Source organism: Ischnura elegans, chromosome 1 (genome assembly GCF_921293095.1).
Source record: "Ischnura elegans chromosome 1, ioIscEleg1.1, whole genome shotgun sequence".
Classification (NCBI taxonomy): Eukaryota; Metazoa; Arthropoda; class Insecta; order Odonata; family Coenagrionidae; genus Ischnura; species Ischnura elegans.
Window position 1 is genome coordinate 158,376,162 of NC_060246.1, and position 72,089 is coordinate 158,448,250.

The 72,089-nt window shown below is 39.8% G+C and overlaps 1 protein-coding gene across 1 annotated transcript; it reads right to left on the reverse strand.

Annotated features, from left to right (window-relative positions):
- Positions 1-4,080: 4,080 nt before the first annotated feature.
- LOC124170797 lies at positions 4,081-45,343 on the reverse strand. Its single transcript, XM_046549797.1, has 3 exons — positions 45,220-45,343; positions 20,738-20,809; positions 4,081-6,890 (listed from the first exon to the last, which is right to left on the reverse strand). Exons 1-3 carry the CDS (start codon positions 45,341-45,343, stop codon positions 4,081-4,083), a joined length of 3,006 nt encoding a protein of 1,001 aa, XP_046405753.1.
- Positions 45,344-72,089: the final 26,746 nt, after the last annotated feature.

Sequence of the window (72,089 nt, forward strand, 5' to 3'; positions counted from 1 at the left end):
CTCTGAGTTCAAATTGTATGAATGTCTGAATGAAATTAGAGCAGGCGTTCAGAAATTCATACATTCTTACATTTTGCGTGGTTACACGGTGCATTTTCGCGTTCATTCTGAGATTCAGACATTCTCACATTTTCTTGTACATTCTCATGTACCTTGTAACCAGGCCTTAAGAGAATTTTTGAGACGACCAATGACTTCCTACTTCTAGACGGCCAAGAGGCCAAAAGAGGCCTCTGTAAAGCAACTATGGTTTGCGATTGAAATGAATAAAATATTCATTAAACACACCAAAAAGAGAAGAGTTCATCTAAAATTCCTAATTCTCTTTTATGTTCCACTTTGGAGTGTTCTTTGCCGAGCTCCAAATTTAGAGATGCAATATTTGGATTATCCGAGATCATAGAATACAATGGAATGGAAGGCGGCAAAGAGTTTCGTAAATAGGAAAATAATGATAGGAGCATGTGCTAAGGTGGAGAAAATATTGAGCAATAAATTGCTTTCCTCATTTTTCATCAAATAGCTCCTTTTATTGTTTGATGAAACAAAACCTTTCCAGACAATAAGAACTTGCCTTGTGATTTCCATGCTCATAACTAAATAGATTGAATAGAACCAAGAATTTGCGTTTGAATCTAACTGTTAAAGAAGCTAATTTTTGGAATAACTTTTCCCGTCACCTTTCGGGTGCCGCATTTCCTCGGGGTCATTTCCCGCACCCTCTCCGCACCCAACCACACGCGAGGGTGCGTTTGGAGGGGTGGAAGAGGGGGGTTAAAGTGTATTCACATTTATGTTATCCAATATCTGAAAGAGAGGAACTCGGTATCCCTGGCGCATCTAATGCGGTCTTCGACTCGAGGAGTAGTTTTTATTTCCTATCGGGTGCCCTGGAATTTATTACTAGGATCATTAAAACTCCACTTGAATAACCTTCCACTGTTTTCACTACTGTTACTAGATTATCCTAGATTATCCGCGAATATAAAAAACAATCATTGGAGGTCGCTCTGAAATTTATTATAGTGATTATAAAAGCTCTTCTTGAATACCATTCCATTGTTTTTTACAACTATTAAAAAATATCCTGACGAATGAGATAAAGTTTATTTATACTGAAGAAATTTTCGTTCGATATAAAGGTCATGGAAGTTAAAAAAAATCGTAGGACTTTCTTCAATATTACCATATGAAGAACAGGGTAGATTTGAAAAAATATGCATTCGAAGCACCATCTTAAAGAAAATTATAATTTTTGATCAGGTAACAAGTAGGGTACTTCTTGGAGACAATTGTATCTATGCGCAGCAAATATTCTTTATATTAGAACCAAATTTAGGAATATCATCTGTACCTATGAGTGGTACTAACAGCTTTTTATGGGTGAGGCAAATTCAATGGTAGATGAATGCCAAACAGCAGATGTGTCAATCTGTGCAGGAGGAAGTCCAATTGAATCCACTTTTGGAGGAAGTCCTCAGTCTTCAACTGTGCGGCAGTGATTTTTCAAACCCTCACATCATTGTTATGCTTGCATGAAATAACTTATTTACGCATAACTTTGTACAACCAAGTAAATGGCAAGGCGGATTAGTAGCGATAAGTACTGGTGAATAAGTTTTCGCGCAAAAATTTTCCCCTATTAGTATTAACATTGCTTTCTTGAATAACGACAACTTTAATCTAAACAGATATATAATGTTATTGCTCGTGTCTCTTTATGAGGTTAAAGAAACATATCCAAGAGCTGTGTTTCAATTGATAGTCAGGGTAAAAGCAGCTTCACTACGATATTTACACACACAAAAAAACCATCAATTTTCTTCCCGTTTTCCACGAATCAGATTCAAGTATTATATTGCTAAATTGACATAACTCTTTCGTAAATGTTTTTCTCTAATTTTATGACTCAATAAATACCTGAATCAATTTCGTTGTAATAACATTAAATATTTTTAAGCGCAGGAATTGGTTTCAACGATTCATTAATTTCCCACTCAAAAATACGTCCGTGGCGATGAGTTGTTCTTTATTCAAAAAAGACATGAAACAAAGTGTCATCGGTATTATATTTATCATTATTACAAATGTCACGCAAGTATTTTCTTGTACAAGTAAGGAGCAGATATCACATAAAATAATATCTCCCATCACAATTGAAACACCACACATTTTTCATATCACTAACGTGGGTGAGCGATTCACATATGTTCTCCATACTTCCAGTAAAAAGTCCACACACATTTCAGTCCACTCACTGAATTCGAATATTTTGAGGCACACTTCACTTATTTGGCACATAGAAATATACTTCATTTAAACTCTTACGCCCTCTTTTCACAACAATTAATTGTCGAATGTCAACCCTTGAAATCAAGATGTGCAATATGAGATGAACATTATTTTCGTCGTGTTACCGCGTGATTAGTTCCATGATAGTAGATTTGACTAGCTCAGACGTTTTCTGCTGTATTTTACACCTCAAAATTAGGTTTTTTTTTTTACGATTTTTCATTCCAGTTCAACTTTACCTCATCACCTAGTCCTCAGCTCGCTTGAATAGTGTATTGCTTCCTTTTTTTATAACTCTATCGCGTAGAGTATCATTTCACGTCTAAGCGTTATTATCGGGCTTGTGCGCTCAATTTTGACCATTTAAATGAGGTTATTTACGTTCATTCTAATAGAAATTCTTTTTTGTTCATTAATATGAGAAAACGCGTTAAATTGATACTTTCATTGACGATTGTAATGTTATGAGAATTCAATTTTCTCTGACGCAATGACTTTGCGTTATGTATGCCTTGGCCAGATTGAATCTCTTTATTGCAATTGGGCTCTGTTAACCAATTCTTTCACAGCAATTTTTAATTCTTATCGCTCACCTTTCAAATGGCTTAAAAAATATTATTAGGTTTCACAAATCATAAATAAGAATAGCTTCCCGTGGAAACAATCAGAGTGATTCAATCAGGCCAAGGGATACATGACGAAAAGTCATCCAGAGAAAATGAATTTTCTCATAACATTACAACTGATGCTTTGTTTGTTTCTTGAATGTATAACAAGTTTCAATGAAATGACAGTCTTGCAGCGGGAAATTCCTGCATGTACTTCCAACGGAGCAGGCGTCTCATGAATACTTGAAGCTGCTTGAAAATCCGAAAATATTGGGATCGGTGAAATATGGATTACCACTGCTTAAAAAATTCTGCAGGATAGTGAACTGGAAATGATGCGAGATGAAATGATGTTTATCTGGAGACTTATTGTGGTTTTACAGGCAATTTATCCTGAATACTTTTACTGCCTAGTAATACTATTCGTACTAAAAATACAACGTTTTGTTTAAAAATTCAGTGCCGAAAAGTAAAAATTCTAAAATTAGACTCCCAAAAGTTTCTCTGTGGCTTTCTGGAGGGTATATTCATGATGGATGCACATTTTGCTAATAATACTGCTTTGCATTACCAATTACATCCAATTCAAATATTTTTTATACAAAGAAGTAATTTAAATATTAAAAAACCTTATCTTCCGCTTGCAATTTCATTGAATTTTCAGCTCTATCATGTTGTCAGCATTCTGCTTCAAGTATTCAGCTCTATCATATTATCAGCATCGAGCATAATGGATATCCGCATCACCATTTTCCATTCCATTTCATGAGACGCAATGCTACTTTAAAAAACAAAATCGAAGATGAGGGCCAGAGCTATATTTTAGAAGTTACGGGTATTGATATTTCGAGGATTTAATACTTTAACCTATGGCTGGGAAACCATTCGAGAAATAAACTACTTTCCTGGACGTATGACATATTTTTTCTCTTACGAGCATTGGCAGTCACTTCGGAAGAGTACGTCGCTGGCATTTTTCAGACATACGAACCAGAAGATAATATTATAAGCGCCAGACGTTGAGTTTCGGCCGGCATTGCCATTGCCACCCGTATAGACCAATGTATCGTTATACTCAGAAATGAAGTAATGCGTAATATGTGAAAAAAAACGTAAAAAAAAAGTCCTGCGTAAATTTCAACAGCACCAATATCGGCAGGTCGAACTTTATTAGCCATCGTCACTTCAATGGACCTTTGAGAGAGGACCTCAGAAGCGAACTTTGTGATCCTTGTTTTTTAGGTATCACCATGACAACAGAGAGCGCAAGCAAGAGGACCACAAACGACACTCCGACAGCAGGGGCGACGAAGAGAACCCACTGGGTGGCTCCAACATCCACCTCTCCGTTGGTGGGGTTCGACCTTCCTTCGCAACGCTCGTCCAGCGGGAGTCCAGTGAAGTTCGTCTGGGGGCAGTCGATAGACCCATCACATATCGCCGTCGAGGAGAGGCAAGAGATGCCGTCTGGGCACTCGAAATCACAGTCAGGGTTGTCACGCATCTCCTCTTTCTCCCGGACCACGCCCCCTTTCTTCATCCGCCTCACCACGATCAGCTTCTTAGGAAAGATCTCGCCCCATCTCAAAGCGAAACGGATTCCGGCCTTTGAATACTGCGACCAGAGCTCAATCGAGGCATAGCGCCTTTGCACACCCGCCGGCCAGGGCCGACCCCAGTCCGGCGGCAGTATCTCCATCAGCGAAGTGGCGTTCTCCCTGCAGAGTACGACTTCGCCCTCGGCCACCGAGTTGTCGCCGAAGAACCTGATCGTTACTCTGTTCAGATGGCAGTCCGATGGGAGGAACAAGTACTGGAGCTTCAGTATCGCTTGCCTTCCCGGAGTGACCTGTATCGACCAGGAACAGTGCAAGGGTCCGTCCGCTTCGGCGTCGTCGGAATCGGTAGCATCCAAAAACGGAGGGAATCTGATCACTCCGTGATGTCCAGATTGAGACAACTCGGAGGAGTCTCCACAGCCGGAATCGGCCCTTTGGAAGTGATAAAGACCCTCGAATCTGTAGATGGAAAGATCTGCGTGTGCGGAAGACGAGATCCGGTGAAGCTGCAGTCGGAGTCGCATCTCGTTCACACTGGAGTAGAACACGAACGGGTGGTCGTGCTTGTCGAAGAACTTTGATGCCCTTATGCATCCCAGTGGCCTCGATGAATGGTGATGACCACCGTCCATTATATATATCACGTCATCCGTGATAGGAAAGTCCTCGCTATCGCAGGAAGTGATGGTGGTGGATCTGTTGCTGCCAAATGTCACTTTGTGAAATTCAAGCTTAACCCTCTCACCCGCTCTACCGATAAAACGGGCGTAGCAGTCAACAGAGCCACGCGTATCTGCCATCATCGAGCCGCTTTCATCTCTATTGCTTTCATTTTTATCAAAGTTAAAATAGCTATCTGTGGTCGCTAGGAGCAGCGGAATCCTATCTGCTAACAGTGAGAATGGACCCGAACTACTATCCTCGCTTCGCACCAACATCTGGCAACCACCAGAACCGACGAGCATTTGGTTTCCCATGCTCTTCTCCTCCAAGAACGCGTAAGACACGGTGAAAACGAACTGACGCCCGTCGAAAGACCCACCCTCACTATGGAACACTAATCGCACTACATCACTTTGGGACACGTAAGGTTCTGACGGTGAGAGGGAATTTCCATACGAGGGAAGATGTTTCGCTTTCTTTCCCATGGAATTGTTCGAAGAATCCCTCACCATCCCCTTCAGTCTCTTCTTAGTTGTCCGTTCACCAGTACAATACGAACCCACGAGATCGCCGCTATCGTAAAGCGTGAGGCGATCAAAATCACAAGTGTTTCCTTTCGCTTGGAAGAAAGACAAGTATATGCGCACTTTCTGCCCCACCTTGCCCTCAATGAGATAAGTGCACTCGGTACCCGGAGGATACCAGTGGCCGGGAGAGTGAAATTCACCTTGGAAACCTTCCTTCATCGCCGTAAACTTCCAGAAACACCCAGATAACGGCATTACCTCGCCGACACGTGGTCGTGGGCTCGGCCTGACTATTCCCACTGTCAAATAAAAACCGTCATGGTCCATCGACCCGTGTGGTGATGAATGGAACTCGACAATGACGGATCGGCCCCTAGCGACTACGGACGGGAAGAGGCCCTTCCCACAGAACCTAGCGATCTCCTCCGATTCCGATGAGGAAGTGCCCTCCAGCCAATCCCTGACTGCCACGTAATCACCGGGGCACGCATCCACCGCGACTTCTTCGGATTGTTCCCCGCTCCGCCTACGCCGCCAACCCCTGGGCCTCTGCAGGTGACGCACTTCCGGTGTCCCGACGTCGAACACGTCGAAATACTGCCCACCCACCGCTATCCTTCCTCCCATCTCGGACATCTCGTTGTAAATGACCTTGTGGCGACAGGTCACGTTCCTCGGATAGAACCCTGGGTATCCCGGAGATGTTATGTCACAAGGGCCGCGGCAGTTCAGGAAAATCCGGTCGCAGTAGGCTTTTTCATTGGACACCGGTGATCCAGGTTGCAGTAGGGCGAGTTCTTTGTGCCGCTCTATGGCAAGGCTGTGCGGTAACACCGAGATGGCGGCTTCGAAGCGGGTCTCCGGTACGAATTCTTCGGCGTGGAACTCGATGAGTAGCGGGCCGAACCTCGCTGGCGAGAGGAAGAAGCGCCGTGGACTGGGATTGTGCGATGCGCGAGTGGTGAAGGAAGAGAGCAGGTTGCCGCAGTAGGAGCCCACTTGGTCTGGCGGTCGTCCAGCGTCGGCGATGCGCAGATATGCGGCGGATGAGCAGGGGTCGACGGGGGCCTCGGACGAGACGGTGGGAATGTTGAAGTGGCGGAAGGCGATCTCGAAGATGTCTTGTGTGCCGATTGTGGAAGGAGCCAGGCGGTATACGCAGTGGATCAGCTTTCCCCTGTTGCTTAACGTGAGTCGAGGACTGCCGATGGTCTTGGAGGTGCGAATGGTCTTATTACAGCCTGCGAAAGAAAAGAAAATGATATCCATAAATAAACGACAACAATCAATATTTGAACAAGCAAGCAATCAAAACAAGCAATTTTTGAGCGTAAGTTAGAACATAATTGACGTAATGATGATAGTACATTCACGCTTGCTCTATTCCATAAATTCCTTATTATTTACCGTCATTCCTTGGTGCTACCGGTGAACTCATTGGATATGCATTTTGTATTTCACCACAGTATTATCACACTCATTGATACCATGTATGGCTTGTATCTCTATGTTTTTGGAGATGCAAAATATTGGCAAACCTTGCAATGCTTTGAATAGATGACAACTTTTTCAATTATATATTTTTTATAATTTATCGCCTCTTTTAATTTTCAACAAATTAGCGCGTAAGTCGTATTGTTTGATTTACGTAAGCCTCAGTAGGAATACTTTGTATCATTGATGCTACGAGTAAGACGTCAATACGCTATCACTTTAAATGGGTATTTTATTATCAAATCATTTATTTCTTGCCTCATTCCTTCCGCGTTGGTATTTTTGTCTGCTAACGGGCTCTTCATGTACTTGAATGCAGCCCAAATGAATTGTCCCATCTTTTCGTAGTCTGCTTTCGGTACCCAGAAATTCCCACTCCTCGTCTGAGGGGAGACCTTTTTGAGGCGCGATATTCCCATCTTCTGCACTTTCTATTCTCTGTCACACTCAGGGGGACTCCACCCACTCGTATCTTTCCCCTACCCTCCATCTTCGCGACGGAGCCATGGACAAACTTTTGGCCATGGTCCACCTATCGCAATATTATGCACGTAGGCTAGATAAACGGGCGAGCTCAGCATTAAATTCAATAATCAATGAAAAAGTAGCGTGAAAAATGGGAAAACACTGGATTTCTTATGTTGCAGACAAATGGCCTGCGTCGACGACTGCCTTGATGTGAGTGCAATTTTCATTCTCATGATGATAGGATTGCGATTTCCACGATTGTTGTTAATTAAAATCCATATAGCATTATAGGAAGCCATAGCATTCATGAGTAGATTTCACTATCGCATCGCTTCACTCACTAACGCTCTTCAAGCTATAAATTTAGTCTCCATATGGTGAACCCCTCAGGTTGCCTTCTGTGGCTGACGTGCTCAATTCAAAGCGTTGATAAACCCACATTTGCTGGATGATGCTCATTCTATTCGCGGGAGTCGCACTGACAGACACTGAACAGCATCTATCACCCCCCAAGATCTGAAATCACATCGGTAGACTGAAATGTTGTAATACGCATCATATTTTCGAGACTATGCGCGGACGCCATTGTGTTTATTTCGTCCTGACCAGTCAACGTGTGGATGGAGTGGGGAGCAGATTATATCTCCCCGTTATGAGTGGAGAATCGCTCAGGAAGAAGGAATAACGTGATTTCAAGGAGGAAAACTAATGAACATTATGTCACACTCAGCGGCTTTCTGCGAAACATAAGTAGAGGGCGAGATATTTGGATTCACATGAGAGAGAGGGCCTAAAAGATGAGATTCAACGAAGAATTTGCGGAGGATGTACCTCTTTAATATAGGTATAGTGATCAAAGAGAATGGGAATGACTGCGAAAAATGGGAAGCCATACACCAATTATTGAAAGAGGGAACAGAGTCCTCCTCCAAGCCTCCGAAGACGAATGAGGAAAAGGAGAGGAGGATATAATGTATATTTTCCGGCATTGCATGAAATTTTTTAGCACTATTCAGATTGCATATTTTTCAAATATTTTATTAACTACGCAGAACTTATGATCTGGTTGTCATGGTAGTCTATAGAAAATAGACCATCATTCCTCCGAAATTGACATTCGTATTGCTAAAAGAAAAGTTGGGGCTTATCGAGCCCATCGCTTCTTGATTATGTCCTGACCCCATCTCCTCCTAAGCCATACTTTATTCCATGAAAGACGAGGAGCAAATAACGAATTACGAAATTTCTTTCGAAATGCTTTTATGTAGGATAAGTTTCATTTGAAATATCACGGCGTATGACTGCATTTTAATAAGCATTGGATGTAGCGAACTTTTCTTTTGTGTTTTGTTAAGTTTTTCTATTGCTGCAGACGCTCATGTGCCAAAGTCAACTCGTACTTTTAATTTGCATTTACAAGACAGTCCCATAATTTTCCTTATAATTGGTAATGGCCCAAGTTTAGAAATATATCGTTTAACAGCCGTCAGATGTCCTAAATTGAGAAACTCTATCCCGTACATCGTGTCCCTTAAACACTTGAGTTATGATTCCTGAATTCCATCTTAACGGTGGTAGATGGTCAATCTGGACAAGTTCCTTTAAGGAAAATAATTTTTTTAATAAAAAGACGGTATAGTTAAAGAGGTTAGGGGTTAAATTTAGGAGTGGTGAGAAGAATAAATGGGAGAGACCCAGGATTTCCCAGCTGGGGGTGCAGAGGATTAGGGACTAAAGGTTGGGACTAGAGAAAGGGTGGTGGGGGCTTGGGAAGGCGCTAGTAGTACTGGTGAAGAAGAGGTCAGGGCTTAAGAGGGATTGAGTTTGGCGGGGGAGTGTGAAGGGCACCCCAGTCCGGGGATAAGTAGTGGAGGGTATGGAGGGTCGCAAGAGAAGGTCGAAGATAAAGGGATGAAATACGGCCGAAGGAAGAAGGGCAGGGATGATTACTATCTGTGGAAACTTGTGGGGGGGTGCTATATGGCGGTAGGCAAAGAGGGACAGTGTACGTAGGGGCATTGTTGATGGGGGAAGTGAGAATTTAGTGGAGTGGGTTGTGCTTTGGAATAGTTTATTTGGGGTTTCATGTATGTCGGAGGGGAGTGCAAGAGAGGGGGGTGTAAGGGGAAGAGATGATGAGTACGCAGGAGTGAGACAAGGGCTTATGTTAGGCGCCCACAGGGAAGTTGACCCGCCACCTCGTAGGTGGTGTATGGCAGTTGGACCGAGGGGAGGCATCCAGACAAAGGGGAGATAGATCTACGTCGATGCGTATACGAAATGGGTGGAAATGTAGAGATATCGGAACGAAAGACTCGGAGAGGGGAAAATCGCAGTTTCAAAAATCTAAATCTTAGCTTCAAGAAACAGTATTATTAAAATAAGACATTGCAATATTTCCACTGAGTTTTATTATTACACAACGCGTTTCGTCGTTACAAACAACATTATCAAGTGTTTGTAACGACGAAACGCGTTGTGTAATAATAAAATTCAGTGGAAATATTGCAATGTCTTATTTTAATAATATTTTAAGAACTTCCACTATATCGTGCCCAACATCATACAAGATATTCAAGAAACAGGTTGAAAAAATAGAAAATGATAGCGAGATTTTGGTGGATTCTGTACAAACAGGTAGGTACTTTTTACAAGGATTTGATTGGAATCTCATCCATATAAATAGGAAGAGCGCTGCGAGACGGGAATGAATACATAGGAATGAAAATGGTTAGGATGAGGAAATGGGGGAGGATGAGAAAGTGAGAAAGAATATGGGGAGTGGGAGAGAGGTTTAAGAATTGAGGAAAGGTAAAGATGAGGAGATATACAACGCTGCAGCTTCGCATATCTTTCTCAACCTCATGAGGCGGAAGAAATCGTGGATCAGAGACACCCTCGGGATCGCTTATTCGGAATGGAAAGAACTCAAGGAATGGAAGAGGTGGGGAAGTGGAGGCGTAAAGGAGGAGGAAAGAGAAGAGGTGGGGTTTAAAGTGGTTGGTTTAATAGAAGATGCTCTTCCTCGCACACCCATCTCCTTTCTTTATCGCAATTTCATTTCACTGATTTGACTCTCCCCTCATTTATTAAGATTAACCCCTTGCACGAAAGTTCGTGACGAGTCTAGCTCGTCATGAACTTTCGACGCCAAACCGAGCGATGACGAGTGTATCTCGTCATCGGATGTACATAATTTTATCACTATTTAGAGGAATAATATAATTATTTTGAAAGCTTAGCAATGTTAAAACATTCATAGCATATGTGAATAATTAATATTTCATGAAACGTGATGAATTGGAAGTATTATAATGATTTTATTCGAGAAGCGTTAGCCGTGTTCTCCATGTTTAATAATCACATTTTATTTCACGGTTCTACGTTGATTACAAATTACAAAATTATCATTGCATTACCTACCGTTTGAAAAAGAACCACAAAAAAAATAAATAGAGAATAGGAGTACGATATTCGGAAAATAAATCGAAGTGGAAGTGGTTGATAATCGTCGTCTGGCATTCCAGCCTCTTTCCCTTTTCTTTGCGTTTAAATCAATCCATTTCAACTCACCCAGGCCATGTTGCTCTTAACATTTTTAACTGTCCTCATTATTTTATCAAGGGTTCAAGTAGACAATCAAAAAACATAATTTGAAATAATTTACAAGCCATACATTTTTTGGCAGCCATTTTAAAAGGGCGGATGGGCAAATTATGATGAAAAACGTGGTTGGTTTAATTTCGAAGCTATTTTAAAATATATCAGAAAAATTTATAAACCGGTGTGTCCATCGTGAAAAGAACTTTTGAAAAACATTTCTTAAATTTTTTTATCATAAAAGACAGATAGTCAAAATCTTTCCGTAAAAACTCGGAAAAAATTTGTCAATACTAACTTTTTACCCCATAAATTTTTATGAAGGAAATGAGACTCACTGATAAAATGCTATTTCTGAGTTGAATACTTAAAAAACTACTTGTAGTGTAAGTGTAAGTACTGATAATGCACTCCTTTTTTTTCTAGAGCTTGTAAAACAATGCCAATAGCCTTTTTTGGTCGATTTTCGCATCTCAATAACTAAAAAGGGACTGAATGAAAACAAGTGAAAATTTTACAGAATGTTTTCATAATAAATATCTCACAAAAAAATTATGACTGAGACGCCACTACATTTAAAGTAGTGGAGCAGTGAATTTCAATAAAAATGCAACCACTTTACATGCTCCTGCAGGGCAAACAAGGGCTCATTCAGTGCAAGTTAGCACACAGGGTCTTGATTAAATAATTACTATAACAATTAGTTCTGCTCAAACTCATAAAATTACATTTTAAATAACATTTATAATGAAAATATATTTAAAAATAGAAATAATTTGTATGGTCTGCATCGTGACTGCCATCTGCAGTAACCACAACGCACTTGCTGGAGTAAGCTGCAGTACAAAATGTTTACAAGAGATGGCGGTCACGATACCGACCATGCAAGAGACGTTTAAAAGGTATAACGCGTACTTGAAGTGTGCTTGCGTGTTGCAATGTACCAGAGAACCCGCATGCTTTTGGTGATGCTTCTCCGAAACGCAAGCGCAGGGAACAGAAGTGGGGACTCCAAGGAAGAGAGACGGGTTTAAGGAGGAAAAGGATGGGAAAGAGAAAAAGAAGAAGACGTCGCGATGCAGGGAATCAAGAAATGGCTCACCTGCCCACTTGGCGATCGTGTCTCGCTGAGGGATTACAGCGATCGCCGTGGGCAACGAGAATAATGAAAGTAAACACGAAGAAACCAAATAAATCATTCGTGCCGCTATATAGGAGAAGAATGCAATCAGACGAACGAGGCTTTGCTGAACATTTTCGCCGAAAGAGTACATGCGGTGCTGCTTCATACATTCGTGGATCCTAAATTTGCATGTGGAAACCTGTAAGTCTGAGCGTTGGGACAGAAATACTGACGGGAGATCGATGGAACGAGTTAAAGCAGTCACGCGTAAGAACATCTGTGCCAGTACAGCGGTATTTTCAACTCTCGCAGAAGTTTAGTTAGTTCCAAAGATCATATTTTCCTAATATTATGCTTTAATTTAATAACTAAGAAAGTTTTATGGGCCCACTGTTGACCAGTAGAAAAAAGCAGCATTCATGATAGTTAAAAGTTTTCAAAAAAGCACAGAGAGCTATCTAATGACACGATGTTTCCGATTGATCAAATCATTAGACCCTTTTAAATATCTAGGCTGCATGCCCGAGTATCGCATTAGCTCTTCTGCCTTCTCACAAATCATCACTCCATCTCCATGATGACTCCCTCATCTTCTTCCTCCACCCACCCCTTCGCCACTACGTCATGGTCATATACGACGCCCTGTGTTTCGTCGGGAAAAAGCGATCGTTCCGCCCCTTCGACGGGAGAGCAATTTATGAATTATTTCGGCAACCACCATAGCATGAAGACGTGCGGATAGTCTCAACCCAGCAATGATAGAATAAGTAATAAGCAACGGAGTAAGAAGAGAGTGGTATCAATCCACCCTCTATGCCGAAGGGAGTGGAATTCGATATATGTAGCCACCGCCATTTCGAGGACATTAAAACGAGAGACGCGACCAACTATACGCCAATTGTATAAAATTCATTGTTCCCTTGCAGCTCCCCTTATTGAGCAATAAACTCGAAAAAATAAAATTAATAAAATGTCACGGCAACCTAGCGTGTCTAAATTGCCCGGTACAACCACGAGCCTTGCAAGAGTCTCGGGGAGGTAACACGTTAAGAGAAGAGAGAGGTTAAAGAATATTTCTATTGCATGATATAATTCTCATATTCTTTTATTTAAAACACCCCTCCATATAAGTTATAATTTTAATTTAGAGGATCATGGCAAACTTAATAAAAATTACAGCATATTTAACATTGGAAAAGTAGGAATGTTTGAGTTTTACGCCACCGTTTTGGCGCATGACGTAATCCAGTCGGTGCGGTAATCAGATTGCGGGATCGTTTTGCTTCGGTAAACATCGTTTCATTCCGTCGTTGAATCGGTAATCGGACGCATCGCGGAGATTTGAGGATTGACGTGCGAATGAATGTTGCTCCGCTTTTCGAACGGTTTCCGGATATTTGCATTCTCTCTTTCTCTATCTTCGTGATTTCCTTGCAGTGAACACCGTAGAAGTTGTTGGGGAGAATGGCAAACACAAAACGGAAAGCAAAAACAGCGCATCAATTTTCTCGTAGAAGCGGAGAACAGCAATACAATTATATTACTCACACGGAGTAGTAAGTAATCGATTCTTTTTAACAATCCGTTTAACGAAAGGGAGACATAGGGATGGAAAGAATGGTGGAAACGTAAACATGAGTTTCTTGTTCAAGTATTCGGTTTGGAGGCACAAAAGGAAGTGAAGGATAGATCTGAAGAAAGAAAGCAGTGGAGAGATGGTGGGAGACGGGAGGATTGGGATTTCTGGAGAGAATAGAAGAATATGAATAATGAATGCTAAACGAGATAAGGGAGCCTATTGGAGGACTCGACACTGGAGAAGTATCGATGAATAAATAGTGAATCTACTTGAAGAAACATATAATTCTTCGTTAAAACTTTCGCGGGAACTCGTCATGTTTAATAAAAGCTCTTGGGCTACGTCGCCGGGTCAATGTTTGGGTAATCCAAACGTTTCCCGACCGATGCGACCGACCCAGCATCCCAGAGAATCCCTTGAGACAGCAACCAGTATCGGTCGGGAACGTTGGAACCACCAAAAAATTGACGCGGCGACATAGCCCAAAAGCTTTTATTCTACTTGAAGAAACATAGTTGGAGGGAAGATAAATCAGGTGGAATCAGATGAAGTCAAGCCGAAAAATTGGAAGGAAAGAGATTTCGCTGAAATAGATGAGTGTTACGATGAGTTAGAAGAGAATGAATTGTAATCTTATAAGAAATCATATTCATCGCTGGAAAATAGCTGCTTGGCTACAACTTGGTGTTAACATGTTACAATAAAATTCAAGAAAATCATATTGACGACTAATCTTCACATGAACGTGATATTAATTGAGTTTTTTATTCTAGAAATTTGTAATATGCGATATTTCTATGCTCACCGTCAGCATTGTACCTCTACCTAAAAATTATAGCCAGTAATCGTTTCAGATTATAAATCATTTGTCACAGTTAGCATTATTCATTATATTTTTTATGCTTTTATTCAAAATTTTAGCTTTGAATGTGGTTCACTTTTTGAGGCTTCAAAGGTTATTTTTCCAAAAATTAGATTTCGATGTTGGAATACTTTCCCAAAAATGCCGTTTGCATTTTTTATTTAAAATCAAAAATCAAATTTGATTAGGATAAAATGTATGTGTGATTTCTCCACTAATGTATCACTAGAATATAATTTTTTGAAATTAATTTCACTGTTTTCTTTACTTCAGTGGAAAAGGGCTTGAGTTAGGGCTATTCCTATCTGAGTAAATGATGAATCGTATATCATTATTTGATGTTTGTATTTTTTTCTCTATTGCCTCCTATTCATGATTTTTCAGACTTTCTTATTGGAATGATGAAGATATTTTCTCATTCACCCGACGCAACGAGAAGGATGGAATATTTCCCCTCTTAAAGTGGCACCATGTCGTAGAAAGATGTTCCCTGTGCTCGTGACGAGCAATGCCCAAGTAAAGGCGGAGTAATTCTGACTGCAATGGAGACGGAAACCAAATAGGTGGTCTAAAAGTTTTACGAGGGGCAGAGGAGAGCCCGACAGATTTTAGAGGAGAAATATAGGAGGGGGCGCGGGAGGAAGAGAAGGAGATGTTAAGCTGTTGACTCGGCGATCTTAGAGCTCGGCGAGAGTAGCGGACGAAGGGTTATTATTGGGAGCGATTGAAGATGATGGGAAAACCAAGGACAGCCGTCGATGGGATAATGTGGTTTGCGAGGGAGATTATGGCGACTGTTCAAGTGAGGAAACGGAGGTTGTTTCGGCGGAGGGGGTTGTTCGTAAGATGGAACGGCCAGACTTTCTGGGAAGGCAGGCGAGACAGCGGAAGGGTGCGAGATAGGGGGTATTCTGGGGTATTCCGTGGAGGCAGGCAGACATCGAAGGGTTTGGCAGTAAGGAAGGGGTAATGCCATCCTTTTATCACCTCGGCCCGGCCCAGAGGCCGCACAAGACCCTTGAGGGCAGAGAGAGGAGACAACTGCAAAGTGGAGCGCTAAGCGATGCAAGTCGATAGGATGTTGTGCTGTTGACTTGGCGGACTTCTGGAGATCTGCTGGAAAAGGTTATTATGTCAAGAGATTGGAGATGGTGGGAAAAGTATGGAGAAAAAAATGCTTTCTCCGGAATCCTTTTATCACGACGACTCCGCTGACGGACGACCCTTTTCTACAACTGCTCTGCCCTCGCTTGCATCTCTCAGTTAAGGGATGAAGGATCTCAGGTAAACACTCCTCCTTCTCGCCTCCTCTTATTTTCCTTCTCAGTCGAGCACTAGCAGTGGTCAGCGGAGGGGGGGGGGGGTTTCGGGGATAAAACCCCTCCAGAGCTCAGAGAAATTTTTTAGTTAAATCCATTTTACTAAATTGCCATAACATTACTTGTAGAATAGTGTAAGGATTTATAAAATATCCCTCTGAAAGCCGTAAAACTCACCATTTTGAACCATATATCTGAAAACTTTTCTGGGGAGGGGCCCACACCTCCTGGTTATCCTGGCGGGTATTCCAAACCCCAGGACACCCCAGTATTAGTTGTGCCTAAAACCCCTCCTAACCTTAATTCCTAGCCGCTACCCTGAGCATTACTACTTTTATTTACGTTTCATGCGAAGATGAACTGAGGGAGTATGCAAGAGAAAGATAAGATTGGTGGGATGGGAATACTGCTGGGCGGGAATGATCTAAAAGGAAAGGGGCAACCAGGTGAACTTAAATAGGCAAGGCAAATAAGAGAATAACGATTGCACATAATACCGCGTTTAAATTACTTTTCTCATTGGCCACTATAATGTCGTTGAATTCGGGGTACGAGACAAGACCCTAGTGTGATTTTCTCTGGTCTCCTCCCTCGTCTCACTCACTGCCTTCCATCCATTCCTCCGAAGGGCCAATTTCTCCCGTTGCGTCGTTTGGGTGGTGGAAGGGGATGAGGGATCCGATTATTTTAAATGGTGAGCTAACGAGGAAACTTCACATCACCCCTGACACGCGTAAGTTCTCTTCTCCAAGCAACGAACTCAGGTTAGGCAAGAGGCTGATAGGGATCGTAAAATTAACATTTTATTCAAATTCATATCGTCATATTGTACCTGTTTTCGAATAAAATTTCGAATAGAAGTATGTAGTGAAATGAAACATGATTTTGCTAGCATATTTTTATTTCACGTATTGAATGGAAGGTGACCATCATAGTATAATCTCTCACTCGCCGGTTACTTCCCATTTCCGAAACAGTAATTGTGTTCAATCGTCCCTGAATTTTTTCCTGCTAATGGGCTAAGATAGGCCTGTTTCATCCCATATCTGTGAATCAACGAATCGGGAGGTAAGCAGCCAAATACAGCTTATAGAGAAACATCCTTTCTCGCTAGTATCAGCAGACGAGGCGAGCTCGCATTCGGCCGACGCTCATCGTCAGCAGTGGAGTCTAAAATTTTTTAGATCGTTCTATAATTTAGGAATTCTAACGATTTAAATGTTTTATTACTATAAAGTAGAGTGAATGATGACTATTTAACTTGTTTAGTTGAAATATTGTGTTAAAATATTTTTTGTCAATTAAAGAAAAACGAATATATGTACTCACAATCCATGTACAGTGGCGGAAAAAAATAACGCAAAGCTCTTTGGCTTGTAAAAGCGGCCAATTTAGGAATTACACGAAGACGTCCGTCTTCCAAAATTTCACTCTCTCGTACAACCGGGAATTTTAAAAGCTATATCGATGGCTAAGTTCTAACAACACGTATCTCAAATTCGGCCGGTTTGAGACAGGTATCTTAAACAAAATGCAATAAAATTTAAAAAAATAAAATACAAGCAAAACAAGTCTTTGAAGTAAAATATGATGCTTTCCCGGCGAAAATATTCGAAAAAGATTCTTCGGGCTTCCAGCCGGGTAGTCTCCCTCCATTTTGCCGACGCGACATTCCGTTTTCGTTTGATGATGGAATCTGACTCGTGTTCCGAAACGTCGGCAGAATGGAGGAAGACCACCCGGCTGGAAGCCCGAATAGCCTTTTTCGAAAAAAAACTCTTTGTTTGCAAATGAATGTTTCTTTTTCAGTTTTATGAACCTTTGGTTTTTAATTTCAGTGTACAAGTAAAAAAAAATAATCGTTTTTTTGCTCTTCTGAAAAGTATCTATTTTTGAGATACGTGTTGTTAGAACTTAGCGATCGATATGCCCCTTACACCCGGGAAATAATCACATATACCTGTATTTTCGCACTGTGGCAACGCGCAAAAGATCCAACTACATATTTTCAAGTATGCTTCGCACACGTCTCATCTAGAATGGACTTCACACTCGTCGGGAAATCTGTGAACACGCCCGACATATTGGGAATTGCATTTTTTCACGCTTATTCATGTGTAGAAATTCGACTCCTATCTAGCATAACCGTTAGGGCAGTTGACCCTGGAGTGAATTTTGATTACCTTTTCTGCGTAGTCCAGCCCCACTTCATAGTATGAAGTTGTTCACTTCATATGTAATGAAGTTCATACCACCTAACATTAGCTGCATGTGCGATGTGTCACGGCCAACGAACGTGGTACCAACGGAGACTGTATGCGGAAAAGTATGGGTAGCTGGCGACAGGGCATGACGGGAATGCTATTGAGAGGAAGATTGCTGCTTAGGGCTGTACAAGGGGAGAAATAGAGGTGGTTTAGGCGAAGGAGGTGGTTTAGGCAAGGGGAGAAATGGAGGTGGTTTAGGAAAGTCTTTAAGGAAGAAAGATCAAGCGGCCAGGCTCATTTCATCAGGAAGGTAGGAGACACAGGGAGGTGGAGCGGGGAATTCCAAGGAGACGGGATGATAGTAGGGATGTTGGGAGAAGGCAGAATGAGATATTCGAGAAAGGGAGGAGAGATGCTTTCCCAGAATCCTTTTATAACAGCAACTTGTTTAATTTACGACTACTTTCAACAGTATCTTTGGTCTCGAATGGGGTTGACGTCGCATCTCTTTGTTTAGGGCTGAATGAAATTCGGTCCTATTTTCTCTCTCTTGCCTCTTAATTTCTTCGACCTTCTTAATTTCTTCCTGAGTTTACCTCTACCACTTTTCCTTACTCTTCTTGCCAATAGAGAGTGGGAGATAGAGAGAGAGAAATATATGAGAGGAATAAGGGAACTGCTGGGCGGGAAGGATTTTTAATGGTAGACGAACTGAAAAGGAAAAGCAGATGGAACTTTAAGCGCAAAGGTCGCCCTTAAATTACTATTTTCGTTGCCCACAAAAGTTCTCGATTTTTCAGAACATGGAAAATCGAACCCCGGCTTTCCTTGATCCCTGCTACTTACAAAAATTCCAAAAACGTGCGTTAATTATCGATAGTTAAATTTAGTTCATAACATGATTTAGATTATGAAATGTATACCAAGAACTAATCAATTGTGTGATGACTGGGATTGAATGGCAGCAGGTGAGGTACTCTGATGGAATGCCACCTACCGAGTGATTTTTTGCCAATAAATCCTAAAAGTTGTTAATATTTGTGCATTATAAACGCTCAGAGAATTATGAAGTTGGAGGGAAGGGATAGAGGGATAGAGGAAGAGGCAGCAATGAGGTCCAGGGGTAGATTCAGATCAATATGATTTAAGCAGAAAGGGGAGAGAACAATAAGTAAATGACCAAAAGACCCATAAGTTCATGCGAGTGTTGTCACGATGCATGTCACTCTTCCGTGTTAAGGAACTGACCAATTCAGAGTAGATAGGGAGGGCTTTCAATTCTTATAATATTGACTAGAATGTTGCATCTCATATTTACTACATTGTTTTCGTATTATATTTTGGTTGGAAGTATTTTCACCGACTTATTTGGCTTGATATTATTCACCGTTAACTTTCAATAAAAATGAAACGCTTGAGCTGAATTTGGGAAAAAAGGCAATGGTTATATCAGTTTATTTTATCAATGGCTGTCCATATTTATCACCTAAATAAAAGAGTTTTTCTTTGATGGCGATTTATTCACTTTCTGCTTGTTCCTGAAAAGATACCTCGTAAAATGTTTCGAAAGAGCACGATTCCAATATACTTCCTCGTTTTTCATGGAGTGTTTGAATGTGAGAGAGAGACAATCGATCCAGACTTTACTTTTCGTATGTCGTCTGTGTAGACCTTGAGTGCTTTCTGCATCCAAGAGAAAAGCGCGCTGCTCGCAGCTCAGATAGAATTTTCGAGCCCACGTTGTCCAGCATTCTCTCCATGCCTCTCCTGCAGAGAATTTCATTTTGCCGCACAAAATCTTACTTTGAAGATGCGTATGCGCATTTTAATCTCTCAATTCAAATTTATTGTTTTCTGCAGCGAAATGTTTATTTGATTCATGCTTACTTAGCCATTTCAATTTTTTGATTTTCCAAATACATAACTTTGCATAAAAAGTTTACATTACTGTTATTTATGGGAATACAGAAAAACGTTTTAACGGATTTTATACATACATACTTTTTGAGATGGTCTTTGTTCTTTATTTAAAATTTTGCTAATATTTATCAATAAATACATTTTTGCTTACATATTCATGTATCCTAAATCGAATCAGTCTAAGCTGAGGAAAATCTTATTTCTACGTTGCTGAGAAAATAACAGTGACTTTCTTAATGTTTTGAAATAATATGATATAAATAATGGAGCAGACTTTGATATTTATCTTTCGATTCGAAACAATGGCAAAGAAGGGTTTTTATTGCGCAAAGCTTAAAGATACCTGTATTTATTCACTTTCTCAGTTCAGGAATTTGTCTTTTTCTTTGTCATTTGAATTATTTGCCGGCTATTAAGTAAATACGGTATCCAAAATATATGAGTTATGTGCAGATCTTAGAATTCCGTTACAAGAAGCCATTTTTTCCTTAAAAAATAAATGATCTGGCTTCTCACTTTCCGAACCGCCCACCCGAACCACTCGACCTGCTTGCTGTTGCTCCACCTGACTCGGCTGCTGCTTGTGAGCTAAAGGGAAAAGTTGGCCACACCACTGTGAGGGAGAGAGTACTTTGAGTCTGGGAGAGTGAGTTGCAATGGGAAAAAGGATCCAGACCACTTGAGGGGAAACGGGAAGGGAGGGAAACACTGTGAGCGAGAGAGAGGAGTACCCTTCGAGGAGGATCGTCTGGGAAAAATGTTTTCTCGCGGCAGGGAGATGAGGTCTACGTGGCGGTGGGAGGGTGTCTCCCTTCTCTTGAAGGATGGACACAAGGGCTAAGTGACTGTCTGGCTGGAGGCAGGGGGCGGCGTGGGTGGCGAGAGGAAGGTGGGAGAGGTTGAAGAGGCAGTGGAGAAAGGAGTATGCAGTGGGTGGAAAGTTTAATGGCGGGCGTTGCGGCGGCCAGAAGCCGTGGAGACATGTCTTCCCAAGTAGGCTTCCGCGAAGATTTCGACGATAGACAGCGATGCTTCCGGGTTTCCTTCCACGTTTATCCATTTTGCTGGACAATATTTCGCCAAAATTTCAGTTGGCTTCCTCAGGTCCACTGAGGTGTCGATGCAAAAATTTGATCGTCTTTATATACACCTTATTTGGCACCTATTTTGTGGGGGTGCACCCTGATTGGTGGAGATCTTGGAAGACCCGTTTCCATACGCTGGAGAGAGTGTAGCCGTCTCCACGGTTGGAGTTCTTGGGTGTTTCTCTATTTCAATTGCCTCCCTGATGTTCTTTGGGTAATAGCGAACTTTTTTATTCAAAAGAGGCGTTGCTGAAGTCAATATTGAGGGTTGGTCCACTCCATCGGTGTTCTGTCACCGCTGACTGGCTGAATTGTCTATTTCTTACGGCCTTTCTGTGTTTTTGGACTCAGTGCTCTTGGACTCAGTGCTTTCAGTGCTCTTGAAGTCTGGCCGATGTAGTAATCACCGCAGCTGCATTTAATCTGATATACTCCTCCACAAATGTCTTTAGTGTGGTGGTCTTTCGTGTTGACGAGGATGTTCGCCATTTTGGTGACGCTTTTGAATCTGGTCATGATGTTATATTTCTGGAGGGCTCTCGCGATCTTTTCCGTGGTACCAGTGACCTAGGGAAGGATAGCGTGTTCTCTCGCCTTTTCTGTAGTAGGGCTCTCTTTTTATGTCCTATTCGGAGCAATCAGCTGCTGTTTTCGTTCCATCTTGAGGATTATCTTCAGGATGTTTTCTTTTTCCGACGAGTCTGTAAATTTCAAGAATTATACGACGAGCGGAGTTTTTCACAGAGTTATTCTCTCCTTCAGTCACTCTTATTCTTGGCAGTTGCGCTCCAAAATTCGACCGCTTCAGTCATCAAAGCGATCGACACATTCATTTTCCGAATGTATCGATGTTTTTCAAGGGTTTATAACAATGAACAGGAGACACTCAGGACATCGAGACACGCGCAGTTTCGGTCCATTGCCCCCCGCGTTCATTTACACCCCGCTCCGTCTCCTTCGTGAGGCTAGATTGGGAGGAAAGTGACAGGAGGGAAGTTTGCGTTCTCAGGGCTGGCATCGCCAGGCCATGTTTGCAGGCAAATTTGTGATCGCGCCACTGATACCACGGCTTATCAAGTCTGCCGAGGAAAATTAGGTGTAAATGGAGTGTAGATGTGATGTTATTGGTACAAGAGATCACGCAAAGGTGAAAGTTGAGATTGAGGGCATGCCTTAACGAGAGATGTGAGATTATGCGGCGAGCAATTAGCGAGGCATAAGAGGAAGTGATACGGGGTCCATTTTCGAGAGTTGCATCAGTTCAGTAGAAATTGCTTTCATCGTTGCACATGGGTTAAAAATTAAATTCACCTGAAATTGAATTATTAGTAATCAAACGAACATTATCACGAACATTATCTTAGAAAGCAACTTATGAAATGTTGTTTATCATAGTCGTACGATAGCTAAGGAGGGAGTTACGATCTATGCTATATTCTCTGATACTTATTTGGTTTAACCTAAGTTTATGAATAATATGACCTGCCATTAAAGCTAAATTTTCTAATACCCGAATCTCACAGAATCATTATTGCGGGTATACTTACATACAAACGGTCACTGTACCCGCGGAGGTGATGGGGACATTTCAAAACGAGAGTTATATAAACGGGAATGATATAAAAGGCTTCAGAAAGGGATAGGCAAAGTAAAGTATGAGGATATATAATGAAACTTTAATTTGAATAGAATATATATGTTCATTTTCTGCTAAGTAGTAATATGGACGCATAATTTCATTCTGACGCTCTTCTGGGAATATATATTCATTCGCTGAATGCATGTCCCTTTTATCTCCATGCTCTTTTGAGAGATCAATCGGTGCTCTTATTCATATATTGTGGTTGTATGTAATAATTGACTTGACAGTTTATACTTTGTTGCCATTTCGCATAGAGAGATGATTTTTTTTAGATCTTATTACAAATTAGATAATGCATGATGATTGCTTTTTTGCTCAACCTCCAAAACAGAGACATCGGAGGTAATGCTGCATGGTTTTATAGGTGGGTGCGAGGACAGAAATGACCACATTTTCGCGAATCAACCGACTAAATGGCTAAAAAGGACGGCCAATATTCTCTTATGCTCAGCCAAGGTTTGAAAGTGCGTGGGGTGATTTAATGCGCTATTAGCTCAAACTCCGCGGGTTGGGGAAACAAAACAAATGACGAAAACGCATAAGTAATGAATATGAAGTGCCCCACGCATTCACCAGCCTCATTCATTTTCAACGCCAGCGGAGAGCGTTTCGCATTTTTTTTAGACCGTGGAATCCATATTTCATCAACGTATGATACGCACGAGAGCGCACGCACACGCAATCTCACACACACGCACATGCGCAAGTGAACGAATTAACGCAAACAAACGGGAGAACTCGTTCGTGAGACAAGGATAAAAAAGGAGAGTAATCGTTATGATATTTCTCAGCTGGAAACACATGGGGAACATTAAACCGTTTTGACTGGGGAAGCGATCGGCACAAGAAAAATAAACATAAATTTAAGAATGATAACTAGCGCATGCAAATTTAGAAATTTCATTTGTCGAGAGCATTGGGTTTTAATTTATGTTTATATTTCTTCTGCCGATCGCTTCCCCAGTCAAAACGTGTTAATGCTCCCCATGTGTTTCAAGCTGAGAAATCTCATTACGATTGTTCCCCTTTTTTTATTCTTGTTTCATAAGTTCACATTAGTGGCTATTGCATCGCCATCTGCCGATTACATCCAGTGTTCTTAAAGTAAATCCTTTTCGCGAAAACATTAATTTAATTAATTTTTTAGCTATTAAAAAAAAATGGAGATCCAGGGAAGCAACTTGGGACGTAGCTGCAAAATTCCTTTATGGCTTAAAGGTTCAATGCAAAGATGGCGGTCGAAAATCTTTGCATTGAGTTTTCTTTGAAGTTTGATTTTCTCTCGGTGGAGAATGGATTCTTAAGAGTTTCATCATATTTGGAATTGATTTTGTTTTTTTTTCTTCTGATATCCAAGATTTTGGTAGATGGTAGATTAGCTATTAGCGCTTTTGATGCTGCATCATACACGAAAACAAAAGTAGAACAAGATAAACTTGTACATTTTATTTTGAATATCAGCGGCACAAAATTTTCTAACATTTAGAATGGCTTCAATTGAGATATATTCCCAAAATCAGGGGAAAAGACCTTGCTCTTAATTAGACACTTAACCTTTATCTTACCAGGATAAATTATATTAATTAAATAGTATTTGTCAACAATTTTATTTTCTCATACTTTAATTGTTGTCTATATTTTTTTCAAAGTGATTTAATCGTGTTTACATAATATTTGGAGAACATTATGATTTGGAAAAGTATATTTAACCTGATTTACTTCCAAAACTTTGACTGTGACTATTCCTCATACGATTGGCTATCTCGCATACTCTCCTATCCGTGTGATCCAGTGTAAAGGTTCACTTCACCTCCACTTATATTTACTCAGCAAAAATAACGAAGACAAGCAGAGGAATTAATCTTCACTCAGTTCTGAATTTACAACCCGACCCCAACTTTTCTGCGATGGATTAATTTTAGCACTCGACGCTAGCTTTCCAGTTATAATCCATCTAGGGTCGATGTTACCCTGGAGCTCTCGCGGCTTTCCAATGCCATTTTACACTACTTTCGCCTTCTAGTCCCGGAAATATCATCACTCATGGCATCTATGTTTCGTGCACCTGTGGCCTTTGTCAATAAATGTGAAACACATACGAACAAACACAAGCAGTGGAAACTTTCTATATCTCCCGTTAATAATTAACAGTATGCCCAGATCATTCAAGATAAATTTGTTTTTTTCGTCTTTCCCATTGAATATGCGTTTATGAGCAAGTTTTTTGAACATAAGTATTACATGGTGTCCGAATCAATCAATCTTAATCAATCTGAAATTTTAGTATAGTTTTCACATTCAATGAAATGAACTCATATAATCACTCAACGAGTCGTTTCGAAGTTGTTTATTTGTAAATAAAAACGTAAGGCTGCCTTATCGAAAAACTTTGATAACTACTAGCGATTCATATTTCTATGACATTGATATGCGACTGTCTCTTTTGCTTAGATTTGGGAGTACCTATTTGCGCGTTAAGTGACTGATGATCATTGACGAAGACGTAGCAACGGAGACTGAATATAATAATAATAAAAGTGCAGATAATTGTTGTGTTGGGTGACTTGAGTAGGAATGGTGCAGCTTTAGGACGATGCGGAATGAAAGAGGTTTTTAAAATCATGAATAACTGTGAGGGAGTGTCTCGGTCTCCTCCGTAAGGGCTTTTCGCATCCTGCCTTCTTACTCCACATAGAATATTGCTGTTAAATACTTTGTGAATCAGTTTAAATGGTCGCACGTGATATTGTTATAAGAAAATTTCCTTATCAATCATTTCCTTACGGGGCCGCACGGCTCCCATAACTATTAATCCGCATGGATCTGGATTTTATCTAGAAATTAGATATAAAAATGATTGCAGAGCACAACTTGGAGATGGTTTTATACATTCATTATGTAATTTATAATGATTCTTATGAATTTCTGCGATTATTTAGAATTATTCCTGTAAATTTTCCGTATTAATTATTGTGACCGAACGACGATTTAGATGTTTGCGGTCAATATATTATAACTGCTTTGAAGCTGGAATTTCATTTTCATTCATTGATTACTTGTTCCTACCAAGTAATGTACATTAACAACTCAATTTAAAAAATTAAAACCTTCGTGGGTAACCCTAAATTCCTTTTAAATAGTGTAACAGGGAGGAGAGGTAGTTCCTAAATTCACTGTGCAATATGATGTCAATTTCTGATAGTTTTAGTAACTCCTAAAACATGAATTTCTTCGCAGAATGACATCTTTGTAGCTTATGGTCACTCAGAGTTTCTCTTAACTAAAAAAATAGGAAAAACGGAAAGTAGAGAACGAACTGTCGGTAGGTACTTTCAGGTGGCCACTTTGGTAGTGACACTCCCCGGTCGCAAAAAAAAGCCCCAATCCAAGGGATTACGACGCGATGTGTCCTTCACGAAGTGGTTTTCTCCGGACACAGAATAGGAATCTTAAAAATTCTTACCGAGTACGGAGACATTCTCTCTCTGATACAGGAGGAGCCAGCCACCAGACTACTCATGCTCTCAAAATACCCCCTGAGTACGAGGACACCGTGAATGGATATGGGAGTCGTCTTTGTTCTGCGTAGCTAGAAGATATGCACGGGGGGCGTTTTAATTGGCGGAGACGACGACGCAAAAAGCCGTACTCAGAGGGTCGAAATTCATTTCCATTCTATCACGGTGAATAGCAAAATTAAGCTATCCTTGAAAGGTTCTGGGAGATATTGTGAGGATAAAGAGTTGAAGAGATAGGTTGAGAAAAAGGTAGAGATGAGGAAGTCTGGCGGACAAAGGCAAAATTTGAAATTGTTCTTCGTTAGAAATGGAAGAGCGCTTAATTAGCTCCCTTACTTCTCGTTCAATTTTAGCAGTCGGGTCCTTCTTCAATTTTTCGTACGTCGGATCCTCCAATAGTGACTTAATCTTGGCCTGGTAATCCTTTCTGTTGATGACGACCGTGGAATTCCCTTTGTCGGCTCCCATAATGATGATGTCACGATTGGATTTCAGGTCGTCCAGCGCTCGTCTTTGGTCCAAAGGTAGGTTGGGACGTGGAGGCTTAGACTTCGTCAAAACGTTGGCGACATCTTGCCGAACAAGGTTATTCGCTAGATAAGAAGAGTCTGCTCGTCGCTCAAGGACAGGGGTGAGAGTTCTGCTGACGTCAACTCCGCCCTCCTCCCCCACTACTCTGGTGGATGGGGGAGGTGGACGAGTATATTAATTGACCACCAATTTCCGTAATTTCATTCTTCGCCTGATGATGCGTCCTGCAACGGTCGCGAAAGCTTGCACGACAAAGCGCAACACGCAGCTGCACCCGGAAGCCGTTATCAACGATGCCCCTCGCTGCGAAAACCTACGTTCAAAGCTCTCCATATTTTTGATTTTTCCATAAAGGCGTCTAAAAGGATATCGATGGCTAAGTTCTAACAACACGTATCTCAAAATTTGGCCGGTTTGACACAGGTATCTTATACAAAGTGTAATAACCTTAAAAAATATAATTCAGGTTTAATAATGAATTTTAGGTTTTTAATTTTAGCGTACTATTAGAATAAAATAATCGTTTTTTTGGTCTCCTGAAAAATTGCAATTTTCGAGATACGTGTTGTTAGAACTTGGCCATCGATATTGTGTTTGGAAAGAAATTATTTGTGTTGCCTTAAAAAAAAACTTAGCGGGTTAGGGTCAATTAGCCTTGAAAGGCGCGAGATGAAAATATTTTATAGTTTCCTCCTATATATTCAGACACCCGCATTACTTTTGTGCAAAGCGGGTTCACCAAATAATATATAGCAGGATACTTCAAAAGGCTTTAGTCTCTCCTGAGGCCGCCGCTATGAGCCCCTGGAGACCTGTTTCGAAATTAGTGGGAACTGTTTTCGCTTTCATTAGAGTGTGATAAAGAATGTTCGCAGGCTTTCCCGGCGTATAGAATCGTGAAAGGATAATCGGGCATTCCACTGGGTCAGGTTCTCCAACTCCATCTCGGCCGACGTTTCGATCAACGAGTACATCAATCAGTCATCAATCATCAAAAAGTTTCAATCAGGGCATGAGCCCTGCCCATTTTCATACCCTGATGGAGATGCACAACTCGTTTTTTTGCTCTCATGAAAAGTTGCCCAAGCCCTGCCCATTTTCATGCCCTAATGACTATGGACAACTCGTTCATCGAAACGTCGGCCGAGATGGAGTTGGAGAACCTGACCCGATGGAAATCCCGAGTAACTTTCCACAATTAGAGCGTGATGTAGTGCAGTGCGATGGGGCGTTTGGTGAAGTGGTGAATTTAGGGATCCAAGCGTGTTCGATGGGTAAGGAAGCCGCGGGCGATGATAATTCTCCCTTGAGTTTTTATATTTTTCGGCCGACACGACGAATGCGTGGTCGCAGTTAGTGGATGAAAGGGGTGAAAGGAAGAGGTATTGATGGGTCTACGAAGGGCAAAAGAGAAATAAATGAAGTTCGCGGCATGAACCGTGTATGGAATCCAGTGATAAACGAGTGATCACAATCGGAGACAAGGTTGTAGCGCGCAGCGGAAAAAACAAAGTTGGGTTGGAACGGTGTTTGAGGGATATCGTCGTATAAAACGGGCCGTCGCGTCGGATGATGCCAGGTACACTAATCACGGGATGTGGACATGGGAATTGTAAGCGAGAACGATCGACAGCCTCGACGCCGAGTTTTTATTTGGCGCCACTGACATGCTCCCCTACCTTATAATTATATAATTCCCTTATAGTTATATAATTCTCTTTTTTCTATCAGGCAGAATTGCGTTGATGAGGAATTCGGCTATTAAACGCTTAACCAGTAATATATATTATCGCTTTTCTGTAAAAAAAAATACAATTTTTACTGCAAATATTCAATGTGGGCACAAAATACGGGAGGACAAGAACACGGGTTGAAGGAAAAGGAGAATAAGAAAATACAGACAACAGATGAGATAATCAAGCCTTTCGCCGAGCCTTGCGTCTCACAGTAGTATCTGTATTCTAACAAAATGATTATAGTAAACTCATAATTGTCACATACAGGGAACATTTACTTGAAGGATATTTCACGCAATACAGGGTACATTTATCTTTCAAACATAACTTTTCATTTTGAACGGTCCAAATGATGAAGTTAGACTGAAAAAAACGTTGGTTACATTCAAACTGAGATAAATTTCATTCATAAAAAACCTATGTCTTAATAAATTTAATCCAACAGGCACCCAAAGATTTACAATAACAACTAACAATCAAATTCAGCTCTTTCAACGCCTCTATGTAATTTAAGCTCAGTTATTGTTATTCTTAGTCTTACTGCTTTAAGAACTTTGGTATTTTTAAGGAAACATACGTAAAATCATCGTTGAAATCTTATCGTACTCTATATTAATCAAAGAAAAATAAACAATTTTGACATGATAAACTGGTGTAAACGCTAACGCCATTTCCGTTCCATAATTTCCCTCCGGTACCTCACCCAACGTCAACCAATTCGTCTAAGGTCTTCAGTAATTGGCTGACATTAAATGGCAAAGGTATCTATTTTAATGGTTAGAGTATAGTGCAAGAAAATAAATTGTTTTATTATATATCGTATTGCAATATTACTTTTAACAGCACCTGTAAATCATAAAAGCAGTGTTGTTGGGGAATATTCTTGCGAGGTGATGTTGCAAAAGGAAGTTTATTTTAATGATTCTTCCACGAATCTTTCACATGAGGTGATGAAAGTGGGGCAAAACAACGTGTCTGAAATAAAGGAAAAGAGGAAACCGCGCCGTAGATAAAGCTAACTCATAAACGAGAGCATCGCAGATGTCTACGATTCGTACATCCTTCTTCGAGGATGTTAACTTGGATAGGGGTATACACCAAGAGAAATCTCGAGGGCTATAACGAGCTGAATACTCACCCAGCCGGAAGGGAAGCCGCGAACAAAACGTGGGACGAGATTTTGTAACCAACACCCGCTCCATTCTGCTTGCGTATGTATATCTCCGATCGAAAGATATCACAGAAATACCTCTGACGAGAGTTCAAGAAACTTTGTTAGTTAAGTGGTAGAAATTTTCCAAGGAAGAAGAAAAATTTCGGGATGATGAAGGAACATGGGACGGAAGAGGAAAGAAAACACTAGAGGATTCTTTGAAAATAAGCAAATCCTGAGCAAACGCGAGAATTCTCGTAAAACATGTGAAGAAAAACGATATTTTTATTATTTTTTTTAATTTCGTGGCAGAAAAAATCCCACGAACGACTCCCAAGAGTCGTAATCGAATGTCAATCCGTCCGTATCACCAGGGCACATATCTGCATCCGATCTTTTCAGAACGAGAAATCCCACGACGCTATCACGCTTAAAACTCCTTCCTTTAGCATTCCACCCTACCCCTGCGCTTTAACAGAGCGCATCTTCCTCTTTCGACTTCGAGCCTTGCCTTTAGTTGCAATGTCTCCAGTTGCGTACTTGTCTCCCCCCAATGACACTCTCCCTTTCTCTGATTGGCCGCCGCCTTTAATTAAGAATGATCCCTAGAGTATAGTGGGGGAGGCAGGGCCCGCCTAGACCCCTCTCTCCTCCTCATAGCAATTCCACACCGTCTCACCCGATCCTGACACCGTCGCTCTATCCGGAATACCTTCTGGCTTCTTATCTGAGACTCACAGTGAGTAATTTCTGGAGTCAAATAGCTTCTGATTGAAAAAGGATCCCCGTAATTGGATTACTTAAAGTACTCGAGATGCAAGGTTCAAGTAAGCAATAAATGCATACTCTAAATGCTCGTCGTCAGTCCATACAATTAATACAGAGTACGGAAAATTTATGGACCGACAGGAGAGTATTTCCGTAAGCCGAACGAGTCAATTTTTGGACGATATCTGACCCTCATTTCGAAAACATTATGCCCTCTGAGGCACTCAAATGTTAAGATGATTCCGTTTTTACATCTCCATACTTGTTTTTGGGCGCTTTTAGTTATGGTGTAGATATTTTATGCATAAATAAATCTTGATCCATGCCATAAAATATATTTTTCAATATTTTTACTGCTTAAAAGTAATTTAATTGTTGGAAACACACATTTCAATCATTCTATAAAATATATCAATTTTTACACGATATCAGGAAAAAAAACGCCCTTTTCCCACGAAGCTAAGGCCATGAAAATAAAAGTCAAACATTCCAGTTCATTTATCCGTGTTCGAGTTAAAATTACCTGTTATAGCAATGATGGCTCATATTAGATCGCTTTTACATGGAAAAGTTGACATAAAAGCGATTTCAAGAGATGTGATATAATGTTACGCTTGCGCTAAGTTTTCTGGCAAATAGGAATGTGTCCAGGAAGGCGTAAAATTCCAGGCATCGCAGAAGCAGTGTAAGACGCTAAAGCGGATCGTGGAGGGGAAAGGAGCGATGTCTTAACTGAGATAACCGAAAAGGATGCTGAGGAATCGGAAAATTTGAGGTGAACAAGGTGTAGGGGGGAGTAGGGTGTCCCAAAAAAACCGAAAGTTTGAAAGTTGAGGGGGCATTTCCATTTTCCTATGCGAATGCATGAAAAAACATCCCATAAAAATTTTTAGCTCAATCGGACAATATTTGACCCTGCCGAAACGCATTCAAAGTTTGAATTTTTGAGTTTTCCAAATTTCATGCAATGTTGCCTAGCTCTAAGGGTCTTGGGGGATTTTAAATTAGAAACCTCGGAAAGAAAATGCTCTCTTATTAGTATACTGTCACAATGCGGGTACATATGCACTGTGAACAACAAGAAATATGAAAAACTAGAGTTTTTTGCCACTTTTTTCATACATTTTCCTATGCCGCTTAACAACTAGTAACAGATGTTGCCTCTGAGCCTCATCATTTTTCAATTTTTTCTTGACTTGAAAATATTTTATTAATTGAACTCCTCTCTCTGCAGTATCATTAACAACCTTAAGGTGTTGAACTATAGATAGGCCCTTCTGATAGTCTACGTCACTTTTCCATGTGCACGGATCTCGCAACAAAAATGTCGGCGAAATACCAATAATTTTGAAAAACTTCACAGAATTTTTCGAAGCGAAGTCAGCGAGAGTCAGCTCACTAATAGGTCGATTAGGCGGAAGAGTAGTCCGAGGTGCGTCATCATCAGACCCCTCATTGTCTCTGATTGCTTCCGCAATGTCTCTTTTCTCGTCGTCAGAAACCATTTCATCGAAGAGGGCCATACAATTCAAGTTTTCGAAAGTTTTAACCATAGTTGGTTACAAAACTTGGCCAAAGGTGCTGCGTAGTGAGGGTCTTTCTTCCGACCAAGGACTTTAAGTAGCTCAAGATCCATTCTCTGAGCGCTCACTGCCTCGGAACAGGTGTACCAATGTTTCATAAATGCAATTGCAATGAAGCAACACAATTTGAATAAATTGTCACTGTCATGTGTCGACAAACGCAATTGCTTGCCAAAAATCCACGTTTTAAAAGCGTATAGCTCCTTATTCATCCACCGTGATTTGTCAGTTGGGCCTGGGGGGGCGAACCACATACTTCTCTTTCTTGGGAACCACACCACCCACCCACACTATACACAACTCCAAAAGTTCTTTGTAGTCGTCTCGAGGATGGTGGTTCTAAAATAATATGGGGGATAATTTTAAATACTAATCCTGAGGATGGACTTTAAATCACCCTGAACATCCTGTCATTTACCATTTACGAACCTGCAGCTGAAGAATACAAAATTTGATAAAGTCATCTACATTTGAAATATCCTTCAAACAGCCTCTTGTCGTCTTCATTGCTTGTAGTAATTTCCCATCCCAGTGCAATGCTAAAGGAACTTGAGGGTGAAAGTCTTGCTTGATAAGCCTTACTGCCTCGGTCCTTTTATTCATTCTCATTCTATGTAGATGAGATTTGGAAGATACTAAATGGATTTCATCCCCTTTAAAACCCAATGCAGATGCTGTCGCATTGGCGACAGCCTGGACTATCATAGACCCAGCGGCAGAGGACGTCTGAGTCCGATCTAGGGAAGCAGTCACAAGGCTGTCGGACATTATACTTACTCTACGGTGCTTTCCAGACCTTGTCCGCATTTCAAATTCTGTAAAAGTAACAAAATGCTATTTCTCCCTTTCTTCCGCCATATTGGTCACCCTTCCCGCACCCGGAAAAATTACTTTATTCCGAATCCGACGAGCTTGTCGTACTCTCCGCAGACATCTGTCGAACGAGGTCCACTTTCTCATCCAATATTTCCTTTTTTTTTCTCATGCCGTTTTTTCCTTAAAAAATCCTCTTCTTGAAGTCTCTTACGGTTTTCCAAACGCTTACAACACTTAATATCAATACCCGCCATATATCCTTTTCAATCAGTTTTCATAGATATGTAAAACAACTTGTCCTCCTCCACAGTAATGTTTGAAAGGGCGTCTTTGCAGCCGATGTCAAACAGACGGTCGAGCACTTTGCTGAATTCCTCTCTTGCGGACACTGGCTTCTCACTAGTTTTATTTTTATCTTTCCCAAGGGCACGGTAGTTCTCGTAAGCTGTCAGGAGCTTCTTTAGCTGCTCGAACCTCCTGCGTAGGAATATTAGACTTTCCCCACACAACAAGTAACTCTTTGATTGCAATCCTTGCTGCATCTGCCGCTGACATCGATCCTGGAGAACAGTGCAGGTTGTAAAAGAAAACTTTGAGAAATTCACGCAGCGTTGGGAGTTTACCATTGCCGGGAAAATGTTTGGACTCATAACCCACCAACCAAACACTTGTCGCACTTCGCATAACAGGCGTACCCTTCGACTTCACGCTCATTCTGGCCACCGCCGAAACAGCCTCGACCTCGAAACACACGACAATACCTCACGTTATCAGTTAGTGCACAACACTAAACTCCACGAGTGACTGATAGACTAAGCCGGGATGCTTTTAACATAAAAAGAGCGATGTTCTGAAAGCGCAAAACTCGAATCTCAGCGCGACACGGCGGGGCAATATGCACTCGGCTGGCGCCTGGCGGCCGCAACGGCGAGCGGGACTTATAAACACACCGAGTTGTGGCTATGAAGCTCATTTTGACTCAAGTGTCGCTGCCAACGACTATAGAGCTAGAGGAGATGGTTTGAACCATAGATGTCCAATTCCACGCAAAACTTCTTTGACAGTTAAGAGTTTTACTACTATAAGTTCAGATGGCAGCAGCATCGGCATCTGCCGCCAAATTCAAATCACTAAAACACGACCTCCCTTCCCATTCCATTATTTCAAGTCTATTTGCTTCAACTCAAAATGCTCGCAAACTCGTGCGCACAAAATAACTGATTCTCAGGAGCGAATGGGTAGTTTCATAGCATTTTTATTTGGAGGAAAGATCCATCAAGGCCTCAGGGCAGTAGCTTGTTGTTTATCTTAGGTTATTGCACATAAATTAAAATCGAATATAAAAAGACAAAAATAATATTTATTGTCAATAAGTACATTAATAATGAGAATAACAAACTTATCCGAATAGTTCTGTGCTACATATTTTTTTCATGATGAAGTTCTGAAGAATGATTCATGAACTCCTGGATAAAGAAAGAATAGAAAGAAACACAATCAGAGTACATCACTTGTAATGTTTCAGAAATTAAAGAAAAATTACACCTCCCTATGAAAAACACAAGAAAGTTATGAGAAATGCTAGGACTTTCAAACAAAATTAGCTGAGTGAATTGGCCATAACTGAGTATTGCACTGTTAAACAATTTTCAGACGACATCCACAAAACAAAAATGGAAGCAGACGCGTAACTATGGCGGTGGGAAGGGGGATAGATCCCCCCCAAAGCCTCAAAGAAACAAAAACAATTGTCTAGTGTTGACATTTAATAACTGCGTCTGGTTAAAGTCAATTTTTTAGTGCGAAAATTATGTGAAATGTATCCCCAGGCATGCTATTTTTCAAAACATTTCCCCAACGAAAGTTGGGAATCGCCACCCCAGGCTATCCCCTCCCCCCAAAGCATAGTCCTAGTTACCCCTCTGAATGGCAGCATGGATGAGGCAATGATTCAAATCTTTTAAAAGAACTAGAAATTTAGCTCAGTAATTTCTTAGAAGAAAATTATCTTAGACTGTTGCAAAGAGTATTTCAATACCAGGTTAAAATTAAAGAAAGATTCACATGACACCACCACAAAAATGCATAAAGTTAACTTCACTAACAACACAATTTGGTGTAGATAAGTGAAAAATAAAGGCATTAATGAAAAATGATTTAACTTAATTAAATAGATTTAAACAGTAATTCTAATACATAGTAACTTCAAACTACCGAGTTTGGAGCAAGCACATAGAAGCATAAAAACAATGTGACGAGCGAAGGATGGAAGTTAACTAAGCATAATAAAAATTATGCATTCCTTTTTCGAGATCCTTGGAATTTAATAATAATCGCTTCAATCAGATGAACTACATTTGGATTAATCATTCTTAACAGTCCTATACTTACTCCACGGGAAAGATATGTCTTTATCAATTGAGAGGAAATAAACTGAAATGCTGCTGTTCTTCTAAAGAGTTGGATTAAGTTACCTAAATGCAAAACATCCAACATCTACGTTCTTGAGAAAAGTATTTCACAACACATGACAGCAGATGCAATAAAAATAAATGTGACTTACCTGGCTATTTGTCGAGGAAAACAGAAAAAAACTTACAGCCCTTGGAAGGGCAGTCCTTAACTGCGCAACAGTAACGTATTTCTTACGATACTCCAAATTTTGGAGATCTATTACGATGCGATACACGCTGGCAAATGCCGACATTCTTCGATTTCACTACAGAACTCCGAAACAACAACACAGTTCACTTGAGAGGACGCGGATGTCACCTTCATTTGTTTTACTAATAGCACTTCGACCGAAAATATAAATCATTAGAAAGAGACATTTAGTTATCAGAAGGAAAGGCAATATAGCGTAAATTGGAAATTTATGGCTGAATTATGCATTTTAAGGCTACAAATATTATATTTATCAACAACGTCAAGAATAGATGTCGCAAATGCTTGCGAAAAAATTTCCCCTATCCTGTTGAACTTCCCTGGTTTGAACTTCAAATTGGTTGTTTTTTAACACTCGAACCTCCTGCAGGGTAGGCAACATTGCATGAAATTTGGAAAACTCTAAAATTCAAACTTTGAATGCGTTTCGGCAGGGTCAAATATTGTCCGATTGAGCTGAAAATTTTTATGGGATGTTTTTTCATGCATTCGCATAGGAAAATGGAAATGCCCCCTCAACTTTCAAACTTTCGGTTTTTTTGGGACACCCTAAGGGGGGAGCTCTCTTATTTTAAGTCCGTTGTCTCTGTTTTGGAAGGAAGGTAAGGCAGCACTAATCAGCCAAAAATCCCTTGTGTTCGGTCTTCCATTGTTTCCAGTTTTCGCACTCCTTCAGCCCATATTATAAAAAAATTAAATTGAAAAGTTAACTTAAAGGTAAATTTAAGAAATGATTGTGACCGAAATAAAGTTACGCTTGCGCTAAGTGTAATGACAATTATGGGCGTATGGGCGTTGCTATATTTTTAATTTTCAATGCCGTTGGTGCGTAGGAATTATTATTCATCATCCAAGTATTCTTTCGATGTTGGAAAGGGCTTTATCATGCCGTTTCGGCACACTTGGTTAATTTAAAACACGATAAGACATGATAATTGACCCTTGAAAATACCCAGTTGAAATCATTTCTTCTCGCTCACAAATATCCCCTTTAAAGCGGCGAACGGAATAAACTTGTCGGAGCTGAACATGTTTGAAACAGTGGCGGCTAGCTCATAAGGGGTCTCGGTCGCCGCCCCTCCAAAATATTTGGAAAAGGAAAAATGTAAATACCCATTCAATTGTAACTATACATCTAATTAACCAAAGTATTTTTTTCAATCGCATACATTGAAAATGTAGAAAAAACACGCAATAATAGCGCGAGAAGTTCGCATTTGAAGCCTGGCCAGAACGTCCCAATCCATCCCCATGCATATGGAGAGTGGTAGTGGTGGGGGCTGCTGGTGCTATGACGCGTCTAAGCTTGTGCCTTATGGGACGCCGTCCGAGCATGCGCAAAGCGACGTACCTAGTGAGTTGACATCTCCGCGCCGCCCGGCGGCCGTATAATCCAAGTGTTGCAGAATACCTTGTTTTGGTGATCAGTTGACTTATTATGTGTAAATCGTTTTTATGTAAATAGGCCTAGCTGTAGTTAATTTAATCGATTCAGTGATTTTTAGTATTTTAGTGAGTCATAATGGTGTCTAGATTGCCTGAAAAACTCACTAAAATACACAAAATATTAATATATTTTTTAAATTTTAGTTCTTCAAGTTCAATCATCCCATCCTCTCAATCTTTCTCCTTGATAAGTGGAGGAAATCAGGAGTTGATCTGGGAAAAATTACTTTAGATAATTATCGCTGGGGTTAAAGCAGAAGAGTTCTCCTGGGATACGATTGAGGTGTGAGAGCAAATTCGACAATGAGTAACCTCGCGTCCCCTTCACTCCCGAAATCCCTTAGGCCAGAAAATCAGGTGACTCAGCGCGCTTTTCCGTTCACCGTCCAATCTTAAAGGATAATTCGGGAGAATCCCTCGGACGTCGCCCCTGTCGCACTTGGGGCTTAATCAAAGATTCCGGATACGCAGTCCTATCCTCCGCCCAAATTCAACACTCACCACCACACACCCTCGCCCCAATAAAATACTCTTCGTCGATATTTCTCCTCATCCCATCGATTCATTGCAAGAACTCCTGTCACCCATACCCTCATTATTTACAATCACTCCTCTCGTGTCAACCCATACCCTTTTTTACTATGGTCAAGAAACAATCTTAGCCTTCCTAACCTTTATATAACACTCAATACTGGGAGTGGCGGTAATCCTTTGCCAGTCAGCGACGACCTGAAAAGGGTTTCTTTTCCTTCGTTGACATCCTTTTTTGGTACTCGATAATAATAAAAATTTTGCACCTTTAAATATTCCACAAATGGATCCTCTCATCTTTTGAAGCTTTAATTGAGCTGACTTGGTTCCATGCTACTCGGATTCTCAGTAGCACAACTGTCTCATTTGGCTTTATTTATGTACCTTTTTGATGCATTTTCATTTAATTTTTATCAGAAAAGTCTTGGTTGTGCAATACTTGTAGTATCTTATACGGAAAACTTCAAATTAGAATAGGATATTTCGTATGCTACAGACATTCGTTAAGAAAAATTATGTCACATGAGATACGAGGAATAGAAATTCTATTTCGGCCACTATAAAGACCGGTGAAATCAATAAATTATTTTCATAACTTTAAAGTTGTTCTAACAGTTCATCTGTACTAAAAGCTTCTTTGTCGTATAATAGAATTTGTTATTACCAAAAAACGCTTATACGCGATGATTCGGTATCAAGTTATGCTCATTCACTGTATTGCGAATTAAGTTTTCATTGCTATAGCCTTGCATGTAAAAGGATGAAAAAACACTCTCCTATGCTGGCAACTCTAACTCGTGAAAACTCATCAACACGGCACTGAAGTGTAAAAAAAGATTGTTTCTAAGTTTAAGTTGGTTATAAAGGAGACTGACTTGGTTGCTGGACACGGCTGGAGCATGTCTCAGGGGTGTTTCAAATCGGCGACTCAACCTCCCCCTGTGCAATTGAAGTGGCGTCGTCCACCTGCGCCCTCTATCCCTCTACCCTGCTCTGTTCTCCCGCATCTTCACCTTCCGTGGGTTTATCCACTGTCACATGTATGTCTTCCGGTCAATCTCCTCCCTCGCTTCCCCTCCAAGGCACCTGCCCTCCCCTCACCTCTCCCCTCGCTCGAAAATTTATTTACGATCCCTTACCTCTTACTCAATTGATTCCACCGCGTTCCAAGCAAAAACCCTGATCCCTCTCCACAATACCTCCTCCACTAACAATTTCTTCTTCCCCTTAAACAGAAAAATAATTAGTCCGACCAAAAGTTCCATACTTCATATTGCGTTTACATTTCCTTTTTGCAGGGAATTTATCTTTCCTACATATTTAGAGAGGTCTGGGATTTATGGAGAAAAAAAAGTATGGAACCAATAGAAAGAAAGGGGCGGAATGAAAGTGCCAATAAAATAATAATTTAGTATTCATAGGACCATGAATTGGAAAAAAATATATGCTGCTAGTTTTCTGTAAATGAAGTATGATTTTGCAGTGAACAGACTCACTATTTTATTTCTTTCTAATGTCCAAGATTCTATTTAAGCCTCACTGCATTTAATTAGTCGCTTAAAACTTTGTTGTCATTGCTGAATTTAGTAGTTGATTGGTTGAATATGTGAAACGTGAGTTGGGATTTGATTAAAGGTTCCAATGCGGCAAAAGAAGAAATTTATATAGCAATTCTTTCTTGTCAAAGGCCAATGGGGAAGTGAAGTTCTTGGTATGAAATATTGTTTTTTCACGAGTCATCACCCCCTTAAATTGAGAAAAATAGTAATTTATTTGGAAAAACGCTCTTTATCCCGTTATTCCTCTTGAGGAAGTATGCCGCAACTTCAGTAAATATACTTTAGCGTTGAAGAATAAATAATGATTTTAAAAATTTAGAATATTAATTAAGGAAACAGAAATCAGTTCCGAGCTATGGAGTTATCATTTTCCCGAAAATTATAGCAAATCATATCGATGCTTGAAATCAGGGCGATTTCTGGGTGCGATAGTGAATTATCGGTTCTCCCATACGTTAAAATCAGTTCGAATTCTACTACTATATCATTTACATGAAGTTCCCTTCGTCCATATAGGTGAAAAATAAGCAAATTTAGTACTATGATTCAGTTTGCAGTGAATCGAAAACTGAAGGCGGGAAGATCGTTTTAGTCCAAAGTATTAACAACTTAATACATATTCTCCTAAATTGCTGATCCGCATAGTTTATCCCTTCTATCTGATGAAACATATAAGCCTCAACTTAATATATTTTAAGAGGTTTAAGAAGGTCTCAAATGTGTGGACTTTCAAAGGAATTTTAATATTTTTTAACCTTTTCATTATTTTCATACAGTCAAAATAGTTTTATGCTCAGTTCATTTGATTAAAATTACTTACAAGTTCAACGAAACTAGAAATTAATGACGCTCATAAAATTATTACGATCCCTAAAGTGAATTGTTCAATTGCTAACATGGAGTCGTAATGAGTTCTTTGTGAGAATATATAAATGCACACTCAACAACCGACCATGGTTTCAACACATTTTCAAGGAAATGGCACCATGTGTTTACACCATTGTCGGTTATTGAGTGCTCAATTTAAAAGTGTGCAAATTACCATTTGTCTTATTCATTACGGATCTCTAGAGGTGGATTGCAAAAAAGAAACCTTTACATAATCGTACATATCATGTGCCAATTTTCCTCTCTTGTTTATAAACAGAAACATTTTTGATAATTAGGGAACTAGGGAAGCAAGGACGGCAACGGGAGTGTGTGTCCATAGTGATTCATAAAATATATATCGGCCGAGTACCTGAACCATTGAAACTCAATGTTGCTTCCTAGTAACATAAAAAATGTATGCATTTTCAGTTCTTTTCACGAAAGGTTTAAACTAGGTGTCCTTATGTACCGTAAAGTTTAACTGCGAAATATGTATCTGGCACAATAATTACGATTTAATAGAAAATTCTCACATTTTTTTAAGATGAGAAGTCTTGAAATTTAATTTCTTCCGGAAGCAGCTCTGGGTTAGAAAGGGTTAAAGGCCGGAATATAGAAAAAAAAAAAATTTTGTAAATCCTCCTCCACTTTCACTCTTAACAAATTATATGGTAAACATCCAGCAACCATAGAAAGAGAGGAAGAATAAGCCATGCATGTGAGCAGGCAATGTTAATTTTTGTAGTAAAAGTGGGTAATTTATCCCGTTCCCTCTACTCCGGCATCAATTTTTTTAATTTTTCCTAAGAATTTCCCTAAATTTTACTTTCTTCCATTCGTTTGTGGAAATTTTCCGATTCGATGTCGTCAATTTATAATGAAATTTGTGCGTCTCATGCTCTTAAAAATGAAAGCCATACCATTTGGTGACAGATCTCCCTACCTCCAGTTTCCGCAAAGATTCCTATTTCGTGAGTGGGCGCAGTGGATTAAGACGTCAAACTATATCGAAAATCCATCCGTAATACGTCGTCGAAAAATGATCTGTGGATATAATAAAGAGCGATCCGTGGATAAGGGAAAGCAATTTGCATGAGATGTGGGCGGGGGTGTATGTGGGAAGGGGATGAAAGGGGAGGGGGAGTGGGCACCGGCAAAACGATCGCTTCGGGGGATAAGGGTGGGAATCACAAAGCATGCAATTCGCTTGTTTTCCTCTGGGATAAGCACACTGAAGTTGAATGTTTTTACTCAGCCAAATCAATCTACACAATCTACACCCAAACCAACGCTATAAACACCAATTTCATTTTCGCTTCCCTCTGGGCAATCTCGTCGACGCGACGGCGGTATTCATGTCAAAATCTGAGCCTCCCTGAAGGTTGGTATAAGGTACTCATTATATGTATCCAATCACGTCGTTTGTTTCAAATGTAGAGTTTTCATCGAAACCAAATTCTTGATTTCCTGCTTACGTAAATGACTTTTTTTCTGAATTAATCCTTTTTGGCTATTATACCTCGCTATCTGTACTCGCGTTCTTTTTACGTTTTTTAATTGGCTTTCGGATTCTTTCTTATTTTCGAAAGCCCCAACAGTGTAACTTTGAGTTACGTGATCACATTTGCCCAACAACTCCTTATCATCTTCCTCATATCATGAAATTGAGACTTTGATAAATTATTTTATGCATAATTTTATTTTCCTGCTGCTACATGCACGCTGTAAATCATTTTACGCGAGTAAGTTACTTCGTTAAATTTCTGAACAGATTTTCCTTTATACATTCTCTTCACGAACTTTTATAGTTGGATAGTTTATTGCTCTTAAAAAAAAGCATCACAGGAAGTGATTTTATTCAATGTTATTCCTTCATAAATCACCATCAGTGAGGTTTTTTTCCTACTAAGAGTCCTTTGTTTTCCCGGAAAAAAGTTGACTTTGGGAACAAAAAATTGCAAAAGGGTATAAAGTCGTGTGTATCTTGCAGAGATATAGGTTTAAATAAAATGTCTCATGACTACCACAAAAATCACACGCCATAATCATGGTTATGAATTTGATTTGATTTTTTGAGAAATGTATTCATTCCCATAAATATAGGCCTAACAACATGGCTCTGTGGCCACCACCAATACCAGTGACAATACGCTCACGGCCTCGTTTCCACATTTCCGACCCTAAAAAGTGGTCAGCCGGCCGCACAATCCTCGACAACATATTGTCACCGATTTTGCCGCTCCACTCAGCCAACCCAAGATCGAGCCTCGCTCTCCAGGCCAGGCAATCCATCAGTCATCATGACTACCTTTCATTCCCTTTCCTTCCCACATTCTTCTTTCCCATCAACGTAAAACAGTCTCCCCCACCCCCTATCCACTCCACTGTTTCCCCACCATGCGAGCTGAAATCCGCGGACCAACCCTAAAAACGTAAAAAGAACACCCCAGAGTCATCCCTTCTCCAAATTCCCTCTCTCTTCCCACACTCCCCTGCCGCTTTCATCCCCGACAATTCCCCTCCCCATATTTTTCATAATCAAAGCACGCTTTTTTTTAACGTGCCGAGAATTCTAACTTGTCTTCACCCTCGCGAGTGAAACCACCGCCCAACCCCGCAAAAATATTTTTTAAATTTGGTTTTTCTGCCCCAGTTGGGGTCAAGGGGGAGTTTCTTTCCTCTTTTTGGTAAAAGAAGGTTTTTTTGTGGAGGGTTAGCAGGAAGGGCCGACCGACCGATCTCAACGGGGAGTTCGGGGTGGAGATGAAACTCGGGGATGGTTCCATCGGCGACTTCAGGGGTCGGGTACGTTTGCGCTCCTTGTACAGTATTATTTATTTAGTTTCGGAGGGGGTGGGGGTGCGAGGCGGGAGGAAAACGCATTATATTATATTAAGGGAAGGGGGATGAAATCTTTTGAGTGGGGAATTGGGGACGAGGGGGGAACAATTGGAAATGAGTTGGAGGGTGGTCGGGTGTTCGTGCATAAAAAGAGGCAAGGGGAGAAAAGGGGGAGGGGGAGGAGGAGCGCAGGGGCGAGGCTAGAAGCAGGTAGGAGGGAAATGTACGACGGGAGAAAAGGGACCTCGTGGGTGGATGTCCCGGTGGGAACAGGATCAGCGGTAGTTCAGGAGACAGGAGGGTCGCCGACGGGATGTGAATGGTTGGATGTGGGGTTGTGGCATGTGGGGATGAGGGCTGATTTTTATTTTGCTTAACTTGTACTTTTACTTTTACTGGTAGGAATGGTAACAGTGATTGAAATATTATCTGCGCGCATTCACGTTCACTGAAAAAATGCAGATTAAGGCTTCGAATTTAAGGAATACCGATGGATCATAACCTCTTTCAAAGATTCTGTTTTCAGAAGCTGAAATTATAATTCATCTTTCGCCTAGAGAAGATTTTATTTGCACGAGTTCGCATTTTGGGAAAGCAATTCCATCATACGAGTAAAGGAGAACTTTTTCGGGGAATCTTACAGGGGACAACGGCAATATTCGGTATAACGGTAATTTATGTTTTAGGCAAAAAGTCCCAAACATTGATACGATGCATTGACCTTTTTTAGTTCTCAGTAATTTTCGTTCAAAAAAGAACAGCAGACACCCGTGAAAGCTTCAATTTTTTCCCTTTCAGATTTTGCATATGCCTTATAAAGAATTTCCATTATCATTGCTTGAGTGAAATGGAAAAGGCTTACTTGGTGTCTTTGGTTCGTACTTAAGCAAAAAGGATAATTTTTGGTGTATTTCGCTGAAAGTATAAAGGGATATCGTGCATCACTTCTTCCAAGGAATTTAAATATAAGATATCGTTACCTTCATCTGTGTGGAATATACCATATTTATTTACCCAAAACGTTTATTTTTCTGGAAATATTGCCTCATCCAAAATGTTTAAACATTATCGTTAATATTAGTATTGAATTAAAAGCCATTTGCGGATTGCAAAAACAGTTTTTTTTTCTTTATGATGACTTCATTAAATAATGTAAAACATTCAGAAAGCGCCAATATTACCAATGATAACTATGTCACGCTGTTATATTTTCTATTTCTCCTTCGTCTTCATTTGGCAGAAGAAGCACTTCCTTTAAATAAAAGTTAAGTGAGTAAAATGAGTAAAATTCCATTAAAAGAAGGTTAATTCTTTTAATTGAATTTTACTCATGTTCCTGGGTTCAATAGTGTCTATGTGGCTATCACCTTTAAAATATCGTCGCATTTTATATTTTTTCACTATTTCAATCCATTTTGAAATTATAATTGGTAAGATGCGATATACAACAGCGAAAATAGGGATGTTTGTCAGTAAAATTTGGAACAGGTATCAGTTAATCGGTTTTGGTAGGAACGTTGAACGGTAATCGACTCTTTCTGTATTCTGATCGCCTTTTGTTTGTTCAAGCAATCTAGATCCAGACGCAGGAATTGATTAAAATTTGACAACGGAAATCTGTAACCAACAATTAATTGTGACGTATATAGGTTTAAAAATCTTGTTAGAATCGGCCTACATCAATAAGTCCATAAGCCTTTTGAACTATAATGCATTTCTGACGTTTAAAAAGTCGTGAAAAATCCCATGTTGCAGATTTATGGCATAAAAAAACTATTTTCCCCAAAAATTTATTTAATGGGGGTTGTAAATGCATATTTTTCAACTGACATAATGTATCTTAAACATTATCTGCAAAATGTTAGAGCATCCAAGAAGTAATCGCCGGGTGGATTGTGTAAACTTTTTTGACAATTTTTATGTCAAATGATACCAGGCCAGGATTATCTATTGTTTTCATTCATGCCTGCATGAAACGCATAGATTCGACAAATTCCGATCTCAATTAGATTGTGCAAAGCAATTCTATGGGCTAAGGTTGGACAAACCAATATACCTATTGAAGAAGCAATGTGTTCTTCCAGCATTCACAATGAAGTTTAGTTCTTACCTCGGTGTGCTTTTGTCCTAAGCTAGGTTTCCAAGTTGACTATAAACTTCCTAAGATGTCCGTAGCCTGTATACGCCCAACATTTATCTGTGGCCTAAGTCTACCCCCAGTACGAGATCTATCGATAACTGGATTCACAACTCACCTCTTCCCGTGGAGGGCCGCGCTGCCATGGTGAGGAGCAGCATTAGAAGCAACAGGTCCACGTAATCTAGGCGAGCCATAGCAGTAGCGGTCGAGTCGCAGCTATGGCAGAAGCCGGCCACCATTCACCCTCGCCGCAACGGAAGAGCAGTTGGACAGGCGACCACTACGGCCAGTGGCCAACTTCACCAACCGCCTAGATTATCCCTCGCCGAGGATCGATGAGACCTCCCACATAAGACTCCGATTCAACGCTGCCTGCATGGCAGGAAAACACACGGTATATCCAGCACTATATCTTCTATCCACCACGGCGTGCTTCTGTTATCATTGTCGCTTGACAGATCCCAAATTACTCGCTTCCCCGCTCCTTCCATCCCCCGCCATCTCTTTCTCCTTCTCATCCTCCTCTTCAATACTGATACTCATTTGGCGGAGGACGACGCGAAACTGGCGAGATATCTGCACACTTAACTGGCGATGCTGGAAAAAACCCTTTCGCACGATTGCAAACGCGATGGCGACAGACAAAGGTCACGGGTGCTTGACAGGTTGGGTGCGAAAGAGTGCCTCACTAAAGTATTGGTCCTCCTCTCCCCAGTTTTCGCCTGTTTACTCTTCCATTGTTCTCGCGAAACCTCGTTTAAAACAAAAAGCCGCGATCAATTCCATTGTATGTCATGTTGATACACCGCATACAATTTCCCGTCTCCCGCCTGTCGTCCAAAATTACTTTTTTCTCTCGCATTCACTCTTATTTTACATCGTTGGCACAAAGTCCCACCGCACACCCGAAAAGTACCCCGCCACCATTCTGTTCATGAGTTCTCCCCGCGCGATCCAGGGAACGAAAGTCTTTTCCCCTTTTCACCACCACCGGATATTAGAGGGAGCAGTGGCTGGGAAGTGGCGAACGGGAAGCGGGAAAATTGTGGTGTCCACTGCGGGGCGGCCGCGTGGGGATACCCCGGAGGCAGGAACGAACCCTGCGGGTGTATTTACCTCCAGCCTCATGAATATGTTATACAGTCCACTCACTCACTACCCCACCTATTTCCAGAGTTACTTGCGGTGAACCCGTCACGAGTTACTGCACCAAGTATCAGGACAAGAGGACAGACCTTTCTGTGTTTTATACATTTCCTTTTTGCTCGCAGTCTATTGTCTCTTTTTTTGCCGGCATAGAGCTGTTTACTCCATTCTAGGAATCTTTGTTTGCCCTGAAAAATTCGAAGGACCCCTGATTTCGGATGTTGCTGCAGGATCCGCGAGAAAAATCGAAACGCCTTAAGGTTAATAATAGCGCCGTCGTTTTGTCCCTCGGCGTTATCGTCCTACCATTTATCTTGCCCGAGAGCGAGTCCGCCCAGTTGCCGGTTGTGCGCGGCGCAGCTTAGCTAGGTGCTCGGCGGAGCGAGAAAAGGCTCTCTGGGGTCCGAAGGAGGGAGAATTCCCGGTGCAAGTGTGGAACGCCGCAAGTTCCCTTTCATGCTTGGCAGCCAGTGCACATCGAGCATTCTCATCTTTCATCAGACTGGTGTAATGGTGTCTTGAAGAATGAAGTATGGAAGGAAACTGTAGAGAGATGAAGTTGTTCCAAAAAAGAGAATAATCACTCTCTGATAAAATATCTCCCACAAAATAACGGGAAGAAGATGAGAACAAGGACGCTGCGATTTCCGTATGCCTCCTAAGAGTTTGACACCACACCGGTCGCAATTTTGTTTTCGCCACGGTGGCACTTAAACACCAATAATCGCGTGAATATAATCCGAAGCGATGGGGTTGGGATGATCTCTTGCCGTCGCACTGATCGTCCCCCGCGGTAACCAACCCCATTCCCAACGCGTATGTGTTTCACGGCTTGCGGGAGGGTCGTCTCTTCATGCCTTAAGTCGCGTGAGTACCGCGCCGCGAGAAGACTTCGATAAATGCACGTTAAATCACATTTACAACCGCCGCTCGTCTCGGCCGACACTGAGCGAGTGAGCAGTCGAAGAGAAGGGGGGAAGAAGGCATCCGACGGTCCATTTCCCCTCTCTCCCCTTCCTCTCCCGCCCCTTATCCCGGCGCACGCGCCCAAAACTCAAAACAGTGGCATCATATATATGCACAGTGTCAACGATGTGTGCGTGGAATGAGATGGTCCTTGGGGCAGGGGCGCAGCTAGGAATTAAGGCTAGGGGGATTAGGTGCAACTAATACCAAGGTGTGTGGGGGTATGGAATACCCACCAGGATAAGCGGTAGGTGCGAGACTCGTCAACGCCCACGAGTGCCATATGGCACCCGGTGCAGTGCCGAGCCAATACTCCTGCAATGCATTTAATATATGAATTTTAGCGTACATTTCTATGCACACACTTAGTAGAAGGCTTCCTCTACTATTCACTCAGTTTGTGTGAATTGTGTTCATTATGTTGAGCACATATGTATCATATTTTATAAAAGTGAAATAAGTGTGATTTAAAATAACTTTGGGCGCTGACGGGTTAATAAATTGCGGAATTTTAAGATAAATAATTCAACAAATGTTGAGTTTTACGGCTTTCTGAGGAATATTTTCTTAATCCGTACACTATTCTATTAGTAATATTAATTCAATTAAGTAAAATGGATTAGGCTTAACAATTTCTCTGAGCTCTGGAGGGGGTTTATCCCCAAAAACCCCCCCTCGCTGCACCACTGCCGTGGGGTGTGGTGGATTAAGGGAAGATAAAGATATGGGAGGGGGAGGATAATGTAGTGTGCATGAGGAGATGGAGGAACTCTCTCCTCGGCTGCCTGGGATTCCTAAAACAACTACATATATGCATGCTGAAACAATCGGTGCGGGAGTATGAGGGCAAGTGTGTCATTGGGGTCCTCGCGCCGAAAAATAAGTCAGGGGTTATAGGTGGCGGTGCGGTGAATGAGGGTGGAGTGAGGGGAGGAAATCCGTGGGGGTGAACCATGAGGTGGGATTGTGATGTCGTGCGCGAGATTTAATAAGGTAGGAACCTGATCAAAGACACTGCTAAAACTAGAGATGGGGACACCGCAGCCTGGGTGATTAAGAACCATTTCCCTTAACAATATTAATCGCACAAGCGTTTAAAAAAATCCTCATGGACATTAGTTTTTCCATCCCCTCTTCACTTCTTATTTATTACTAAATGAGTGTATTTGTTTCTAAAAAAACAGGCTTCCGCTGTTAAACTTAATCACAGCACTATCTCGGTATCTCGCGTCGAGCTGTTCACATTCCTGGTCGATGTTTCGGAGGCGATGCAGTACTCAGGCATATTGAAGAAGAAATTTCTCAAAGGCCAAGGTGAACGACAGAGAAAAGAGTATGTGCACCCGGGAGGAATACGATATAAATGCAGTTTATTCGATAAAGTGTATCGTAAGTAGCATTACTTTCGATTAACAGCATTAATTGTTGCTTAGTTTGTTTAATAATTAATATTTAATATGCATTGTTTTCGTAACGATATTGGGCAGACGAAAACGCTCATCTATTGGCTCCTCGGTATGTGACGTCATTCTGTTCTATCTCATCAGCGTGCAAGGTGTTTATCGTGTTATGATCGTGTTTGTGATACAATAAACTACGTGTGCATTGGAAAAAGTTGGTGGATCTGATCGGTGTAAAGGGAAATACATTTAAGTGCATGTCATGGAATCAGGTTTCGTGAAGGTTTCTTCAAATAATATCCCGAAGGTGGATGCTTCAATGATTGACCTTGCTGATTATGTTTGGACTATACCTACATGCCTCGGCACTAAGTTTTAATGTTGAATTGGGGCTTTTTTGTTGTGTTGCCTCATTCATAATAAAGAGCAATCGACGGGAAACCTCATCGGAAATTAGGTCTAGCAATAAGTGGATTAAGTAAGATTGTTTACAGTAGGTAATTGGCCAAAAGTTTGTTCGCACGATTCGAAGGTTTACGGAAGTAAAAGTGCCGGTAAGTAGATAACTATCGATATTTGTATTATTTTCATTTCAAATACCGATCATAATTTAATTTATCTATTTCACTATTTTCTATTCTATTATTATTTAACCTACTGACTCGCTAAAAATAATTTTTCATATTCAGTTATGGCCCGTGGTGACTGGATGAATATCCATAGTTCATTATTTAATTGCCGCTACTGAGCTGGGTTCTTCTTCTTCTGGGCTATTTAAGGTTTGAAACGTAAGCACAAATAACTGAAGTTACAATTTGGTCCAGTCTAAGCAGTAATCTGATCTTACTTTCTTTAAAAAAACGCACTTTTTATCAACGTATTTGTTCTTTCGTAGAATTTATGTATTCAAAAGCAGAGTTCTGATTATTTCAATGTTTCTAAAAGTTATTATCATTTCGCTAACAGAGATATGTCAGTCAGATATACATTTGCTTGGTTGAGGTTTATGAATAGCATTTGTGAGGTATATCTAAAAATAATGATATTGAAAACTTGGTCCGGATGTGTGATGGAAATCTCTCGGGCTGGAAATCAAATGTTTAATAGTTAGATCAGACGATTACTTTTCATTCATTCGGTTTCAATATGCTTCTCGAAGCATTTGTTAGCACAATTTAAAAATTGGTTCATTTTACATTTCCTCACAGCATAAGTTTATAGGTTTTCTTGGCACAACTGGTTCAACTGTCTTGTTATGACTACCCATTAAGCGAGGAATCCCTGCGCGCGGTGCATTTCCAAAAAGTAGTCCCGACTTGTGATACGTAATAATGAGCTTATTTCACATCCGATTTGGAAAATATTAGCATCACTGTGTTTGGAATTAAATTACAAACATTTTGAATACCCAAACTATCACTTTATCGAAAATTAATTTTCCGTTTTTTAGTTAGTAGTACGGGTACCTACTATTACTAAGTTAGTTAGTTACTAATTAGTGAATTAGTTTTCACGAATTAAGTCGTACTATTTTCAAGGATCATCACTGTTTAAGTGACTTTTAATTTTAATGTCTCTATAAATCTGCAAACGAACGCAAATGCGAGAACCGAGGAGTAAGAAATACGATTAAGTAGTTCAAGGTAGAAAAAATGATAGTCTTGTCGTCAGCTTAACTGAGAAATAAATGAATTAAAAGATGTAGATGATGGCATGTACACACTTTTAATCTAGTTCATAAGCCATTCCATGGCTTCTTTCCCAGCTCAGTATACGCTGTGGAGGGGCTCACCCTAAAGAACAAGGTATGTCTGAGAACACATCGAACAAAATGACGTCACAGCCTTGAGAATATGGCCGGCTGGTGTTTCAGCGCATCATTAATTTTGCAAATTTTAATAATTAATATCTCACTTAAAAAGTACCTCTCTATTCTTAGACTCGGAATTTAGCCTAATTGAGGTTTGAATTTTTTTTAAGATCACTTCCCAAAAACATGCACTTACTCTAATGTAAAGTCTTTTTCAAAAGTTTTAGGACAAAGTTTGTGGCGCCACTTCTGCTTCTCAAGAAAATTTAGTTTCCCTTACTCCATTTGTTTTCCTTGCTCACGCACTGCAAATATTTCGCTTCCATGTGAAGATATATGAACAAAGAGGGAGAAGTTACTTGCTAAATTTATCGTTTTGTTTCGATCTTTGATGGATTTAATGATTACTTTTGTGTGCATAATCCGTGTCCTTGCTCCGGTTTTCACTGCTGGTCTGATATTATGTATTATAAATACCTCAACGTGAGGAGTCGCGGTGGCGTAGTGGAGTAAATGCGACGTCGTCATAGTAAAGGTTGTTGGATCGATCCCCATTCTCGGAATTAAGATTTCATGTTCACAAAATTTTTTTGCTTGGTAACTCCTTTTGTATGTAATAAAGGGTTTCAAATAATTTAAATTCGCTGTAACCGTTATATACTTTTTTTAATGGTAAATGGTAATATACAAGTTAAGAATTGGGCAAGGGTTGACGTATCCTTTTTATGGATTGCTAGTACACATTTTGAACGTTAGGGATTTGCAAAAGGGGTAACCGTAACCCGACGGTAAGGGGCGCATTCAAACCCAGCGTTGGTATTAGCTTAATGATTTTAGATTGGCGATGAAGGGTCATACATAGCAGTTGATTATTGCAAATTTATTGATTGGTTTAGAAAGCTGTTGATTGTTATGATTCTCTGCAATGAGCTCCATACTTTTTCGTGTCATTATATGACGCCCAACTTGACTTAAATACAGCAAATAGCCTTCATAATCATCACATACTACTTCATTTGGGTTTTGCGTTGAATGTGTTTTCTAGTTTTCAAGCAATGCAAAGATCCAACTAATTTGTCAGAACGGATTCATCCAAGTAATCGGCGAGCTGAAAATGGAAACCTGTTGATGCTATACCCTATTGCGAATGTACAACCTAGAATTTTATCCAATGAATTAGAAGAAGGCATGAAGAGCCCTAAGAAATAAAAAATATCTTAAGAGACCTCTACCCCATCATCAGCGCAAACCACAGTACTTCCAATCTCCGTCCTTCCCGCCCTTCTATCACCTTCAGAAAGGCACCCAACGTGCGCAAATATTCCGATCCACCCGCCCTTCTCTCCCCCGCACTGCCCCCCTATCTTCTTCCTCCTCAACATGCAACCGCCCAAGATGCAAGTGCTGCTTCTTATTTCGCTCCACCTCCCCACCAGTCATCAAAAAATCTTCCTCTTCTCCTTTTTCCCTTAAATACTTCCTTTTATTCCATCTACCGACTATCCTACAATTTCTGCCCTGCCTACTACATTGGAGAATGCACCACGGCAGTATCCATTCGAATGAACAACCATCGCCTCTCCACCAAGTCCCCCCCATTCGTTGAACCAGTACTCCAAATAGTTCCTTCGAGCAGTTCTTTTCCCTTTCCTAAATCGAAATACTACCAGAAAATTCACCCAGCACACCTGGGTGGAAACAGCGTTCAAACCGCCAGGGCTGAACGTCGCTAATTGCTAGCCACCAGCCAATCCCTCCCATTTCCCCCTCACCTCCACCTACCCCATGTACAGCATCAAGTCATCCGTCCCTGGGACTTGATCCGTGGAACCTCTCATTCGAAGCATGATACTTTATCCACTACACCACCGGAATGATTGGGTTCTAAGGCAGTCTCAATGCCCAATATGTCGGCTGTGTCCACGATGTCCCGACGAGAGTAGATTCCATTCTAGGTGAATCGAGGGCGAAGCATGCTTCGGAGAATATGGCGAAGAATTCGTAGCTGGATCTTTTGCGCCTTGTCATAATTCGACGGGTATGATTACTTCCCCGGTATAAGGGATATATTGCTTTTAAAACTCCCAGTTGTATGAGAGCATTACGAGGGCAAATTTTTGGAAGACAAGTAATTCCTGAACTGGCCGCTCTGAGACGCCAACGAGCTTTGCGTTAATTTTTTCCGCCAATGTACATGCTTTGTGAGCCGTCTGGCTTAGTCCACCGATTGATAATTTTTACAGGCTCGGGGGATAATGAATTGGGTGGACGGGGACACGGTGATAAAGTCGTAAAAAATTGTCGGAAAATTTTGAAAATCATGGCCACAGTGTGTTCATGAACAATTATTACAACAACGTTGGATTGACCAGGGACCTTCTTTGTCAAAAAATTTATTGTACAGGTACATTGAGACAAAATAGGAAGGACAATCCAAAAGAGATATTTGGTCACAAATTAGCGAAAGGAGAGGTTTGTTCTCGGTGGAGTGAGGAGGGAATATGTGTTTTTCGCTGGAAAGACAAGCGGGACATATCTATGATCTCATCGGAGTTTGTAAGTGACCTAGTGGCAACCACCAGACAAGGCAAGGAGAAACCAGAGGCCGTGGTTGCATATAATAAATTCATGGGTGGAGTTGATCATTGCGACCAGCTCCTTGCATATTATACGTGTGAGCACAAAACTCTTAAGTGGTATAAAAAAGTTGCGATTCACATTTTACAAATTATGGTTCTCCACAGCTACATTCTCTACAACAAGTATAGTGGTGAACGGAAAAGCCTGTACGAATTCCGAATGGAACTGATTGAGTCCCTTATTTCGAGTGGCTAAAAGAAATCCGTGAGGAGATTACCATCACCAGCTGCTGCAACTCCTTATCTTGCCCCAACAGAATTCACGGCCAAGGGATAAAAATAGCAAAATAGATGTCGGGTTTGCTACGCCAAAGGAGTGAGAAAATTGGTTGTAAATATTTGCCCAGACTGTGAGGGTCAACCAGGGCTTTGCCTTCGCCCTTGTTTTTATGAATACCATAAAAAGAATTGAAATTTTTATTTAAACTGTAAAATTGTAACAAGTTCATTTTTTGATATGCATTGTTTATGTTTTTGGCTGCAATTTTTATGAGTTAAGATTAATAAATATTATCTGATATTTCTTCTAAAATAATTTTGTTTTCAATATTTTAATATACATACTTCACCAAACCAAATGTTTTAGAAAAGTAAGGTAACATACGGAAGGCGAATATTTTTTTAAAATTTAAAAGTTTTGATGATTAAACTCCGAAATTACGATATAAATAAACTAAAATGCCATGTGAATGGAAAGAGGGCAAAATGTTATGCATGTGTATGAAGCTAAGTGCATTGACCTCGGGAAAATATAGAATTGGAAAGATTTTGGAATTTCCTATGGTAAGCGCTGAGACAAGAAGTACGGGGGTTGGCCGGGACTGGGAGCAGGTAGGAATGACGAGGGGTGAACGAGAAGGGATCAGGGGAAAGCGCTTCTGTGGAGAGAGGACAATGGTGCGACGCACTTACCTACCCATAAAAATATAATGACCTGGAGTTTCGGGACAACTGCAAGCTTATGAATGTCGGGAGGAAAGTCCACGCAGTAAATGGCCATTTGGGACAAAAGGCCGAAAACATGAGTAAAAACATGTCCTAGTGGAAATACCGGTCATTAATTGCAAAAGATATTTCCGACTACTGAGTTACAACGTTTAAAATTAACGCAAACATTTTGTCAGCAATACTATTCATCCTGTTAAATGTTTATAAAAACGACCAATGACGCAGAGCAGACAAACAATCCTATTATCATTTTGGTGTACAAGAGAAAAATGTTAAAGAAAGAGAGGCTAAGATATATTATAGATATACAATGAATATATTTATGAATGTGATACCGATAACAATTAATCTATTGCTTATTCCACATACAACGAGTGAAAGGAAATAAATTTCAATTACCAAAATTCAGACATCAAAAAATTATATTTTCACCGAGGATTACGGATAACTTTCGCAGCGAAAGAAAAAGAAATGCGGGTTGCATAACGACGGCTTTTCAGCGGAGCGGATGTCTTTCATGAAAGCCATTTTTTTTAATTACGAAAAATGAGGTAAAACATACTAATTTATATTTTTAAATGGTTTATGGTAACTCAAAACACAATTACAGATATGAAAACGTAAAAATTTAAATTCCGACACTGGGAAAGAAATTTGCAAAGTGACCCGCATTGAATGGGTTTAAATGTAGAGGTGGCTCGTTTTCCTCACCAAATATCATTTTTTTATAGTTAACGGCCTACTCACTGAAATTCGCGTTAGGTTTTACTTTTATATTTACTTTAAATGCTTTAAATTTTATTATAATAATTTAGAATTCTGCAATTTGAGTGAGTGAAGTTGAAGAATGAATTATTCAGTCATTAACTATTCAAATACTAAGAAAATCTTTTTGCCGTAAATTCCATGACTCCTCCTTAAATTCAGTTCCGATTCCAATAAGTTAATATTTCGAAGCTGGGATGGAATTTTGACATCATCATGAGTCGGCAGGCATTTTTCTATATCACACCACCTCCGGCCGCATCACTTGGATTTAACGATCCCATAAATCTCTTTATCTATTATTGGGGGTCGGCACGGAAATCTTTCTCGAGTGATATTTCATCGTAGTGACGGATGCCCATATCGCTGGTGTGCAGCACCGCTCAAACCGATTGTACCGATGCATTTCGATGGGTGAATTCACTCACATCTCGAACATCCTTCGATCATTGCCTGTGACGAGAATTGCGGAAAGATAAGGAAAGGAATCCAAATAGGCTTTCGACGGGGGTTAATCCGGTTTTAGTGCATTGAAGTGAGGTGAGGCGTAAGTGAATCATTGAAATCTTCAGGGAACACTCTCTTCAGAGATTTGGGATGCTTTGTGATGGTGCGAGCATATCTTGCGCCAGGATATCTTCCGCTCTTCTACTCGAGAGTGGAATAAAATTCTTCGGCGGAATTTTAAATATGCATGCTGGTGAGGGGAAATGATGCATGAATGTTATTTATATCCAAGTTCAAAACATTTTTTGAGAACAATTTCCCGTGCTACCTAAGGCCTGGTTACACGGTACATTATAAATTATAATGTGCAAAATTCTGTACATTTTTCTGAATGGTTCCCTGAACAGACTCTTGTACATTCACATAGACAAGATCCACGATTAGGTGGTTACACGATACATTTTTTCGGACATTTTTTCGAACATTTTTAAATGCGCAACAAATTATTTCACCTTCAAATGTAAACCAATGGGGAATATGCACACTTTATTTAAAAGTACTAGAATATTAAACATACCTACCTCAAATGTGCTCGCCGAAATTTTCGCGGATGAATAATGTTTTTAGCTGAGTTATGAGCCTTTAAAAAATAATCGTCATCGACTGTTTGAAAACACGTGACGGAGCGTGCGCGCGTTACATCACGGCACGGTATCCACTGATGACAGACTGAGGAAGTGGATAGAAAAACTGTCAATGTAGGGGCTCAAACGCAAATTTAGCGAATATAATTGCTGTTTTAACGTCAAACTTCGGATTGTGAATATATTAGGTTGCCAAGGCGTTGTTGAAATAAAGGGGATTGTTTGGGGAGATTTGAAAAGATCAAATTGATATAAGTTAATGCAGATTGTGATCTAATTTACTCATCTACATAATTTGCTTAATGCAGTTAGTGTATTGCATCTTCAATAGAGAAGCGTGTGAAAACCATATAAATCGCGTATCCCATAAAACTATATAAAGTGCCCTGTCGTTTAGTACCTCTATTTACTCGCCGGAGAAGGTTTTTGTTTGTCTTCCAAAGGACAAAAATAAGAGGAATAAGTGGTTGATGATACAAAGAATGGAGTTAAGTACATTATCCATATTGTCAACGGGATACTCTCGACGTTAATACACTCTTAACTAAAAATGAAAATAATTATCGGAGCCTATAAACATATAATATACATGTAAAAACTATATAATTATGTACATAATATATTAACCACTGCGGAAATCTAAACCTCGACACAAATAGAGCTATCAAGTAACTAATTCTGCCATCCATCTTCATTACTATCATAATTATAAAACCATCTCCAACCCAGTGTTTGTATTTTATGGATATATAAAGCAACTGTTTTAAAACCATTGAATTTTAGGAACAATCAACAGCTACATTCATACTAACACAAATTAGCTAACCTGTGGCGTGCCAATCACGCATAAAGCCATGAATCCTAACCATTCATGTCATCGTTCTGGTTTCTCTAGAATATCCTTCCTATATTCTTTAACAATCGTTACAATTTTTAAAATACCCCAGGTCTCCGGGTAACTACTCGACGTTAAATAGAAGGGAATCCTTCATTCGCAAAAAAATTTTGGAAAAAATAGGGATGGATTTTATTTAAAAGTGTTTACTAGTAAATAATGCAAGTAAGAGTATGCAGCGGGTGCTGACTAGGAAGAGTAGAAAGGATTCCGAGCCACGTGTTTGATCCCTCACAATCGCAAAGAGGGAGGCCCCAGGCAGCCAATTGGGGAGCTAGCTGTAAAAAAAACTAAATATTGAACATTAAGGACACATAAAAATTTTAAGTCTATATATTTTCTCCACTATTAAAACAAAAACCTTGATTAATTAACGTAAAGGATGAGAGAATGCTTCTCTCCGACGTTCGAAACTCAAAAAAGCTTCGGAAAGCATACAATTAGGGTTTTATGCATCATTTGAGCAATTCATTCCAAATTTCTCTTTTCTTCATTGGTTTCGTGCCCAGGGGACGTCTGCGTTGGGATGTTCCAATTATAATTCCCTTTTTGGTTGGCTATCCAAAATGTAGCCCACCAAATTCATGCCTTATAGATTATTGGCGTGCCAATCACGCATGAAGCCTAGAATCCTAACCATTCATGTCACCGATTATCCTTACTCCCTAAATGGAAATGGTGAAATGGAGTGCGACGAGGGATAAACGAGAGGGCCGCCATTAGGGCCCCAAGTAGCAGTATGGCTCTTCCGAAGGCCACTCACTTCCTTTCATACTCTCCCAAACATACGCATTATGCGCTACTACGTACAATTTCATATCACTCGCCCATATGGAAGAAGATACATATCTGGGTTTGTAGCAGCAGTATTTGCTAATGGGGAAAGCACAGAAAGGCACCTGGCGGGGACAAGAAGAGGCGATTGAATTTAGAAGAGAGAGTTTAGCGGAGATAAACGTAACACAATTTCCCTTTGTGCTGCACTAAGAGACGTTACGTCCTGCTCCCAGAGCCCTTATCGGGAACGTATTTTGAGCTGAACAGGTCGAAATGACAATTAAAACGCGGCGATGTGGAATCGAAAACGGTCCGCAAGGATGGAGATTTTGGTACTGACATGGGAGATGCGTTCCATCCACTCTTCTCCCCACCTCCACATTACCCATTCCTTCCTGAGACCCTACTTTTTGCTCCTCTTGGTCGACCACAGGGGGAGGAATATCCCTTCTACCACCACCACCGGAGGTCAAGACAAACCACGTTCGTTGCTGCTACCTCCCATTGCGATCGGAGATACTTGCCACTCCTAATTGAAAATGCAACCCCGTGGTGTCTCCCCCTGGGGACTGTGTCGCCTCCCCGTCCAGAGACGACTCGGAAAGGCAAGACCACGTGCCCAGATGTGATTCATGGATTGGCGGCCTCAGGCGAGAGTAAGGGCTGTATTTATAGGCGTTTCCATGGGAGGCTTCCACAAGTCTTCCATCCGGAAGGCTTCCTGACGACTTCTCGACATCGGTATCTACAAACCTCTTTTGGAAGACTTCTGGCAACGTTGCCAATGATAGGATAGAGATTTGTTTTTCGCCGTTCCATTGTTTATAGCTTAACCGTTGGAAATGGCCAAACGAATGTTGTTTATTTTCGGAAATAGAAAAGAATAGTTCGCTAGATTTGGGCGAAAACTGTTTGAGATGACAGGAAAATTGAAGGAAATATTAGAAAGAAATAAATCCGATTATCGTTTTGAGAAATAAATTCAACTGAATTAGCGAATTTTATTTTCCAGACGAAAATCATTGCCCTCAAAGGATAAATTGAAATAAAGGAGAGAGAAATGTGATTGATTGAGTTGAATGGATATGCCGCGAATATTTTTTTGTTCGTTAAAAAGCGCGGAAATATTTGTAGGTATTATGAATTCGTTAATTTCGTTAGCATTTTATGATATCGCTTGTATTACAGTACGGCCTCAGGCTAGAGTAAATCATCTTTGCGACGACGGAGTAGTGGATGGAGAAAATGGATATTTCTCCTTTCCGGTAAGCGAATCATCCCTCTCCAAGAATACGACGCGTTCAAGGCGGGTGAAATTATTATGTGTCATTGATGAGGCCAGTTTTAGGCCGTGCAGTATACTTTGAAGTTAATTAAATAGCAATGACTTACATTAGCTTTACTCCCGTTTCAGTTTAACTTCACTAGCCGCGATAGATTATACAAATATGAACGCGTCTCGAGGGATGGTAGTAGGAATCTTCTGTCACGCTGTGTTTAATCTAAAAATGGGGAGTGGTTATCAAATTAAATTAAGAACGGGTCTGGTCTACCTGGGAAAATCTATTAAATATATCCCCAAAATTCTCTACATATTGTGTCTACATATGTGCTCTATATATCAGGATTCATTGGCAGATTTTAACTCATGGCTATTGAAGCAGTGAGGCAATCAGAATGCAAATATTTTTATAATATTTATACAATATGAAGGCTTGAATTATCATTATTATGTATGATAATTTCCCAGGGAACCCAGCAGCAAACGACCGACCGCGTAAGCATACATGTTAATTGAAATTCTGAGTACTTACACAGTTAGTAAAACCATTTCCCCCTACTCCCTTGATTTTAAAATTTATCATTTTTTGGAGTCTTATACTATTATTATTGGAAGTATGAAGCACAATTTGATTTTTTCAGTACCCAGAATGTAAGGACCAAATTAGGCTATGCTTCTACTTCCATCATTATCAATGCCATAAGTCGCTTGCTAGAAAATATTCTTCTTCCAAAGTTAAGCTCATCAAATTATTCACACATCATTTTTTGGAAGCACATGCAGGGTGAAAATTAATGATGATCAATTAAGATATAACGTTAGATAAAGGGCTATCCAAGGTCAAGGTCAAGTATTCAAGTTACAACATGAATTAAAAGAATTTGATCGTACCTATTCTTTCTCCCATGCTTGTGGATACCAGTGAAATGAAAGCTAATCCAATGAATTCGAAAGAAATGAATCTACATTGCAGTTTAAAAATTTGTTAACACCTTCAGTAAACGTATTAGTTCAATTCAGGACCTAAATACTGCTGAAATAGTTCCCACTGACTTTAAACTGGCTAGGGCTACTGAGTTGGACTGAATGATGCTTCCATCATGCTCTCCACGATGTTATAATTTAGGGTATCATTCAGGATCAAAATAAAATGGGTATTGGTTAAAAAAAATGCTTAAGTACCTCTTAATTTGTCATGAAGGAACTAAGAGAAAATAACGCAGGGCTACACTTAAGGCAGGTGCTGATCGATTGAGCGCAGGATACAAGAAAATTAACCAAAGAAAAAAATTATGATCTTAAAAAAATTAATGCGAAAATGAATTAAAATGTTTTTGGTAATTTAATTTTAAAGCCATTTGCAACGAGAGACGGATAAATGGCAACCATTACTTTCTGTCGTCAGACCAGTAGAGTGGGGGGAAATTCTGGGAGTGGGTTCAATTTTGGGGAGAGCAAGTGCGGTGCAAGATGAGAGAGATAGGCTCGCGAGGAATCGAGGCACGCGTATGAGGGGATGACGATGGTAGGAGTGGGAGGGCTTTAAGGGAAGGGGTGGTTGGGGGTGGATAGGGAAGGGGTGGAGGGCAGTGGGTGGACCGATGGGGGAGATGATTCGGTCAGGAGGAGGAAATTTGGGAGGAGGACGGAAAGGAGAATGTATTCAAAGATAAAAGGAGAGTGTAAGAGAGGCGACGAGAAAAGGATTATTTGGGGGAGACGGGCGGGAAATGGAATTGCAATTGAATACAGGGATATGCAGGCATTAAGGGTAGACAATGTATCGGAGTGTGCTAGCAAGGATGGTTGCGGAAAATACGGATGGCAGTTACGCGCAGAACGTGTGATTGCGTCCGATGTACTGAGGTGTCGCCTCAGTTGGGGGCAACAATTCAACGTTACGCGTTTGGGAAAGTTTTCTGACGCAACTTCCTCAACGAGCTATGAGGCTACAAAGAAATAGGACAAACTTTCCGGAGTGAAGGCTACAAGCTAGTTTGAGATCAATGTAAATACCTCGTTGTATTCAATGCCTACCGCATCATAACACATTATCTTTGTTTGTGATATGTCAATGTATCCATTGTTTGAATTTCATTTATTTTGGAATATAATAATAATTTTACAATAATAATCGATCTGATGTGAAATTAATTGATTATTACCAGTCAATGTGAGCATAACGCATTTTTACTCACGTGCAATTGACATAATGTTCCATCTCACTCATTGTCAGCTATAATTTTACGCCTTCGCTCACCTTATTTATCTCCTGTTGGCAGTTAAAATATTACGAAGCTCCGTCATTTTCCGTACATTTCATCCGTTAGTGGCCTAACGTGGACAAATTACGCAGCGGCTGGCTTCAGCAAAGGTACTGTGGCAAAGTGTGGATTCTGCCATCCTTAAATTTTTAATATTTATAGCTATTTACGACTATCCGTTACCGAACTGAGTCAGCATCCAAAACCATACGGAGTTGATCACAAGGAGATGCACGTTGGATACCACGTTCATATAGTCATTTTTGTCTTCCTTTTCCACACCTTGCTCCTAATTAGTAAGGATATAGGTATCATATTTTTCCATGCGGTTTTGTTGTTCTTCAAGCCTTCGAGATTAAGGCTCCACTAGAATCTTCGTAGCCTCTCCCTATATAAACTAGCAATATAAATACTGTTTGAAGATTGCTCAATTAATATTTAAACACTTATGTTGTTTTGCCGATTAAAATGAAAACTTTGGCAGTTCTACATTTATGCCATGATTGTGTCATATTTGTTATCGTATCAATTGAAATTTGCTTTGACATTGATCACTATTCTCTATTAGTATATAGTTTTGATGAATTTTACTTTGCTGGGATGAAATATTTTTACAGTAATGCCTGATTTTTAGTCCTCTATCTATACGTTTACCGCAACATAATATTTTTGAATAATTTCAGTAACGGGCGTGAAGAAATTTTAAATATCGTGCCGATCTAATATTTACTTTCGCACATGAGAATTTCTTGATTACTCCGAATACTTTATCAAAATCTTCATAATTAATGAAAACGAATTAAAAAATTGAGTTATATCAAATTTTTGACAGGAATTCAAAAGTCAAGGGAAGATTTCTGTCGTCATAAAATGCAAAATTTGGACCAAAATAATTATCGATCAAAGTTATGAACGCCATATCAATGCAGATAATCTAAAGTAAGCATTGAATAGGGTATCAAAAAAGAGCCGATACATTTCTAGCAGCTGTTTTCCCGAAAAAAGAATTCCGATACCACTGTGGTCTTCACAATAGGCGGATGTATAGAGAAGGTGAGAAAAAACTTCAGATGTCGCTACGATTCATTGATGAGGCTTACTGACACTAGTAAATATGATTCTTACCTGTTGCTTTCGGAAAATGCTGCGTAGGTACCGTTTTCTTGCGACAAATCTAGTAAATATGATTTGTATCATAAAATCGTAGTATGGGTTAAGAAATTGGTCTTTGTTGGTAGATGGCGAACATTTAAAAGACAAATAAAATTTTGCTCAAAAACATTGAATAAAAGCGATGAACCAATCGAAAACAGTTTTATGATGGAAATTAAAAGGATGCAAAAATTCTAGGAAGAACTCAATAGTAGGAGAGAGTATCATGAAATTTAACATTTTATGCTCCATATGTACCCTCTACGTTGGTGGAATCTCTCTCATAAGCCATAAGAAATTCAAAGCCGTAAAAAATGCAAAGGTGAAATATTACGCAAAACATTTTAAGATACATTTTTTGCATAATATCTCTCCTTTCCTTCCAACCGGCTAAAGGGGCATTCGATATCCGCTGGCCCCGCCTTCCCTTTCCTTTGGACGCCTAGGTCGGAAAGGTGAATGGCAGGAGGTCCCTATCTTTGCGGCAGCTCGGAAGTGAGGAGGATGTGATTTCGCGCGACGCCCGCGCTCGTCATTTGTCAGGTTAAGTCGTTGTGCGCTGGAGAGGCTGCTTAAGCCTGCATCATTTTCCCCATCGACCATTCGTCCATAATGGCCGCAAATTGTACAAAATCGTGTAAAAATAAAATTGAATTCGACCTCAATCTTTCAGTGAGCTTATTACGCGGAACACCCTTTCACCGCCGATTCCTCTACTTTACCCCGTTTACTAGGGTGGGCCGAAAAAAGTTTTTTTTTCTTAATCAAATTAGCCCTGTGTGGGAAAGCGGAAAGGAAACTACCCAGAAAGGGATTTATGGGTAATTTATTCATGAAACTAGAAGAGATCTACTTAGTGAAAAGTTTGGTGTTCAGGTTCCGTTCTTTCTCAGCCTTGGCTGAATTTCTTGATGAAAATAGCTTCACAGGCACGTTATTCGTCAATATGATTGTTATGAATTTAAAATAATTTACCTTATTATTACTTTTTGATTTACTATCATATGACTTATTTGCTAAAAACTAAAATTCAATCGAAATAAATATTGTTTTAACTGCGATGAAATTTTAGAAACATAGGCAAAAATGAGGAGTGTTACGCGGGTGGTCTATACTGTAATTTTGTTGTTAACTCATAGGCATTGTTTGAACCATAGATTTTGTCAAAATTTCATTTTTATAAACTATAAACATGTATCCACTCTTTAATAAGGGCATCTGCGTAGTAGAGGGAAGGGCTAGGCATGAGGGTGGAAACACGTCAGGTTTCGGGAACACCATTCGCTAGAGAGACGGGTTTTATGGCATTCGCTTCGATCCAATCAGATGCCTCTCTTTAATCACGTCAGCCCCAATTCGTGACTGCGCCTCATCTTACGAACGCATCTGCTCTGAGGGAATGAAGGTGGACGACAGGATATAGGAACTACACTACTTTCAGAGGGAGTACGAGGCATCTCTTTTCATTCGGGTAATCAGGAGCCTTTGTAATTGTATTCATGAAATGGATGTTACCACCAAAAGCACCAACGCTCACTCCACTGGAAGCAAGGGGATTGGCAAACATCCAGAGGCAATAACACAACTTTCCTTGGATAATTATGTAGAATTTTGGTGTCCAATGCGTATTTGACCAATATAATTAAACTCCATCCTCTTGACAAAGAAAGCATCTCAAAGCTCTTTAAAAATGTGAAAGCATATCGGATGAGAAACCCTAAAATATCAATTATCATATGAGAAATAATGCGTTTGATAATTTTTAATATGGGGCATTAAATTTCCAATATAAAACACATTTAATAGGGGGTGAAAAAATTTTTTGGTGTTTCATTTTTTTGAACCGGAAACATTTTTTGACGATGGATTTCATTCAAAACTCACTTCACCACTTTCTTTTATTCAGTAGAATACCTCATTTGTACGATAAGTAGCCGCATTAAACAAATACCATAGCTCTCTATTCAAATGAATTAAAAAAATCATGTACATAGTTATGATATGTGACTACATTTATTCCAATGTGACATCACGTGATTCGCATCAATAAATGTGGAAAATACAACACGATAAAGGATTTCGAAACATATTCTTAGATTTAGCAATCGCATCATTAAATTTATAAAATATTCCTAATATTTAACTCTACAAAATTACAAGTTCGAATTAATTTCCCGTGCCAGTTGCATTGGTACCAATTTTTGAGGCACGGCATAAAAATACGAAACCTTTTGTGCTCGCTGTTTGAGGCGAGGCTATTGATAATCTTCGAAATCGCAGTGCTTTGATAAATTCCCTGAGGATATCAAGGCTTATGAAATGCATTGGAAAAATGCAAGGAGTGACAGTGGCTATTCAAACCTCTTAAATACTTCTCACAAACATGGATGACATTACGGCCAAGCGAAAGAGCACAAGTATAATCATGTACCTAATGGCCATATTTACCAATGTATGCATACACACTGGCATTAGATATCGAATCTGTAATTAGCCGTCAAAAAAATGGGTTTTTAGAAACGGGAACGCAGCTAGTGGAAGTGATACACCCCGGATCGTTGGCTTCGAAACCGCGACGGAGAACAGCCGCCGCGCAGCGCCGTTGCTATAGGGATTAGTGGTTCGACGTTTGGAGGGGAGGATGCGTGGAGAATGTGTGGGATGAGGGAAGGGGAAAAGAGAATTGACAGAGGGAGGCTGGCGTTACTAGAATTTCACCCGCGTATGATTTTCACGATATGGACAAAATATTTATCCAAGCAAGTATTGATTAGTGCATAAAAATTGAGTTACTTTCACTTTGAATTGCATTTCTGTAGAAAACGCTGCGCACGTGATGGTGGAATGACGGAAATCTCTTTGAAAATGCTAAGTCTTTCATCCATGCACCTTTTACTCTGAGCATATTTGAGAGAGATTCCGAAAATGTATTCAACCTGGCATTTTCGTATTAACTTTAATTGCCATCTTCTCAAAGTTCTTTACGATTGGTTTATCGCTCTCATCCAATGTTTTTGAGCAAAATTTAATTGATCTTTTACATCCTCGCTATCTACCAGCAAAAACCAACATCTCAAACGACACTACGATTTTATGATTACATTTTCTAAATACACACCCTATATTTTTGGTATGTTGAATAAAAAGTGATGACTTCAAATTCGTAATTACTAGTTATTCGAAATGCTCATTGATGAACCATAGTGATATCAGAAGTTTTTTTTACCATGTCTATCCATCCATAGGTAGCATATACCACCTACCTTAACGAACACACAACACAAAATACTTCATCTGCCGGCGCAACCCTCCCTAATGACCCGACGTACAGCCAAACCTGCCTGATAATCAGAGAGTGTGGTGTGGGTCTGGAGCGGATATCTAATTTACTCCGCTGGGCCTTCCAACGGCTGATATCGGCACTCTACGGACCGGTGCACTGGGGATGTGATACCCGAGTGCGTGGAAAGTGGGACCGCTAAACACTGAAGCCGCCCGCAGGCAGCAATACGGCCCCGCGCCTCGTGTCATCAGCAGCGGTAATTGTCGATGCCCGTGCAGCCCCTTTTAGACTTGTGTAGCATGGCAGGGTGAGTCCCTCCCTCCCGTAAAGACCACGGCCTGGTCGGATTTCTATTTTCAGGAAAGCAACTGCGGGACATTGTAGCTGCTCTTCATTGTCAACCTATCCAATGCTTACTTAAAGTTCTCTGTATTGTTGTAACGTTAATAATGTTGATCGATAATTATTTGATCCATTTTTCACATTTTATATCGACTAGACTCTACTATATATATTGTATACTACATATACTTCTACTATATACTACATTGAATTCCTGCCAAAAATTTAAGAGTACTTAATTTTTTAATAATAGGTTATTTTTAATTTATTTTTACTAATTATAAAAAATCGATAAAATATTCGGAGTAATGAATAAATTCTCATTCTTTATGCTTGTTGTCAACAAATGTTCTTGAAAAATAAGTTGATGGGGTATATTGCCACTTGATTTTCTGTTAAAAACATTTTCTGGACTACCTCCATTCTTCCATTTCATTACATCCATGAAAAATCACACGTTTCCATAGAATTGCTAATTCAGGGCAATTCACCGTAGTTTCACTTCACTGGCGGGAATATAGCTAATATCGCAGTTAATTCAGTAATGTCCATTAGAAGAACTTGACATTGTTTGGTATGATTTCTTTCTGAGATATATATTTAACATGTCATATTTTTTGGGCAGTCTTTGCCACATATCTTCCATTAGGTATTAAATCTCAATCGTTTTCTAAGCCATTTTCTTTCGAGAAATTCTGAAATGGAATTTGTGAAAGAAATCTATTGTAAAGCTAAAAAACCTCCATAGATTTTTATTTTGCTTCGTAATCTTCTACCTTAATGCTGTAGATCTCACCCACTCAATGTTTTTAAGTTCGTATTATTTATGCCAGGCAACATTCCTTCCTTATTTACTAAGCTCATTTTGCATAGTAACCAAAGAATTTAATGCTCAATGAATAAAAGTTACAGTTTCTTATGGCATACAAAAATCAACGCAGTCGAAAGAAAAATTTAATATAAATTTTTCTTTCGACAGCGTTCGACATATAAAAGTTCTGACTGAGGATTCATTTTTCTGAATCAAAAATACCATTTCCTTGCGCCATACTGGATATATTTTATCTTTCGTATACCTAACTGCAATAATATGAGACGCCTCTATATCTAACGCCATAACATGGACTCATTATCACGATGTCCGAAGGCCTGCCTAGTCTGAGTTATTTATAATCGACAGCATTATATAATTAATTTATAACCCATATTCTCCTGTTCCAAATCTAAACTGTAGCCGGAAAAATATATTGTCCTAATCTTTTTGTGCAACAATGTCCTATTATCATTACAAAAAACGGATTAACAATGTTAACAAATTGCCTATTTGCATACAATTGGATGAATTAAAATATAGTTATGCACACAATATATACCCAATATAATTGCACCTTAATGGATGCTTTCTGAATATGTTCACTTTATTTAGTAAAATTGTCAACTGACGAATATAAATGGTTGTCAATACCTTAACGACATTCCATTTTACTGGATTTGTACCAGCACTTTAATTTTCACAAAAATTACATGTAAAATGTTTTATTTTATATCATCAATCACAAAGATATTAAAATATTTTATTTTTACAACATCTCCGTAGTAACATAGTCAAAAGTATATAGAAAATAGTTTTATTGCCTTGTACAAAGTAATCGGGAGAAATTACATGCACACCATTTAATAGCATTTAAAATTATTAAATTAGTAATTACAAATTATATTAAATTATATCATTAAAAAATCGAGACAAAATATCAAAAACAATAATACAAATCGACCATAGCAATGGGTACAATTTATTCTGGTCAGGGTGTTACTTAATTATATTTTCATGGTCGCAATATACGAAGACCTGCCTATTCTGAGTCATTTCTTATCAACTGTAAGATGCAATATAAAATTCCTACTCTCCTGCCCCAAGTCTAAACTATAGCTGGAAAAAATACATGTATAAGTTACAAAAATAAAAAAGGCTCTGTAAAATATTATCGAAAAACATCACAAACACAGAAATGCAAATAGTACTAAGTACTGGAATAAAGATCACAGCAACATATAATATATTATATGCAATGGTTTCACATATTTAAATACAAATCACAAATGCACCAACTGTTTTAGCCAGGGATAAGTCATATTTGCATGTTATCAATAACCTTTACAATTTGCAACTCATGCGGAAAAACCACAAACTTTGGAAGAAAAAATATTCCATCACATTCCCAATAAGGGTGCAACTTTGTAAGCATTTGGTGCAAATTAATGACTTATCCCTGTTACACCCCCTCCCCACGATGAGGGAACAGTTTGGATTTGAGGGGGGCATGCACTACACTACGACCAAAATTAATAAGAATAAAAAAACTACACAAAAAAATTAGCAATTCATAACAATCAAGCACTACTACTACTAATATCATTCATTCATTCATAAACCACATTCCATTCACTCATTCATCAAATCACATTCGATTCACTCATTCATAAAATCACATTCATCCATTCATACAGCCCTGCCTACCTATATACTGCTTTATACGCCTAAATTAATGAAACACCTAAATACGGAATCGTGGCCACGATATACAAAGACCTGCCTAAACTGAGTTATTTCTACTCGACGGTAGGACGCAATATAAAATCCCTACTCTCCTGCCGCAAATCCTAACTATAGCTGGAAAAAATACATGCATAAATAAAAAATATACAAAACACCCTGTACAAGAATAACAACAAAAAATGCAAAAAAAACAACTATCTTCAGGCTTCAGGTCTTCATTCTTCCTTTCTTCACGATAAAATCCTCAAGCTTCTAGCTGTCGGCGCAGTAACCTTCAGATGTCCATTTCATGGACCTCCACAGTTGTCTCCAAAAGCAATCGCTGTCGTTGTCCACAAGCATGACCTGTGGTAATATAACAAAAAAATTCTCAAAATCCATCGAAGGGGAGACCTAAAAAGTTAACTCTCAGTTCATAAATATCATTCCGAGGAAGACGTTGAGAAAATATTAACTTTTTGAGTGTCAAGAAATTTTTAAAGTGTAAAAATGCAAGAGTGGGTAATTCCAAATTATTTGACGCTTATCCAATCGGCGATATTTCAATGTATTTTAATTATTCTTTAAACATTTCAAAGATATGATCGGGCAATATTTAAAATTTTCTCGGAAATCATTACATGAGATGAGTGTGTTATTTATATAACTTTTTTTTACGACTTACTTGGACTTCATGGACATTACTAAAAATTGATAGCAAATATATACCAATCTGCGTTTAATATATGTACCATTATATGAATTGGAAAACAGTAATGAAATTATAAAATTCAATTATTTAAAAACAAACAGAAGTTACAAATATAGCATCCATATTAAGGACACCACACCTATCCAGGAGGATGTATTTTAATAATTTCTTGTAGGTTGTAATTTAATAATGAAGTCTTCTGATACGAAAGAAATAATATAAGTTAATTCTCAAGATCATGCAAAGAACCAGAGGTCAAAGTATCACTTCAGAAACAAAGCAGCCGAAAAAATGAAAAATATAAACTGATTTTTCCGACACCATTGGCTTAATAAATATTTAATAGCAAGGAAAAACGCGTCACCGGAAATTAAGTACCCAAAATTAAACAGAAAAGAGTATCAGTCATTGTAACATTATTTTTGTGACTTTTTTTGAAATATGTCACTTATGCTCATTAAATTGACGGAAAAATTCAGAAAGGTAGAAAATATTACCGGAATCTCATGTTTCCCTCGGGAAGGGTCTCCGAGGAAGTAATTACTTGAGCGCGCATGACGGTTGCTGAGTTACCAAAAGCAAGGCCAATATGGAAACCTCGACCTCCACATTACAATGAGAAAATTAAAGAGAAAAGTAAATACTTATGATAGATTCACGAAAATCCCCATAATTTTACTTCATTCGAATTATTAAATTTAATGGAAATGAGGTATCAAACCGAAATATATGAAAGCAAACGCTATCGTCGTCGTCAACCAATCAATGCCTTGATATTCACCGCGGGACTTAAGTTTTGTGAGTGTTGCAAAAAAAGTGCGAGATTTTAATTTTGAGTGCGGTTTAATCAAATATTTTCGCGTTGGAAAAGTGAAAATATTTATTTTCTCACGAAATCATTACTTAGGTTCCTAAATGAAAAAAATTATAGTGTACCTATGTGATCACTAAATAATGCTTTTGAACTGAAACTTGGAAGACGAATAAACGAAATCTTACCGTCTGCTTGCGGGAACGAGCTGCATTCTTACGATCTCTTTGCACTTGCTTTTATCGAGGCCTCGAGTAGTCAAATCACACAAGACGATCCAACGAACTCTGCAATTAAAAAAAAACGAACACTCATAATGAGACAAATCAATATCCTAGAAAATCGGCTTCATGACCGAATATATCAATAAATTTTCTTATGGAGCATGGACGTTACAGAGTGAATAGGCTCACCTTTTAATTAAATTTAAGAAACTTAAAGTGAAAAATATGATTTCCCGTATTGTAGAGGAAATTAAAATAATATTCAATTAATTAACAATAATTATTATAATAAAATAATTCCAATTAAATGGGACTATATCTTTGTTTAAATAGGAAAAAAATAAGGATTGATTTTGAAGTGGGTAACCTTTCACAGGACAAAAAATAGTTAAATAATTCTGATTCAGAATGAAAAATCAAAATAAATTTGTAATGAATAAACAAATAATTAGAAACTAATTACAAACGTAAGTTATTCGGACTGCTTTATAATGTGAAAATATTTAACGGAGACTGTGAAGGGAAGTGATGTTTTGACTCGAAAACATTTGTAAAGAAAATGCGTTGATGTGTGATTATGAGTCATCCAGGAAAATGTTGGCACTAAAAAATATTTTGCCCATTGCAATATTTTAATAACTTTTCAATTCTATTCAAAGTTAATAGGCCAATGAAATATCTCTTCCAGTTGCTAAGTACCAAGTACAATTTTCAAACTAAGTAGTCAATGACTGAATTGAGGAGGATATTAAGTTTATTTGTTAATTTAGATAGCATTATGGGTAAATTAGAAGTTCATTACAAGCATGAGCACATTTGAGTTCCGTTAATGAATGCAAAATTGAACATTCTCAAGCAAGTCGTTACGTTAAAAATTTGCATGGGAAAAATGAACCAAATTTGAATGAATATTATGAGATCATACCGCTCCTTATCTGCTGCAACTCATGTAGACCCGCAAGAATGCGGCTCGGTAATGTGCACCATCCAACCTTCTTCCAAGTGTCTTCTTTCTCCTTATCATCATGTCCAGCGATGAATCGCGCCTAAGGAGAGAGCGGGTTAGTGCATACACAAATAAATAACCCTTCCGAGGATTTGCACCACTCCAAAGCAGCACACAAGAACGTGACAATGGCATCGATTGGAAATCATAAATTTCCTACCTAGCCACAGCCACATTCCTGCATGAAGCAATGGAATCCGTAATGCAAAACCACGGCACAAAAAGAACTACAACTAACGCGCGAAAAAAACGCCTAGCCTTACGCAAATTTATGTTCATCGGCCAGATGGGCCCAAAGCTAAGATGTCGTCTTCTTCTGGTCCCCTGATGCCATCCTCTTCTGCCTTCTCTTCTTCCGATGAATATTCATTCTTCTCTTCGCATCCAGCGATGGCTTGCGGACCTAGGGAGAGAGCGGGTTAGTGCATACACAAATAAATAACCCTTCCGAGGATTTGCACCACTCCAAAGCAGCACACAAGAACGTGACAATGGCATCGATTGGAAATCATAAATTTCCTACCTAGCCACAGCCACATTCCTGCATGACGCGATGGAATCCGTAATGCAAAACCACGGCACAAAAAAAACAACTAAAACTAACGCACGGAAGAAACGCCTAGCCTTACGCAAATTTATGTTCATCGGCCAGATGGGCCCAAAGCTAAGATGTCGTCTTCTTCTGGTCCCACGATGCCATCCTCTTCTGTCTTCTCTTCCTCCGATGAATATTCATTCTTCTCTTCACATCCAGCGATGGCTCTCGGACCTAGGGAGAGAGCGGGTTAGTGCATACACAAATAAATAACCCTTCCGAGGATTTGCACCACTCCAAAGCAGCACGCAAGAACGTGACAATGGCATCAATAGGAAACCACACATTTCCTACCTAGCCACAGCCACATTCCTGCATGACGCAATGGAATCCGTAATGCA

What these genes read in the sequence shown, in the direction of transcription:
- LOC124170797 (XM_046549797.1), bottom strand. Translation starts at nt 45,343, where the DNA reads ATGGTGGCCGGCTTCTGCCATAGCTGCGACTCGACCGCTACTGCTATG. An exon ending in GCGGCCCTCCACGGGAAGAG is followed by an intron (nt 20,810 to 45,219) that starts GTGAGTTGTGAA and finishes TTTTCCCTTTAG; the next exon opens with CTCACAAGCAGCAGCCGAGT. An exon ending in TCGGGTGGGCGGTTCGGAAA is followed by an intron (nt 6,891 to 20,737) that starts GTGAGAAGCCAG and finishes TTTCTTTCGCAG; the next exon opens with GCTGTAATAAGACCATTCGC.